This window comes from Ambystoma mexicanum, chromosome 5p (genome assembly GCF_040938575.1).
Source record: "Ambystoma mexicanum isolate Mex_15411 chromosome 5p, UKY_AmexF1_1, whole genome shotgun sequence".
NCBI lineage: Eukaryota > Metazoa > Chordata > Amphibia > Caudata > Ambystomatidae > Ambystoma > Ambystoma mexicanum.
In genome coordinates this window covers 650294079-650366167 of record NC_090930.1, presented here as the reverse complement: position 1 = coordinate 650366167, position 72089 = coordinate 650294079, and positions in this window count along the sequence as shown.

The following is a 72089-nucleotide window of genomic DNA, read 5'->3' as shown; positions in this document are numbered from 1 at the left end:
GTGCTGTCTGGTGAGCGGTGTGTTGCAGGGGACACACATGCAGCACACAGTGTTTGTTATGCCAATTTGCTATTGTCTAATGTGCATGGCAACAGGTATTCTGACATTTGTTGCTTGCACCACTGATGGCATGCATTTGTGCCACAGTTTTCAGGGTGTGAGTTTTTAGTCAGTCATTTCTTCAGATTGCATGTCAGGTGTAATTGTCTGGTGCCTATTTACATTTCTCACGTGGCACTTCATGACTATTGTGTCATGTGTTGTGCATATGGTTTGATGTTTTGCTGTTGCATACCATGGTATGGTGTGGTAGATGGGAGTCATGGGGGTTGGGAAGGTTGTGGTGGCACACCAGTACTTTCATGCCCTGTTTTGCAGGGGGCTGGGTGGGATATGCACCTTGCATGTGTTCCCTTTGGTCACATGGGATTGGTTGTGCTTAAGTAGCTAGGGATGCACGCAATGTGGCACTTCCATGGACACATTTGCAGGGTGGTAAGGTTGTGACATTTAACTGTCCCTTTCTCATCATCGATTGTCACCTGTGTGTGCCAGGCCTGTGTGCACTCTGCAGGGGTTGGAGTTTAGGTGAAAAATGTGGCCACAAGATGGGTAAGGGCTGCCTCGCGCATGCTCTTTTCCCTCCCATTCGCATTGGCCTTGCGTGTGGTTGGGGATGTGGGGGCAACACCATGTCCACCGATATGCCCCGCCGTGTTGCAATGTTGTGCAGGACACATGCTGCCACAATGATCCTGCACACTACTGGGGGTGCATATAGTAGCTGTCCGCCAGAGCAGTCAAGGGAGCGGAAGCGTGACTTGAGCACTACGAATGTGCGCTCCACTATGACCCTGGTATGGGCTGCGTTGTATCTTACCTGGGGTGGTGTGGTGGGGTTCCGTATTGGCGTCATCATATAGGTGCTCAGAGGGTAGGCACTGTCCCCTGGTAAGGTGATAATGGTTGTCATTAGTTGGGCTTGTGTATTTGTCTGTGTGTGACATGCATGCATGTGCACATGCATTTGTACTCACCTATAAGCCATGTGTTGCCATGCTTCCCAGCTTCCAGGGCCCGGCTCAGGGCGACATTCTGTATTTGAGACTGTCATGGGTGGACCCTGGATAGTTTGCATAGACAGAGGTGATGATACCTTTGGCATCGCATACAACCTGCAGGCTGATGGAATGCCAGTGCTTGCGGTTGCGGTAGATGTTTCCAGTGGCCCTAGGTGGACGTAGGGTCACATGGGTGCAATCTATGGCACCGAGCACTTTGGGGAAGTGTGCCACCCTTTAGAAGTCCAGGACCGCGGCCTGCCTTTCTGTGGGTGTTCCGGACATGTGTATGTGCCTGCAGACTGAAGGGCGCACAGTGATGATTGCCAACACCTGGTGTAGGCAATGTGACTGCGTGGGCTGTGAGACGCCCCCCACTATGGCAGTTGTCCGCTGAAATGACCCAGTGGACAAAAAATGCAGTGCATTGAGCACCTTCTCCAAGGTGCTTAATGCTTGGGAGCACAGGGTGGGTGATGTGAGTTCATCCTCCCACTCAGTGACCAGCTCTAGGATGATGTGATGTGAGGTGGAAAACTATACCTGCCATAGACCTCGCCATCAGATATCCAAAAAATGCTGGTCCTGGGCAAAAAAAATTGGGGTCTGGCTATTCTTCTCCCCCTGCGGTATCCCACGATCAGTGCTGCGAGGATTGGGACATTCATCGTAGCTGTATATGCTTGTTTGCTGTTTGCACGCACTTTTATACTGCGCGGGGGTGCTCCCGCCTGCTTTCGTGTGGCGGACGTATTTGTGCGTGTGCGTGTTTTTTGATGTGCGCGTGTTTTCCCTATTCGATTCCATGAATACATGTTGTTCACTAGCGTGTGGGCTTTGTGTGTGTTTCCCAGCGGTACTTCCCACGTTACACCTACATTTTCACGCGTTGTTCCCCATTCCACCGTGTTCGGCCCCCTTTTTAGGTGTGTGCGCGAGAAGTTGTGCGCTTTCCCCGTTCCTAACGCGCATGCGTTTGGAAAGTCGCAGTGACATATAAGGTAAGCACAGATTTGGCGCACATCTCGGGAAAAACACGTGCAGGTCCTTCCATGAATCGCGCGCTTGTGCTAGATTTTTCATGCTTGCGCCAGCTTGCGCCAGAAATTTCGGCGCACAATTATTCCATGAATTACCCTCTTTATGTCAGGCCAAAATTTACCTTTTCAGATTGGGTTTTGTGTTAGCTCAGGACCCGACTATATTTAATCCTTCATCTACTAAGGGTCTGTCTAATGACTCTGATCAAGGGCTGAAAAATCGAAGGTTCAATAAAGAGAAGCATGCATATTATCCAGGTGTTGTAATTGCCTTAATTAATATGTATAGCAATCTGGCTGCTCTGACCGATCAAACATTCTTTTGTGATCTTGAAACAATGCTTAATGTAGTAGGTGGTACAGTTTAGATCACAAATACAATCATCTCTATTACCTACTCGAAAATTGAGAATTTTGCAGGGATCAAACAACATCATAGTGATCATGAGATGCTTAGACGATGATGTAGTATATAGTTTGGACGTGCCGGGTGTAAAGTCTACACAAACTCGTTACTCTAAACATTTGCAGGTGAATAATGCAAGGACTCATTTTTCCTGGAATATCAATTCTCTAAATCTTCTCAATAATAACATCATTGAATTCCAAGCAAAAAAAACTGGTGCTGTTAACACAGCCAGTGATAAATATATTAATGCCCTACAGCTATTTAAAATTCACACATTTTCAAATGCAGGGCATATATATAAGAAGCGACATGTATTTGAGCAGGAGTTACAAGAGCAGAAAATAGAGCTCAGGATGCAGAAAAGACGAGTCCGGCTAACACCTGCAAATGAAAGATCTGCATTATTAAGATCTCTAAAATGTAAATATAATAACTGGTGATGATACAGAAAAGCTAAACTCTATCAAACAGATGGAGAATTGATATTAAAAGTGTTATATGAGAAACATTCTGTGCAAATATGGAGATATTTAAATGTAGCAAACCATAATACACAGTTTTCTGTACAAATTAATGGAGTCACAAATGAGCAGTGAATCCAATACTACACTGATTTGTATGCTAGTCCCAAGACTAATATGAAGACCAGTAATTTGAATTATAGTACCACATATCGGATGAAGAGGACATTTTATATTATATAATGAAATCAAGTAATTCAAGAGCACCTGCCCTGATGGCTTACACAACAGAATGTTTAAGCAACATCCTCAAGAATGGGCAATGATACCTGGTAATATATTTCGATATCTCCTTACTTCTGGGAACATCCCTGACTCGTGGCGTCACTCAATAATTGTCCCCTTATTTAAGAAGGGTGATCGGTCGTGTCCTGCTAACTACTGACCGATCGGCCTTCTTGACGCCCAGGGTAAGATCTTTTCTAGGTTTCTTCTTAGGGACTTCTATCAATGGGAAATTACAAACTCTCATTGAAATCCTTTCCAGACTGGATTTGTGGCAAGCCCGGGCACGTCAATTAATTTATTAACTATTAAAACTATCCAAGATCATAATTTTATTGGCCGGCAACCTCTCTACATGGCCTTTGTAGATTTTCAGGCTGCTTTCGATTTGGTCTCGAGAGCGATTTTATTTGACAAACTGAAAAGAGCAAATTGCCCTCTAAGTCTTATTGGACTGATTCAGGCCTTTCACACGTGTACGAAAATACAAGTAAGAACTTCCATGATGGGTGACCTGACTGAGCACATTGAAACCTTTCAAGGGCTGGTGCAGGGATGCATACTTGCCTCAGCCCTCTTTCATTTTTTTATTCCAGACATGGTGATGGATTCTAGGACATTGATAGTGAGGCCCCTAAATTGAATGGGCAACAAATTTCAGCATTATTTTTTGCGGATGACCTTGTGTTGATGTCAAAGATACCACAGGGTCGCCAGCGACTTTTAGATGCTTTGTTGTCTTATGTTGACCAAAATCTGTTGACAATCAACTTGAGCAAAACAAAAGTACTAATTTGTAACAACAAAAAGGAATCTGGGAAACCTAAAAATTGGTTGTTGCAAAGTACGGTTTTAAAGACTGTTCAACAGTACACATACTTGGGTGTATTACTCAGTACTGTCAGAAATGATAAACCATATTTGCCAAATATAGAGATAAAAGTATCTACAGGAATATCTCAATCAATTGCGATTCAGGCAAAATATGGAACATTTTCACTCATGCCTGTGTTAACATTTTATAGATAAAGGTCACTCCAATAGTCCTATATGGGGCTGAAACTAAACTTGCATTTTCTGGATTGTGTTCCGGTTGTGTGGATTCGGTATGAATTGGGGCTTATCTCTTTGTATTGCAGATATTTATGGCTAGGAATTTCACTGTTTAGAAACTGCCTGGTGACACCAGCATCAAATATGTTTATAAGTATACTATCATATTTACATGTTCACATCAATTCACAGATTTGTCAAGGCATGGATGGATCTGGTTATTCAGATGCTAGCACAAGGAGAAATTTCAATACAAACATTATTAGAGAATCCGAATAAAGCAAAAATTAAGCTTTTTCAACATGATTGGATTCAAACTAGAGATAGATGTCTGAAATATAACAACTTTAAAGATAACCCATTTCAAGACAAAAAACACAGCATTGTTGAACCGTATTTGATTCAAGCAGTGTCAGTGTCACATAGGCTCAATTTTCTTCGATTACGATTCAATTTATGGCCCACTAGGTATATTTTAAACAAGCGTGGGCAGATATCTAATCGTGAAAATGTTTGCCGTTTCTGCTTGAACATAGAGAATGAAGAAACTCTACAGCACTTTATTATTGAGTGTATAATGCTTCATGAATTACGCACATGGCACTTTAAAAACTTGCATCGGAGTATCTAACCCACTACTCATGAGCAATTGTGGCAACTCCTTTTTACAGGGCCAACGGGCCGCGTGTCAAATTGCTGTTCTTCAATTTTTATATGCACTAAAATTAACTGATTAGTGTCACGTATCCTATAAACAGTCTAAGTTTATCATATGTATTGAGTGTACATGTAAGATTTTATTTTTCTGAATCTATTTTTATGATTGTTGTTCAAAATATGAATTTTATGGATTTTAAATTATAAATCATAGTAGTCTTATGTATTTAAGGAAAATGTTTTGTAAAATTAATGAAATGGAAATTATATCAATGCTGTGTAGTTAAGAAAAAGTTTATATTTAGAATTTTATAAATTGTAAAGTTGAGTTATCAGCTAAAACAATAATAAATAAAAAAATTATGAAATGTCATGCTTAATTGCCAATATAATACCAGACCGCACCCCTAAACCTTATGCTACGCGTTACCTCATGAAGCGGTTACGCATCTGGATTCAGCTTCAAACAATATAAGCATTTGCCTTTGACATCTGTTTCAAACTTTCTCTTACCAGCGAATCCTTGTGGTTAGATGTGGATGCGTTCCGCATTCTAGAGGCGCTTATTTCGGTCTGAATGCTAGTGTTACTGTGTTCGTTTGAGATACCCGAAGCAGCACGTCAGCTGAGCGGACCAGAGCGACAAAGGGATTCCCCTCTTCAAAAGGTACACTCATTTACCACAACAAAGCTTACAAGTACATTTTAAGGCACTCGCTTTACACAGCTGGCAGAGTTAACATAGGTACACATTGTTTTGTGCATATTTTCTATTGAATATTGGATAACATTAAAATCTATCTGAATAGCTGCATTTATACTATTCAAAGGTTGCAGGCTTATCCAATACGCTTCTGCTAACTGATTAAAAAGCACATGCTTTAATTCACTGGCTTAATTGATGCAGGTGTGCTGGAATTATCTGAACTTGTGAATTTATATATTATTAATCCATCTGAGCCTCCTTAATACTGCTACTAAATTCACTACCATCAGATTGTCAAACCCTGCTGCTGGGCTAATTTTATATATTACGGGATTTTTGTTTTTCAAAGGACATAATATTTTCAAACAGTGGGCCTCATTATGAGTCCGGCGGTAGCCACGCCGTAAAAACCTGCAGGCTGCTGCCAGACCCATAGTGAATTACCAGATCAGTGATTGCTGGAATCACCGGGGCATTATAAGCCTGGTGACCCAGTAATTCCGAAGGCGGAATTCCGTTAATCCCCATTCCCATGGAGTCCAATAGGACTCCTTGGGGGTGAGGACGATGGAAACACTGGCACCGTAAATAACGGTGCTGGTGTTTCCATTTCCATCTGCAGGCGTGTGGCGTTACTCACGCCAGGTCAGACCTGGTGGGAGTGACACCACCCGCCTGCGGAACTTTTAATCTGCTGGTCCGGAAACAACAGTGGCGGCGGGTTTACTGCCACCGTTGTTTCCGGACCGGAAGGCTCATTATGAGGCCCAATATCTCTCTAAACCTAAACCTTCACTGATAAGCAATTTCTTCACGGGTACTTCCATTCTTATTACAGTAATTAAACAATGTCGACATCAGAAAATACATCCATTAATACCTGCATGGAAAAAATACTACAAGAAATTGGCAGCATCCGTTCCTCGATTTCTTCGCTTGATTTGCGCTCATCTTCCATTCAAGATTAACTGAAAGAGTTCAAGAATGATGTTAAAATCTTTACCAGCAAATTAGATGAAGCCGAAGAAAGAACCAGCACAGTCGAAGACAGAGTAGAAGGTTTGAAATGTATGTTTGTTTGTTTATTTTATTTATAGTGCGCGCCAGACCCTAGGGCATCAGGGAGCAAGACATAAGAATACGTTCAGGTTAGTTACATAGGTACATGATATACATCGAGGATCACATAAGACAACACAATTTACATGAGGGACTAAATACAAAGTAATAAGAATTAATATACAGAATAGGTGTCATCAATATACAGAAAATTGTGCAGTGAGAAAGAGTATGAACATTTAGGTGCAGAGTGTAGCAAATACTTGGGATAGCCTCTATATAGTAGCGGCAGCTGTTGTATGGCTATAGCATGGTAGTTTACTTGTCGTTTTCTTTCAGCCAGTCAGTCATGTTCAGTCTAAACTTGGCGAAGGTTTGATGTTCTCTTAGGAAAGGCGGCAGGGAGTTCCACAGTTGAGCTGCCTTAACTGGGAAGCTATATCCCCCAGTGGTGGATAGTTTAAAGCGTGGTACAAGGAGGCAGTAAGAGTTGGCTGATCTGGTCGGTCTGTGGGATGATATTCTGATAATCCTATCAGTTAAATATGGCAGTGCTTTATTATTTAAACATTTATGGGTAAGGGTAGCAATTTTGAGTTAAAAGTAGATAGCCATTTGTATTTTCTCCTGGTGGAGGAGATGTGTTCCTTTCTATTTATATTGAGTGCTGCTCTCAGAACATTATTCTGGAGTACCTGTATTTTTTGGATAATGATAATGATAATGATGTGTTATTTATATAGCGCCTTAATCCAAAGCGCTTTACAGAGCACATATTTAAGATGTGTTTGCTCGCACCAATGTACAGGGCATTACAATAATCCAGTTTGGAAAGTATGAGGGCTCTGGAGAGAATTAGATAGCTGTTTGTGGAGAGAAATTGTTTACCTGCTCTGATTAATTTGCACGTATAGGCAGTAGTAGATGCCAGGGAGTTAACTTGTTTTGTAAAGTTAAGGGTGGCATCTAGGTAGAAACCCAGTGTCTTCACCTCCTTGGCTACTTTGATGTCATTACCATCAATGGTGAAGTGTGCATAGTCCGCACTTAGTTTAGATAAGTGTGCCGTGGAGTCTAGGATGATCAGGTCTGTTTTACCATCGTTCAGGCATAGTCCATGTGTGCCCATCCATGCCTGAACAATGCCATAAATTCTATTCACCAAAGCCAGGTCAGCTGAGTGATCTCTGGTAAGAGGTAGGAGGATTTGGGTATTATCTGCATAGTTAGTGTAGGCGATACCCAAATGGTCCATTTCGTCAAAGAGGGGCTTGGTGAATACATTATAGAGAGTTGGTGACATGCAGGATCCCTGAGGTACACCACAGGTTACAAGGATAGGTTCTGCTGATGCCGAAGGTGAGAAGACTCTCATAGTCCTATTGCTCAGGAATGACTCGATCCATATTATAGCTTACTTAGAAAAGTGTGCTGCAGAGTCTAGGTGGCTGCATAGGACTTTATGGTTGACCAAGTCGAATGCAGCCAAAAGGTCTAGGAGGAGGAGTAGGGCTGATTGGCCCTTGTCTCTGAATTCATCTATTTGGGCCTTAAGATCAATTAGAGCTGTTTTCGTGCCATGTTGAGGACAGAAACCGGATTGGTGAGATCCTAGTAAGAGGTTAGATTCCAGGAAGTTCTGGATTTGAATGTATGCCACTTTATCTAAAATTTTAAAGAGAAATGGCACAGTTGTTATAGGTCTGTAGTTTGTGGGTGTGGTTGGGTCAAGGGTTTGCTTTTTAAGGAGGGGTAGTACCCAAGATTCTTTCAGGTTATTAGGAACTGTACCAGATGTGAATGAGGAATTAATAAGTTTAGAGATGAAGGACGCAAGTTCTCTAGCCGCGTCCTTAATAAGTTGTGCTGGGAATTGGTCGCCCTTACAGTTGGATGTTTTGAGTCCAAGTATAACCTTCTCCACCTCAATAATAGAGACTTTTGAGAAGCTGAAGCGTGTTTCTTGTTTGCAGTGTGGCAGCAGCACTTTGCTAAGAGTGGTTTTGGGTGCTAGTGAGGATTTCTTTTGGGCAATTTTAGTTTGTAACTTAGAGACTTTGCTGGTTAATGCTAGTGCACCAAATTTTGTCTTTAGTACAGTTTCCTTGCGGTAAGAAGGGAGTTTCTAGTTCTTTTAGAATTGTGAACAGTTCTTTAGTACTATATTTAGACTGTGATATTCTATTATTATACGTCTCCTGTTTAGCTAGGAGGATGTCCTTCTTGTATTGGGTTGAGATATTGATAAGGTTTGTCTTATTTTCTGCTGAGGGTGAGAGTCTCCAGGCAGTTTCACATTTTCTTTTGAGTAACCTTGATTCTTTAAATGAGGGGTGAACCAAGTGTTGAGATGTTTTTTGTGTTTGCTCTTTCTTAGTTTGAGAGGGGCAATATAATCAAGAGCGATAGTCATGGCTTTGTTGTAATGTTCTATTAGAGAGTTAGGGTCCAAGTTATCAGGTAGGGAGTTAAGGTTATGTAGTATGTGGGGAAGAAATTTGTCTGCTGTAATATTTGTTTTGTTCCTCGTTAGAGTCGATGGAGTAAGTGGGGTATTCTGAGCTGTAGCCAAATTGGTTGCCAATGTGAATGACAGGAGATAATGGTCCGTCCAAATTTGAGGGGCTATGGTAGTGATAGTGACATTACAATTGTACTCTTCGATCCAATCGAGAGTTTGTCCTTTGTAATGAGTGGGTAGGTTAACTTTCTGGGTAAAGCCTAGTTCATTTGAATATTAGCAACCGCAGTAGATTGAGTATCCTTAGTATTGTTGTAGCCTAAATTAAAATCGCCTAACAATAGGGTTTGAGAGGTATTTTTTAAGTTATTGGACAAGGACATGAAGATGTCTTCAGGGAAGGTTCCAATAGGACCTGGGGGTCTATAGATAAGATGGATATTCAATGTTTGGGGGTTGCCAATGGGTATTTTGACAGTTAGGCATTTGCAGGATTTCAAAGTAGGTGTGATGACTAATCTCATGGAGAGGTTAGTTTTGGCAATAATTGCTATTCCTCCTCCTCGAGAGTCATGTCTGTCTGCTCTCAGGATAGTGTAATTATCAGGGACTGCCAGAGAAAGGGCAGGGCCTGCGGCATCGTGTAACCAAGATTCTGTGATGGCCAGGGAGTTAATGTTATCTGTTAGGATGATGTCAGATATTTCAGTTACGTGTGCAACTAAGGATCTAGTATTTATTAGAGCTCCTTTAAGATTAGGTAGATGGCTTTCTGGTGCATGTGGTACATTGGATCTATGCTTGTCCATAATGGTATGCCTAGGAGAATTAGGTTTAGGTCTTTTATAGTTAGTCAGGCTTGTAATAGGTTCTATAGCTACTTTGTGGGGTAAGCTCTTTTTTAGGTAGTTTAGTCGCTCTATTTCTTTTGCTGGTAATTCGTACAATTTAGATAAGCGTGCACACAATCTGATATTTCTATCAGCAGTGCTACAAGGTGCCTGAGTGATAGAGTGTTCTTGCTGTAGGCTAAGCTTATGTGATGATGTAGCTGGCATGGTAGGACGAGTAGGAATACTGTTTAAAGTTGCCGTAAAGGCAGACATGGTGGTCGGGATATTAGTAGTCGGGATACTAATCTGTGTTACTATGAAGATGGGAACAGCAAAGTGTAACGTTAGCCACACTACCTTTGATAAAGCACCTAGTAGGAGTCTGTTAGGACATTGAGGGTGCATAATGGCAGTAGGTTGTAGGCAGTCCAGGTTAGTCACAAGGGCTGATAGTAGGCTAATTCAAGAGTGGGCACGGTGGAGAGCAAAGTACAAAATACAGGTATAGGTACGCGTGTGCACAGTAGGCTCGGCTATTTCCAGTCACAATTAGGCACAGTGGACTAGGCTAGCATAGTATAATATAGGCACAGGCTGACATAGTTGAAATATAGGCACAGTGGACTTCAAACTACTCCAATCAAGCAATTAAGTGTTAACAAGTAACAGCCTTAAATGGGCTAGAGTCATGAGTTTGTACGGTGTGTTCAAACAATTTGAACAGGTATGTTAAGTTTAAATTTGCAAACAGTGTACTAAATCACAATAGGCAAACATAGGCTGTAATACGGAGTGCAACCAAAGGCTAAATACAAATATGGGCATCATTGGACTAGGAAGTCTAAGGCACATATGCATGGGGTTAACTCTGTATAATTTACATATAGATCATCTGAATACACTGTAGGTAGAGTGGGCTAAGAACATATGCCGGTAGCTACGTTTATGATGAGGGCATCTTAGGATAGAGCGCATAAGGGCAAGTAATCTATGAATGATTTTGCAAATATTGGTTCTAACTCCATTATACTCCAGTAGGCTAAAGTCTGTGTTGCGGACAGTAAGCTGCATGAACAGGTAAGCAGAGATCACAATTGCATGCAGAGTTAGTATGATTCAAATGAACACATGAGAAGGCAAGTCAATGCCAAGTGTATAGTTGGGCCAAGTGTTCTGAGGAAGTGTCGGCAGCGGGCCTCCGTATGCAAAAGTCTCGTAAAGTGTACGCTCTGGTAGTGACCGTAACTGTGTAGAGCGTTATACTATTAATGAATACTATTCGGTCTCTGCCGAGGTACTACGGTAGCTGGTCAGAGCGGGCAGAGCTGCAAACATATTTTGAGTTTTGGCATAACATGTGCAACTGTCAGGATGATAGATTGTAGGGTAAGAACAGAAGGTGGAATGGACAGTACTCGCGTGTCTGGTTATAAAAAGAGGCACGGACAGGTAACGGCCTTGTCGGGAGGCCTTAGTCGTGTGAGGCCGGCTTCCGTTTCCGGTCACTCGCTATTGGCTAAGTAGCCTGGTGAGACAAGTTGCTAGGCAACTTCAATAAACAAAACCCATTCCTGCCAGGCGGCCGCCATCTTAGGTATGGGTGGATCTGTAGATTCTCCTCGTGGGTGATGGCAGAATGCAGGGTGATTTCAACACAAAAGTGAGGGCAGAACCTAGCCCAATCATGCCCAATCATGCCGCTATGAAACATGCGAGCAGGCAAGCCTTTGTAGCCACGCTGCAGTGGGGAGCGAAGGCGAGCACAGGTCGTGCTGACCCTGTAGCTAGAAGCTACTCAGCTGGCTGCTCGTTGGTCGTGGGAGAATGAAGCATGCGCTGCACCTGCAGCCCTGGGGAGAGGGAGATGGGGCTCCTGCCCAAAAGGAGATCTGCAGGCAAGTATGCAAACCAAAATACTACAAATTAGAGGAGGGAATTACAGAATTGGAAGGCAGGAATCAAAGAGATAACTTACATTTTTATGGCATTCCTGAAAAGTCTGAGGGAGATGATACTATCGATTTCCTAACAAGTTGGATCCCTTCTACTCTTGGAATTAAATTCTCACCTCCATTAGAGATCCAATGTGCCCATAGAATCAGATTTAGATTTACCAGATTGGACGCCTCACTAAGACCCATCATCGCATGTTTCCTTCGTCATCAACAATCAAGACAAATTCTTCAAGCAGCCAGGAAAAAGTCACCTATTCTTTTCCAAAACAAAAAAGTCTTCATTTCTCCTGACTTTTCCAGTGCTACCCAGGCAAAAAGGAAAAGATTTCTGGATTTAAGACCTATGCTCAAATCACTTAACATTATATACAGCCTTCTTGACCCAGCTAAGATGATTATCACCATCCCTGATGGTCCTACCTAAGAGTTTACAAACCCTGATGACTTATATGATCTCTTTCAAGGTCTACACATTACCCCAATGGACGCAACACCTTCTAAATCTGCAACCAACTCTTCATCAAACTCTCTAATTCCAGTACCTACATACAAGACTCCCAAATATCAAAATATAAAATGTCCCCCTAAACCTAGTAGGTCTACTTCCTCTATTCCACTGGAAATACCATGTACCTCGAGTCACCCTAGAGACAAATCTAGATCACCAATTAAAACTACAAAACCTTCATTCACCACTTGATACAGATATGTTCTGCCAATTCTTGACGTTTGCCTGATGTTGGATCATTATAACAATCTACTTCAATATTTAAACATGTTCTTTATCTTTTTCTTCATAACTATTTGGATATTGTGATTTGCTTTAGCTTTCTTTCTACCTTATCTCCATCTCCTTCAGCTGTGCACTTCTCACCTTCACATCCGACATCCCCTATCACCGTCTATTACCTTCTCACTTTTATCACCTTTGTTCTCTTACTCTTCCTTCTATTATGTTGTCTTCCCCTCCTTGTGTTCTTCCCTATATGTTTCAAATTAATATTCAGTTGCAATTGTACCTATTGCATGGTTCATTCGATCTTTCTAAGATTGTATTTAAAGAATGTTATTTATGATTGTATTTTACGTCTTTTGGCTCATACAGGAAACATCATATTAACGTATCCCTATGTCTATTAAAATTACTAGTTGGAATGTTAAGGGATTAGGACACCCTATTAAGCGTAGCAAAATTATTTAATTACTTTCTAAACAAAAATCGTTGGCATAAATTAGTGTTTCAAAATTGATTAATAAAAATTGCGAAATAATTTTATTTTAATTACCAATCCAACATATATGAATAGGAAATGCGCATATCCCTTTTTCCACCATGGCTCCCACAATACATGTGACCCCTGTGCACCAATATAGGGCCTAAGACACTTGCATCGACGCTAGAGCTATGATGAACTAATGCCTTAGTAGGACATAATAGGAACACTGCTGCCCTAGCAAAATCAACGGGGCTTCCCACTAGGGCCTTGCACATATGTAACACCCTCTAAGCTATTGGCAGAGCATTTAAATTGAATGCTCCTTATTAAGGATAGCCCACTAATGTAAACATTTCACTTTTCCTTCATATATTATGCAATAGCAAGCAGCAGGATTGTGTCAAGTATTGACTACAAGAAGGCGACCTTATCATACAATACCTTTTGTTGTGTTCTATGTCTTGATTGTACATTTCCAAAACTTAGTAGTATATTTATTTGCATCCTAGAACTTGTAGTTTTCACATTCAAAAAATGGAATAAGAAAGTAGCACACACTTCGTCTTTAACGTTTTCTATATGAATTTAAATTGTTAGATTGGGTTATGATTTTTTGTATTTTTCAAGTCATCGCTACAAAACTATTCTTGAAACCAAACACCTATTTCTAACTAGAGCTGGGACTATATGTTGTTATCCCTAGGTTGCACATTGGTCTCCAATCCTGTCTTCATAAATGAACTAAATTGTGTGATCCTGTGCAAATTATTTTCTGTCACTGTGCATTTCCTGCCAAAATTAAAAAGTCCCCACATCCCTTCAGTTGACATGTGTACACTATACAAAAAAGCCTCACTCAAGATACTGCTTCACTTCTAATAAGGACTGTGAAATTTGATATATTGCACATCAGAGTTGTTTGCCTCTTGTCTTAATTATAGCAACTTCTTGCACTGTAACTTACCATGATCCCCTTGAGTGTCAAATACTACCTGTGATGTCACTGTCTTTACCACTTCCTGTGATGTCAATACCTATGCAATTTAGGGGGGTCTACATGTGTTTTGTCGCACAGTGCCATGCAAGTCATAAACCTGCCCTCAATTGAGGACAAACATATACATCCTAATTGCCTATTGAGTTCCCCCAGAAAGCATTAACATACATTAAAAGAAGACTATCACGTTTGCCCCTGACTGTGACATTTGGCAATAATTTATTTTGATGTATTCATTGACTTGGCATGTGCAACCATTGCAGCATCATCTATCCCAAGTAGTGCAGACTTCCACATGCCTAAGTTCCACAGCTTCTCACACACACACACTCTCTCTCTCTCTCTCTCTTTCTCTCTCTTTCTCTCTCTCTCTCCCTCTCTCTCTCTCTCTCTCTCTCTCTCTCTTCCTCTCTCTCTCTCTCTCTCTCTCTCTCTCTCAGCTCTCATGTGTGCATGTAAAATGCTATCACTTCCAAATAGTGCTCAGGAAACGTAGGCAAAGAAGAGATGTAGAGAAGGTCAAATTAGAAGACATTTGATTTATGAAACCGTGTGAAATCGGAGCAGATGAAAGAAGGGGATGTTAAAAGGGCTATAGGGAGGGATAAAGGAGAGAGAAAAGCAAACACAGAGGCGGTAGAAAAACAAGTAAGGGTGAAAGGAACAAAAGTTTAATGAAAGGGAAAAATGCAAGGGACAGAGCAGAGAGAAAAGACAGTTAAAAGAAGGGCCTATTCATTTAGTCCCATCCTGCAAGCAGCCCCCTCAATATTTATTTAGGGCGAGTTTTGCTTACAGGGAAGGACAAGAAACACTGACAGCCTCCCACACTCTTATCTCCAGTTTCCATCTGTCAGTGTTTGGGTTCACCAGCAGCCTGAGATTCCACTTTTCCATGTGCTGTCCTGGAGCTTGGTGACTGACATAACAAAACACACTAATCTTCTCTGAAATCATGTTGTAGTTAGTCTGACATGATTTACAAAATGAAAAGCAATTAATCATTATTGCATCGTGAATTGCAATGTGATACTGCTTATTTTATGACTTGTTATTTGCTTGCAAGAGACCCATTTAAGTTCTGATGTAGAAAATCTTAAAATGAAAGCCTCATGGTCCAGTCATACTTTTTTTGCTAAAGCTATTGATAAAAAAGCTGGAGTGTCTGTCTTGATTAATAAACACATGAATTTTACTCTAATGAACGAGGAAAAATATCCAGAGGGTAGATGAATTATAATTGAGGGTGTTATTAACAATCTTCCCGGGACTATTGTTAATGTATATGGTCCGAATGCCCCTAATCCCTCCTTTTGGTCATTATTACTCACTAAGCTTTCACTAAAGACTTTTGATATTATTATTTTTTGTGGTTAAATGAATCAGATTATGGATTTTACATTAGATCGTAAATCAAATAAACATTTTGTTAACTCAAAATCATGTAAGAGCTTCTTAAACTTAATACAAATCCTCAACCTATTAGATTCCTGGCGTGTTTGTCATCCTCAAGCAACAGATTTGTCTTTCTACTCCCCACCTCATCAATCCTATTTGAGACTTGATTATATTTTTGTTAATTCAGCTCTTGCTCCCTCTATGTTAAATTCAGCAATTGATACTTTAACCGTATCCGATCATGCCTTAGTTTCCACGATACTTGAATGGTCTCTCTCTAACAAATCCTCTCAAAGATGGAGATTTAATTCGTACCTCCTAAAAGATGAAACTTTCATAGAAAAATCTAATCTGTTCATCAAAGAATTCTTTTTCAATAACCTCCCTCAACAAACATCAGTACACAACAAATGGGATGCCATCAAAGCCTCCTTATAGGTTTTATTATTCAATATGTTGCCAGTAAAAAAAAAGCAGGGTGAATATTCTCATAAATCCTCATTAGCTCTAATAAAAGAGCTTGAAAAATCATATTTTGCTAATCCAGACCCTAATACACTAAAAACCCTTACAAAAGAACATATTGAATTCAATAAAACATGTACTGACAAGGGTGCCAACTCTATCCTTAGATCAAGAACCAAAATATATAATAGTTCTAATAAAGCTGGCAAAATGTTAGCTTTGTATGTTAAGAGAAAGAAAGAGAAATCGCGTATCACTCATATAACGTCCCTAGAAGGTATTAAATTATCTAGCCCAAAAGATATTAGTGATGCATTCGTTCATTTTTACTCAAATCTATACTCCTGTTCATTTTTATTTCAATCTTTAATATGGCATGGCATTCCTCCATATTTTATTAATTTAATTAAAATACTATACCTTACACCCACCACCCGAATTCTAATTAACAACTCCCTCTCTCTTGTCCTTTCAGAATACAAAGGGGTACTCGTCAAGGCTGCCCTCTTTTCTCCTTATTATTTAATCTAGCGTTAGAGCCCCTTCTTCAAAATGCTGATGACATCCTTGTTTACCTTTCGGATCCTGCTTCTTATATACCGCACTTAAATCTCTACCATTAATGATTATTACATAGTTTCAGGGTACAAATTGAACTTTGACAAATAAAAGGTTATGACCCTTACTTATGCATTTAATAGATCAAATATCCCTTTATTTGGGTTATTTTAGCAACCATCCCATATTAAATACTTAAGTCTTCTTGTTACAAAAGATATAATTAATACCATTAACCTTAAAACTAACCACATTATAAAGAAAGTTACTGATCTGACTGATAAATGGTCACCTGTCTATCTTGATGGGATCATTTAGACACTATCAAGATGATGAATACTCCTATTGTTTTGAATTCACTCTCTATGATCCCAATTGCAATCCATTCCTCTTTCTTTAAAAACGTAATTCATTGCTATTAAAATTTCTTTGGAACACTAAGACTCTTCGTATCGCATTTAACAAACTAAAACTCTCTAAATCCCTTGGTGGAGTTACATTTCCGAATTTTCAACTTCATCATAATGCCTTTGCCATGAAACAACTCGTTATTTTTCTACACCATGAATCTTTCCCTAACAATGCTCCTCTTTGGACAGCTATTGAGGCTAACATAATTTCCCCACTTTCACTTTCTCATTTTCTTTCAACGTCGTCGTGGCCAATGTCACATCTTACCCTTCTCTCCCCTTTTTCAAAATTGTTTGGAACACATTACCAGATGACCTTTTCCATATGACTAAACCTCGTGGTTTAACAAACAAAATTCCACCAAATCTGATCTTGCTAACATACATAGATGGTACTCCTCAGGGATTTTTTCTGTAAAATAACTAATCCAAAATGGAAATGCTGTTCCCTTTACAAATATCTGTACACAATATAATATTCCTGCATCTGATTTCTCGTTTCATACTTCATTAATTAAATCAATTACTACATTTCTACCCACCTTTAAACAGAAATCCTCTACTCCTCTTTTAAATCTACTAATTAATAATCCCTATAATAAAGCTCCAAAATTCTATTCACGCTTTAATGACCCTCTCGCCCCTAATTCTCTCAGTCTTAACACCATTAGAAACTGGGAAACTGATTGGAACTTTCAGCCTTCTTTAGATATAGGGACTAAGATTTGGAAGATTTGTCATTCCACTTCTTCTGCTGCCAATCTCACCCAAACTTATTTTTTTATTTTACATAGGGCTTTCCTCACTCCGCAACGTATTGCTAAAAGTGTAATTAGAGTTTCCAACAAATGTTGGTCATGTAATGACTCAAATGTCGATTTTAATCATATGATTTTCAATTGTACTTTTTTCATTCTTTTTGGTCTAAGGTTTGGCGTCAGATGCAACACATTTTTTCTTTTACAGAACCTTTAACAATTGCGAATTTGATGATTGGTTTCACGGTCAACCCTGCTATTAGCCAAACTGACTCTACATATTTATTTAACTTATTCATCATTATTACTTTTCATAATATAACTAGAAACTGGAAAAATGCTTCCAACCTTTCATATAATCTATGGTGGAACTCAATTTGTTCGACTCATCGAATAGAACATTATCATGCTTCAATGAATGATTCTTTACATAATTTCAATAAGAAATGCAATATATTCTTACATCACTTGAATACTAATGTATAATTGATATGAAACATTTCTAATCTCCCCTCTTTATTTCCCGCCTTCCTTTTGTCTCTTGTTTGTCTTATTGTCTGTACTTTCCCTTAAATTTAGCATTATTAATGAAATACCTTCTCAGTTTTTTATATATATTTAACAGTAATTAGTTGCTACTTATAGCATCAGTTGCTTTTATTCCATCGGAACAGTTTTCAATGTACTGAGATATGTAACTTTACAAAAAATATGTTAACCCTGTTGTTAAATTGTTTTCATTATATATTACTAATAAAATAATTAAAGGAATAGTGTGCTCAAAAATATTATTGTCCCGAGTGTTCGGGCATGTGTTTTTAAGCATACATTGATCGATCACAAAAACATTTCCTATGTACCTTACTGTAGTTTTCCTCACTTTTAGACATGCGAAATCAGGCAGCAGGACGCAGCCATTTTGGGCTAATCTTATCCATTGCTGCATCCCCCTAAGGTGAACTGCCCTGGCGGCACTAAATCATATCCCCGCCCCATAAACTGACATTATTAGATGCGTACGGCCCATTTCACAACGCCAATGCACGTCTCGTGTCTACGTTCTCTGTGCTCCAGCAAATGACATGTCTCCATGGAAATAGCAGGACGCCTCTTTCCTCAATAAGTATAAACAGACCGCTTCTCATCAGACATCAGTTTTGCTTTTCCAATCATTTCACTGTCTTTTTATTTGTATCTTGTAGCTCGTTTCTGCTCTGTTCAGCTATCTTTGTTGCTCGTAGCCCGTGCAAACAGATTCTAGTACTATCATTACTATCTATTTTGATTTTGTTGCATAATGGCAACAATACAGCCCTACCAGTACGAGCCGGAGTATTCCGAGGTGGAATTACTCAAAAGAGAAAGATGCAGAAACCATGGGACCTCGGACGACAGTTGGGAGGACAAATCACCAGATCAAAAGCCTGAGCCTAGTCGCATGGACGATGTCTCCACCTGGTGTACCTGCAATCGGTGCGAGGTAATGCCAACCGAGGAGAACTGCTGCTGCCGAGAAAATTCTGGATGCTTATCCTACATATCGGAAGACAAGACATGGCTGCAATGCCTTACCGAGATGCATGACTTCAGGGCAGCCTGCCTCACACAGTCCGTGTTGAGAACGATGATGGTGCTTATGCACGAACTTCGCGCAACAGTTTACCCTCGCAATCCATGTAATGACTAAGTGTACTAAGTGTAGATGGGATGCCACTTAGGCCACTAACATTTCATGTTTGTCTCCTATATTGTCATAACTTTGATCTTTCACTGCCAAATTAATGTAGTCTTCCAATTTTATACATCACTCGCGATTTGTGGAAATCACAATCGTCATCTTATGTGTCTTTCACGTACAACCAAGAAACAATATTTCTCTGTGTCCCAGATGTAATGGAATGCATAGTTGTTCACTTTTGTAATGTTTCTACTCTTTAAAGCAAAAGTTGATTGATCCATGAAGTAACATTTATACTGGCACCAATGCCATAGTATACAAGACAGCATTTTCAACTAAGGTTTGATACACTTATCTTGTTCATTTAAATACAGTTTGTATCTTTCTCTTCCACAAGTGGTACATGCTGGTGGCTTATCGTCCGTTTACATGGTGGCTTAATGGGAGGCTTGGACACCTTGTTCGACGAGTAATTCCCGCCTGTGTCGTTGGTGCCATTAGAGACACATTCCCCTGTGACAGCGGTCAGTACAGGGGATTTTCCCACACTGTGCTGCAACCCAAAGTATACAATGTGCGGTACATTTGTGCCATCAACATCAGCAACAAAATAAATTACAACTTTTATGAATGGTTGTTTCAATTTTTCAGTGAATCAAGGACACTCTCACTTGTCTTGGCAAGGGTGACTGGGTAGGAATGGCTGAGGTGCCAAACACCATGTACACTTCAAATGTATCTTATGCGCAGGGGCCACGGTTCACATGGCCTCCTCAGACTCTAGGCAGGCTCCCCTGAAGCAGACCGCGCACCCTGCAATCCACATAAGTGTGTCTCTATTCAGCAGTGTTCCTGCCCTTTCCTGCATGCCTCTTGGCTGTCCATCCCCCCAACCCTCTCAATGGCAGTTCGCACCTGTGTCTGTGTCCTCTTAAGGGGGCTCTTAGGGTGGGAATGGCTGAGGTACCAAACACCATGTACACTTCAAAGGTATATTCCATGCAGGGGCCATTGTACACATGGCCTAGCCAGACCCACTGTCTCCATGCAGGCTCCCCTGAAGCAGGCCGTTGCCCTGCAATCCACATAAGAGTGTCTCTTCCCTTCAGCAGTGTTTTCCGGGCCTTGTCTGCATGCCTCATGCCCATCCATCCGCTCTCCATTGGCAACGGCAGTTCGCACCTATGGATGTGCGCTGCCAAGGGGGCGGGCAGGGATAGGAACGGCCGAGGTGCCAAACACCATGTACACTTCAAAGGTATCTTCCGCGCAGGGGCCATTGTACACATGGCCTAGCTAGACCTAGTGTCTCCAGGCAGGCTCCCCTGAAGCAGGCTGCGCCCCTGCTATCCACATAAGACCATGCCAGATACACGTTAGTCATTCATATACACCCACTTTTCTAATTCTTTATAAACCCCTTGATATTTATCATGAAACATCTGTGAGCACTGCAAGTCAACTAGTGATCGTGCTACCTGAGAACATCTGTGACCACTGAAAGTCAGCTTGTCATTGTGCTACCTGTGAACATCTCTGAGCACTGGAAGTCAACTCGTGATCGTGCTACCTGTTCTCCTGCTATTAACTACCCAGATTGCTAAATCTAACCGTTTGTTGGTCAAGGTAAGGGCAGGTCACCTAATCATCTCTTCTTGATCTCTAAATTTCTATCTATTTCAAACGAATGTACCCATTGGTTTAATGTTCATTCATCTCATTGCCATTACCATTGACTTCTGTTTGATTTGTTCTGTTCTCGATATATAGCAATTGTCATCAATGTCAATTGGGATAGAATTGCATCCTTCGTGGACCGTGTCTATAAGCATGTTTCCGTTTGATGGATGGTAGTACAGTCAAGGGACGAGTAACACGTTACTATTTGTGTCACATCAATCAATTGTGTATGAAAGTTATCCTAGAATACAGTCGGCTACGCTACACAGGTTTTGCTTCTGTGACCAAAACAAACATTGAGTAGAAAAATGTATGATATAATTCCATCTTTCTCACGCATTCATGCAAAATAATTTTTTAACGATGTGGAGTTTTTTTAAACAGATTTTTTAACAGTGCCTGCTTGTATGGTTTACGGTTGCCGTTGTAAAACCCATAACAAACCTAAAGGCACAATAATGCATATATTCCAGAGGAATATAGATCTAATAAGAGAATGGGTCAGATATTGAGGATTTGCACCGGAAGAGCTTGAAAGTAGAGCCCAGGATGTCTTGGGGGACTTGAGGATCGATTCCGCATCTCTAGCCTGCACTTTACCACAAATATGTAAGACGAATCGCAGTACACAAAGAAGCATCGATTCAGAACGTCTCGTAAATTGCTTCCAAATGCAATTCCAACTCTATTCATGCACACGCTGCCTCAGGTGAGTCACGGTTCATGATTTAGCTGTAGGCCTTGGGGTACTGAACAGGTAACTAAATGAAAGGATTGGTGCTTTTGGTGTAAATGTTTCTTACTAAACTTTGCATATTTACCAGATTGTATTGCTTTATAACTATACCCCACTTTGCTAGACATCTGTCCCTGGTTTTAGGAACATCCTAGAAAATTATTTATGAACACAGAAAATGATGCTATAATGCCCTTCAAAATAAGAAAATCTTTCGTAATTGGTTGCTTCATATGTCAATTTCTTTAGGTGACCGCATTCACTGAAGCACAGACTATCGGTAGTGACGACATTAGCGACACGTCCAGTATAACAATGGTGAGCCATACAGACTTGTCGAAGTTCATATTCTTGAGAGTTGGACCTTCCCACATATCTAATGAAAATCTAATTTTCCCTTTAGCACTTTGTGACAATGCACTGAAAATGAAGGAGCAAGATTCTACATCCATTTCTTTTCCGGAGTCAACAACAACTTCGAGCGCCTATCAGGCAGTTTTATTTCGCTATCCCATTATGGAAATGTAATAGGCATGGAATTTGAGATAATATGAAATAGTTTACGTATCCTGTCGTTTGTTTACATAATGTTTCATTTATGGGTTTTTATTGATATGTACCATTGACTACATCCGATTGTGTCTTCAATTTCACTGTTTCATCCATACTAAAACAAGTACTGTGTTACAGGGGGATGCTGGGACTTCGACTACAATTACATCATCCTTTGGAGCTGGTCCAGAGCATGAGGTATGCCTACTGACAGTTCTGTTGAATGAAAGAAAGTATATCCTACATTTGATACTATTAGACAGTGGGCCTCATTACACGGTAAGCGTTAAGGGTTTACCGGTACCGGTATTTTACCGGTACCGATAAACCCTTAACGCCTTACTACGAGGTCCCTTTGCGGGTTGGAGAATTTAACGCCTGCTTTTTGCAGGCGTTAAAAACCAACCCGCAAAGGGACCAGGGAGCTTATTACGGTACCACAATTTGCGGTGCCGCAATTAGCACCTTCCCCATTCCCATCATGCCCTATGGGGCAAAAATGGGAATGGGAAAGGGCAATGGGGGAAGGGGGAATTACTGCCCCACCAACCTTGTAATAGGGCGGTAATTCCCCTTTCCACCAAGGCGGTGCCGGTATTTTACCGGCATGGACCAAGGTGCTAATAGCACCTTGGTCCACCGCCTTCCGTGTAATGAGGCCCAGTGACATTATTATAAACGAGCATCTTTTCAAACTTTTACCATTTTCAGTTCTAACGTTACAATTTCTACCCGAATGCCGAATACAATGCAAAATGCTTGAGTGCAACATTACAAACAGTGGGTTTCGCACAATGATCTCTGATCGAGTACCCTAGCCATCAATCAGGTGAAATTCGAAATGTATATTTTGACTAAATGATGTACACAGTTTACAAGGGTATTGTTAGGGTTGGTCCTCTTCCTGAATGTGTGAGGTGCTAGGACTGATGTCATCTTCAGAATGTAGGCTGTGAGTGTGGAGTGTGAGGTTGGAATGTTTGGAGTTAAATTGGTTCTAACCCAGGCAGTTAGAATATGTGAGCCTGGGTGGTGGGAGCCAGTGGGCTCTTGTCCCTTGTTCCTCTTGATCTCTCAATTACCTGATGACATCTGATCCTGTAACTAAGAAGCTAATACATTAACCACTAAGAGTACTTGGCCTGAGCATCTTGAGTGTCCTTGATGAGTGAACCCTATGACCAAAGAGTTGGTCATAACAGTTATGTATGTAAGTGATGTGTGTGAGGAAGGAATTTGATTTAAAAAACGATTGACTTTTTTCATGAATATTGCATTCAAGGGATGTATACCAGGTCAGGAATTAGAAGAGGAGGCACATGGATCAGAGGTGGCGGACCAGCTTGCTGATGCGGTCGTTACAGTGAAGAACATGGTGTCACAGAAAATCAATAAAACAAGGGTAACTAACAAACAATTTTGTTTACAAAAAGTGGTTTGTGCTGGTGTTGTCTTCATAACATGTTTTTTTTATCTGAAGTGCTATATACTGTATATTGGATTTACATTGAACATGTTATTACAACCCATCTCCTAGAGACCCAGAAGAAAACGAAGTATGAAGACAGACAGCAAATGAAACCAAAGATGCTGCTTGCCAAACATATTTCACCATGGAGCAACTACTATTTGAGGTGCAGCGTAGCCCTGTCAATAAGCAGACTCGAGATGCTTATGCCCAATGGCCAGAAAATGAATTGGATGTGACCAGCGAAGCAAGCAAAGTATTTTTGGACCATTGCTACAATATGAGAACTCGACAAGATGAAGAAGAAACTGAATATAAGGAAGATGCTTTTGAATTAATCAGTGACTACTTCACACAATCTACACCCGCAAAAAAAGGGCCACCCAATAAACAATCGACATTGATGGTTTCTCCAATTCATGTACAAATAACACAAGCTGAAATAACAGACGCTGAAGCCTCAACGCAATTGACCGAGGAACTATCTAAAGATCTCGACTTCAGTGTGTGCTGTTCGGCCGATATGACCACCACAGTTGAGTCACAAACCATATTCATGCAGGACGACTGTCTGATAAAGGAGCACAAATACATTGTATTCGACAGCTGCTTGGTACAGATTATAGTGATGCTGAAATGTGTCCATCCAGTGCGGGGGGGAAGTATGCAGGCAGCCATTGGTGAATGTGAATCGTGTATCACAAGGCACAAACCTGAAAATCCAAGCCACCTGTGGCCTGCTCCATGCTACATTTTCATGGTCCGCTCAACCAATGCTGGGCAAAGTGCCAGCTGGAAATCTACTGTATGCAGCAGCTTTACTTTTCAGTGGCTCTACGTTTAGTAAGTTGTCCAGTTTCTGTGAATTTGTGGGGCTCCAGTTCCTTTCTAAAACACAGTACTACAAATATCAATGAGAATATTTATTCCCTGCTATTAGTAAAGCCTGGAAAATTGAACAAATGTCAATTGAAAGGACATTCTCTGACAAATGGTTCAGGCTAGCTGGTGATGGACAGTGGGACAGCGCTGGAGTTTCAGCAAAGTACTGCACATACCACTTTCAGGACATGGAAACTAAAAGTTTGGTGGTCATGCAGGTGTCCGAATGTAAATCTTGTGTGGCCATGGAGGAACATGGTTTTATAAAATCTCTGGAAGATCTCCAATTGAGCGGAATGCAAATAGACATCATAGCCACCGACAGACATGTTTCAATAGCCAAGGTCATGCAAGAGTAGTTTCCAAACATTCACCATAAATTTGATGTATGGCACGTTGCCAAATCAATCAATACAAAAATAACAGCTGCTGGTAAAAAAAAAGGTTCTGAAAATATTTTACAGTGGTCCCAGTCTTTGAGCAACCATCTTTGGTGGAGCTCCAAAACTTGTGGTGAGTCTGTGGAAATTCTACTTGAAAAATGGCGCTCATTGACGCACCACTGTTCCAACGTTCACTCATGGACAGAGAACCAACATTTTCACCAATGTGCACATGGACCTTTATTGGAGGAGCAGGAATGCAAGAAGAAGTGGTTGGTTCAATCTTCACCTCCACACAAAGCTCTTGAGAAGATCGTGTTTGATAAAACTCTATCAAGAGATCTTAAGGACTCACAGAATTCTGTCACAAGGGAGATTTGGAGGTGTTCCACAATATGTGCCTAAAGTACAGGCCCAAGCGATTGCATTTCAGCATAGACGGGATGCAATATCAGACATTACTAGCGGTTTTAGCGCATAATGAGAACATAGGGAGAGAACAATCAAGGACTGCAGGGAACTTTGGGATGCTTCGTTACACAATGGCCTTTACGAAAAGGAGCAAAAAAAGGGTGGTCAAGCCAATATACCAGGAAATGGAATTCGATTTTTTGAAAGCTCTCACTTTGACTGTGTTGGACGTAAATACTCCTGGAATCGGTCATGATTTTGTTCCTAGGACACATACATTGCCACAAAATAATGCAAACGTGCCCTGTCCACCGAAAGCAGACCTCGTGGAACAGTTCACTTCCCGGTTCAAATGATTGAGGAGAACCATCTCCGGTTCCGGAAGCACCTCAAAACCTTCCTCTTCGCTTCTGCCTTCTCTCTCCCTCTCCCCTGCTAATCCTGCTTAACTCCCCACTGAACTCAGCTCAAACCTGCATCTGGGCCACTCTCAGCAACCTCGGTCCAGGGCCCAGCCACTCTCCACCTGCACTGCCTCCCCGGCTCCCCCTGCACTGTGGGACTGTCACTGTATCCCTACAGCCCCTTTCCCAGCACTTGCTCTGCACTTACCTCGCACTTGCCACCAGCTGGCCCTTTCTATTTATTATTTATTATTATTTTATTTTATTTTTTTTTTTATTTTATTTTTTTTTTTTACGCTACTTACCTTGTACTGCACTTCCCCCCCCACCTCCTCCCCCCTGCACTTCCTCCTTTTCCCCTTACCTCTGCACTTGCGCGATCTGAATGACACCTGGCCTAGTAGGATCGTTTGTCTGTTTTCCCCTTGTTTCCCTCCCTCCCTGCCTCGTCGCGCCTTGAAACACTTGTGTATAGGCGCGTTACAAATACCATATCATATCATATCATATCATATCATATCATATCATATCATATCATATCATTATCAACTATTTATTTGTTCAACAATGTTTATTTGAAGTGTCCAAATAAAGTGTCCAAATTGTCTTTTGAAATGTATCCTCTTTGTCAATTTTTTTGCAAGAGGTGCCTTTTGGAGGATGCCATACAGTGTAATGCTGTGCTTTCACACTTCCCGCTTTCGTCAAGCTCTTGTGGGTACTTCACTGATCGGGGGAGGGTCAGATGGATATCAGCATGAAAGCAACTTTGGGGTTCTGCAGTTGCCTTACCAAACACGTGTCCAAATAGCTGAATAAATATGCGCCCACAAAGGAATGAGACCTAGGCTACATAAGAAACTTGGCACGCAAGAACTACTGACTGTAAGCAAAGCAACGCATCAAAGGGGGTTGTTGGTGAGAAATAGGTGCATTTTGACCTATATATTTATGGGGCATGTGTTAGGGGTCGTTGCTATCGGATGCCTTACCAGAGGGGCTGATCTATGATTTGCGTCCCTCGAAGTCTTACAATTTCAAACGCAGTGGGCATAGGTGTCAGTGTTACCAAAATATATGACCACTCCTGATTAGATATATGGCGGTGAAGTTGAGGGGGTGCAGGGGTAGGGTCTGGGGACCAGATGTGTTCAAAGGGAACAGGGGTTATGGGTTCAGGGGACTGCGGCCTGGCAGGAGGGGGTTGGAGATGACATGAGTCAGTGAGCAGAGTCGGATTGTGCACTAGCACATTTTGTCAGGGCTTGAGACTCGCTACTTGCAAAAACGATTAGCTGATTTGCTTTGAGAACAGGAGACAGGTTGAGCTGACAGGTGTTGGGTGCTTGCTGTGCGAGGCGCTGAGAGAGTGAGTAGTTCACCAGAGAGACACTAAAAATATGGCATTTGGAAGTAAACTAATTGTAACTGTTTTCATTAAAAAAAGTAAATCACTAGAAATTTTCCGCAGCATTGGTGTATGCCAGCAAACAATTTGTTTGTTTTTCAAAAATATTTCAGATGCTACTGTGGTCTGCAAGGCTATTCGCTCACATTGAAAGTGAAGGTCACAGCATTTGAATTTTGCTTGTGAGCTGTGCACACCCATGCATCCCACACAGTATAATTTTGGTTGTTTTTCAAAGGGAGGATTCCGAATGGAATGCATGAAGGGAGGTGTGTAATACCGTCAAATATGATAAGGTTCACAATTCCAAAACTGGACAAAGGAACATGTAATTTCATTTTATGAAAATGTGTTGATCTGAATGGAGTCTCTACGTTATGCCGAGAGAATGGAAATGCCAAATATTATGTACGTTTTACTGTAGCCGATTTTATAGACGAACGAGGCAAGGTTTCATTATCTGACCGTTATTGCTGGCTTACATTGTGATGGGTTGTTTTTTGTGGTATATTGCAAAAACACGCAAAACCAACCTGTGTGTACTTGTCTTTGTCCCGGGTAAATGGCCAGTCCAGCACCAAAATGCACATAGTCCACATCTGGGTTCCCCCAGGTTCCACCAATGCCAAATTCTACGCTAATATTCCGTTAAAATGCCGTCTATGTGTTCTTCGAATTCTTCCGTCAACTTCTGCATCCGATTGCGAGCTAAACATACTCCATAGCACTAACCTCTCAAGCAAATTGTAGACTCCAACTTTCTACAATGTTTTCTCTGTGTATCCATTGTTTCACATGTGTGTTCATCATTAGTTTTCACACAGTGAAGAATTAATGGGTAAATTGATAAATTAGAATAAAGAACTGAGACACATTTCTGTTATATTTTCTACACAGCTACATCCTGCCTTTCTGCGAATGACATTGATTCCACATACCAAAATTGAGACGTGCTGTGTTGTCAGAGTATGTGTGTTGATATTCTGGGTTCTGCGTCAACTGACGCGAACACGCAGCTGATGACTGGGCACGTTTGGCTACGCTGCCCAGTAACATCATGGAGATAGGCAGAGAATATCGCTAGGAATGGTGATGTCAGCCTCAGGGGCGGGGGATATGAGTTAGTGCTGCCAGGGCAGTTCACCCTAGGGGGATGCGGCAATGGATAAGATTAGCATAAAATGGCCACACCCTTCTGCCTGATTTCGCATCTGTAAAAGTGAGGAGAACTACGGTAAGGTACATACAAAATGTTTGTATGATCGATCAACGTATGCTTAAAAACACATGCCCGAACGCTCGGGTCAATAATATTTTTGAGCGCACTATTCCTTTAAACATAAAAACCATTTTATTTACAAATCTGGTTTGATAGAGCTGAACAGCAGTACAAAAGGATATCATTCGAGATTTAATTAGAAAATGAATTGCATCTCCAACTAGCTAAGTGGACTCACAGTGCAAGGTCCTCACACAGGTGCATGTTTTCACCTTTTACCTTTTCAATCTTCAGCCTTTCCTTTTTTCCTATAATTCAGGGAACACCAGTAAGCGCCACCAAGCACAGGATGTGCACATGAGGGAACACCTACTGCAGCAAATGTATTACCCCAGACATTAAAAGGGCGTGATATTTTCACCAAGAGGTGCTATTTTTCCATGGTTTCGCACTGACCTTCTAGACTCCGAGACCACCATTCAGGAATTAAATATGTCAAGCTTAGTTCACACTGACACAATCCTCCCAGGATTTAATGTAATTTGGAAAATGGTACACTATTAAATGCCTTGGGCATTATGCATGGAGGATGAGTTGACATCATGACTGTGTACAGATTCAATTACCAGATTCTTATACAATATTAGGTTTAGAATGGAAATAGGCAGACAAGAAGTGATACATTTTTTTGTCCTTATATGTTAAGTGTACTCTTTTTTGTTTTCTCATTTTTTAAAAGAAATTCTGATCTGTAAATACAATCGTTATTAACAGTTTAATTATGTGATTACTACGTTACAGCACATATAGGGACTTCTTTGTTGCCAGCTGTGTAAGCCCAGCATGTTCCCTGAAGCCCTGTGCCCTAACTGGGTTCTTTCCCCTTTGTAGCAGTAGTGGTTATCAGACACAGTCTGAATTCCATCATGAGCAAGAGATCCCACTGAAGAAGGTTTGACCAAAGAGCAGCGAAGCAAGCCAACAGTAGAGCAGATACCATCAATTGTGTCTCATTGCTGACACCTGAACAGAAAGCTAGAACGTGTGAAAAGAATGGCATCAGTTTCATTACAACTTACTACAGCCAAAGTGAAACAAGCAGTGGCAATGCCAAATAGTCTGGGCTTTGGTGGAGTAATTTTCTTGTTCCCTTCTCTTGGGGCAGAAGTTGAATGAACTTGTCTCCTTCACCAGTACCTGCTTGCGGTGCCCCGGGGGAAGACCTTTGCTTTTCAGGCTTATTGGCTGGCAGTGACGGAGGGATGTGCATCAACACAGGTTCCTCTTGCTGCCTCTTGTGAGGGGTCTGGGGTTTCTTATGCCTCCAGCTATGTTCAATGCTAGTGGAGTGGATGATCACATCCCCAGCACTGCTACTGCCCAGTGAATCCAGGCTGACATCCGAACTGCTCTGTGCCATGGTTGGACCAGGTATGGACTAGCGCTATAACAAGGGACAGAAGGGTAAGCAGGGCGTGCATAAGATAGGTGCTATAATGTGGTGCAGGTGGCAAGAGTCACTACGTAAAGACAGATGATTTCAGGTCCTAGAGGCACAGGATAAACAACGAGGGTGCTGGAATCACTTGGGTGCTAAATGGAGAAAAAGTAATGGTGGCACAGGAGAGATGTGTGGATTCATGGGATCTCGACACTTCATCCCGGAGGGGAACCCTTCCCTGTGAGGCCGCTATCCAATAGTTCCCCTAGGGGTGGTGGAAAGCGGGACCTCACCGGGAGAGACTCCCCTCATGCGATACGAACTCCTGTTCCGTGAATGAACTGCCTAAACCTTTTTCCTGTGGGAAAAAGTCCCTGTCAGAAATCCCTGAAAACTACTGTCTTTTATGGTAATGTCTCTTCAGTCTTTGACCTACAAACTAATATGATCCAGACAAAGAATAGAAAAAGAAACCTGCAGAGTAATAACAGGTTGCCTTACTGTAGTACTGAGCAGGGCTGGCCCCAAGGAGGCATAAAGATATATCTCAACAACAGCAAAGAAGGACTTTGACCTTGCGCTGGTGAGGATCCAGCCACAGGAAACAAAGAACCGTCACAAAGCCAGGCCAGCCCGGGATGTTCGAACCCGGGAACGTGAAGCTGCAAGAACACTGATCCCCAGCGTCAGGGATATCCAGGAATGGTCAGCGAAGCACGGTGGTGGAAGCGTGGGAAATAAGACAGCGGTGGCCTCGTGGAGGTGGACCATGTGGTCGGCAACTGCACCGGAGCCGTGTGGCCCTAGTCTCTGCTGAGGTGCAAGGATGAAGTTGGAGCAGAGTGAAGGAAGCAGGAAGTGCTGAAGCAATGTGAGTTAGCCCATCACACCAGGAAGAACTGGTGACTAAGTCCCAGCATGCCACAGATAATGGGAACAGCGGGAGACCTGGTAGGGGTTTGGAGTAGCTCGAGAGTCAAGAGAACTTCATCAGTAGTCTCCCCCATCACAGTAGTGATGCGCAGAGAATCAAGAGTCAAGAGACCCTCAGGAGTAACCTCCCTCATCACAGTAGGGATACCCAGCGAACCAAGTGTCAAGAGAACCTCAGCAGTAATCTCTGTCATCACAGTAGTGATTCCCAGAAAACCAAGAGTGAAGAGAGGCTCGGGAGTCATCTTACTCATCACAGTGGTGATACCCAGAGAACCAAGAGTCAAGAGAGCATGAGTGATATCCAAAGATCTAAGAGTCAATAGTGAATAGGGAGGAATCTCCCTCGTCACAGTGTTATTCCAAGTAAGAAGAAACAAGACAACAAGCGCTGTCTGGAGGTAATCTTCATGATGTCATAAGACAGGGAAGAAGTTGCTGAAACTGTAAGGCTAACTTTTAGGAGACCTTAGGAAAAAGTGAAGAAACCTTTGAGGACTATTGCCAAAGACTATCCCATGACAGCCCTCAAGGCTGTGCAAGGTGGGTCAGGAGAAGGGAGTCATTCGCCTGACCACTCTTTCTTTGTTGAATCAGAAGTTAGTGCAAAGGATTGTTGGAAAAGACATACTAGAGAAAGATATGACATATGAAATCCCTGCCAAAAAGCAGAAAAACATTTAACATATAGCGCCTGCCATTTTGGAAGTAAAAATGGCTGCGAAATTCAGCCTACTATACAAATGCAAAGAAAGAGTGAAAAAGGGTTGTGGTTTTGGGTGTAAATAGGTGGGAATGGGTGGAAATTTACAAAGGTTTCTCCTAAAAATGGGCAGTAATGGCTGGACACATAACCAAACAACACCTACAGACTATGGGTCTGATTCACAGAGCGTTTTCCAATGAGATTGCACCATTACAAAAGGCTTCTGTGAATCAGGCCCTATGTGTCCATCCTCATATGTCATCTCCATTTGAAAGCTTTACTTACAAGCCCTCATTCTCATCTCCACTCTGAAGCTCTTATTTTCAATGACAATAGTTTTGGCTTAGAGGTGTTGCAAGTGACACCTAATAACCCAAATTAAAAATGTTCACCATTCTTATGCAAAATCGCCATTTGGTTATGATGGATGAAGGAATAACCCAGTAATTACGTATAAGTGCAACACTAATCTCGATAACAAACTATGCTCCAATGAGGTAAAGAGACAAAGGGTGGCATCTCTTTGGCTACAATAAACCCCCAAAAGATTTTTGCAGAAAATGCACCAACTGCAAGCATGGCAAAAACCATACAATTTATATACAACAATCCAGTGACTTTCGATTATCAGCAAAACACCAACTATTTAACATTGCGATTTATGTGCTGATAACACCACAGTGGCCTTAATCCATTGACATTCTCCGGCATTGATAGGTCAAATCAAGCTCACAGGGAGGAAACCTAAACATAGACAAGCAGGAGCAAGATGGATACTATCCCTGCACTGCATGAAAACAGGGTCTTTATTCCTGTGCATTTTGAGTGAGTCTATGACCGGTCACTTCTGCCAAGCTTCCTACCTTCCCTCCTACTCACCCCCTCTCTATGCGGTTATCAATGTTTTTTATTTATTTTTGTTTCTCCCACTATAGGTTACACCACATTGGCATTCCACCACCGGATTCCTGGCACTCGGTACCCTTTGCTTTAGCAGGGAACGGACCATGCCATGCTGTGCTATACTTGCAATGATATAATGAGACAGTATTACCTGAGGTGGCGGGCCGAGCCGTCAGTTCTGTTAGGACAGGTAATGATAATGATGTGTTATTTATATAGCGCTTAACAGAGAACACATTTACATATAATATCACTCAACCAAAGTTATTACTCATGTATCGATCTCGGAAGGATGAAAGGCTGAATTGGCCTTTCTGGGATTCGAACATGTGACCTGCAGGTCGTCCACAGATTGCAGCAGGGATTGCCCAACCCACTGAGCTATTTTACTGGCTAGTATTACCTCATTAGCACCTGTGTAGTTACTTATGCGGGTGCTGTTGGTGTGTATTGTTAAATTTAAAAAAAAGAGAACAGAAACAGACCTTTTCTGCACGGCCCAGCGCTGTGTCACGGTTTACAATGCGTTTTGTATGTTGGTGTAGGTAAGTACATAAGTGCTAAGAGCTGAGGAGGAGGTCAGGGAAAGGAAGGAGGAGCGGGGAAGAGGAGAGGGCTCTGGCCAGCAGCCTCCAAGCTGCTCAGAACACAGGCTCATACCATACAATACAGCTCACGTTCCAATCATCCTGATTGGCCAGCACCCACTTTCAGGGTGCTACTTGCACTTACCTTAATAACTTTCTTTTTTTTTAATTCTGTTTATTGAATAGCAAACAGTGACATGTCAAGGGGGATGAGATCACATTAAAACATATTAGAATAATGTCAGTAATAGGATTGTGCATTGAGCTAGCATTCAGCTTTGAGCACAATTTAAATATGTAGTGTCAGGAAGCTGATTCTTCTGAAATTTCGCTGGAGTGGCACGAGGAAGGCCTGCTAATCAAATAGCTTTTTATGATCCCTAAATGTCCTTATGTCTGAATGATAATGGTGTCATATTTATGAAATGTTCTTCTGTGTTGTGGCAGAATCTGGTGCTACCATCAATGACCCAGCCTCCTTGTTAGACCACGACAACCGGCTAATCACCCAAGCCATTAACACCTTAGCCCCTCACACTCAGTGCAAGGCTAAAGCAGCACTACATCTCAACACCTGGTTCTTTTCCAACTTCAAGACCTGCGCACTACTTAAGCGCAAGGCAGAATACAACTGGAACCTCGCCCTTACCAAGCCCAATAAAGTGGCATCGACCTACAAAAAGGCCATTCTCCAAACTAAAAACTCCACCTACAATGCCAGAATCAAGAATGGTGAAACCAGCTCTAGAGAGCTCTTCGCTATCATGCGCGAACTGTAAACCCCAGTTGCCCCGCAAACTGACTGCACGCAGGACAGCACTTGGTGCATCAACATCCAAAATGCCCTACTTTGGAAAATCAACCTGCTCCCACAAAAATAGCTAGAAATAAAACATCCTTGGGTATGCCGGATGGTCGAGAGCCCTCAGTTACCCCCTCTCCGATCGACCCTCCCAGGTACAACTGGGGTCCTTTCTCTCCACTACCTCTCTCTCCACATGTGGTGTTCCCCAGGGCTCTAACCTCTCACCTTGGCTTTTCAACCTTTACTTGGCACCTCTGGCCCATCTCATCTCTACTTTCTCTCCTAATGTTCAGTGTTATGCAAATGACACTCAGCCCTCGTTTGGGCTCCCCTCTGCCTCCTCTCCTCTCTTACTCATTCCTGAGTGTCTATCCACAATTCAGGCATGGTGTGTCGCTAACGATCTCTGCATGAATGCCAGTAAGACTGAGATCCTGCCTCTCTCAAACTTGAGCAGGACCACGTCATGTTCCAGAAGCAACTCAAGACCTTCCTTTTTTCTCTCTCTCTCTCTCTCCCTCTCTCTCTCTCTCTCTCTCTCTCTCTGTCTCGCTCTCTCTCTCTCTCCCCCTGCTGATGTTATTGTCTGCTGCACTAACTGGTTACCTGCCCTCCCTCTGAACTTTATGGGGACAATGCTCTTTCACGACCAGTAGCCCAATGCACTGCCTCCGGGCCTACGGTGCACTAGGGTCTGTATCTGCAAACCTACAGCCCCCTGCCTTCTGTACTTATTTAGAACTGGCCACCCCTGCGGAATTTACTTGAGCTTTGCTTTGCACTCTCCTTTTCCCTCCCCCTGGCACTGCTCCTCTCCCTTTCCTTTGCACGTGCACAATCTGAATGACACAAGGCCTAGTAAGATCGTTTGTTTTGTTTTGTTCCCCTTTGTCGTCCCCTTCCTTGTCTTGTCGCGCCTAGAAACACTTTTGTACATGCGCGTTATAAATGACTTATCATATCATATACTTGCCCGAGATTCACCTTCAAACCAATCTCACAATCGGAGATCACCCAGATCATTAGAAGCCTCAAACCATCCCGATGACAAGGTGATATCTGCCCAGCCACAATCATCAAAGACTGTGCTGAACCTTTGGCACCCTTCTTTGTCACCTTCATCACTGTCACACTGGCCTCCTGCTCAGTCACTACCAGCCGCAAAGACGCATGGGTAGCACCCCTGTTAAAAAAAGACCCTTGACCCTAATATTCCCACAAACTACTGCCCTATCATCACTGCCCCCTTCCTACTAAGAATCCTCAACCGAGCTGCCTATCTACAAATTCAACTTCACCTTGAATCCAACAATCTGCTGGGCCTTTGCCAATCTGGCTTTTACTCAGGCTATGGAACTGAAACCGCATTGCTTGACTTTAAAAATCAGTTGAATGATATTAAAGATGCTGACTATCCAGCCCTCCTCTTGCTTCTGGGCCTATCAACAGCCTTTGATTTGGTGGGCCACCAAATTCTATGCAGACACCTAGCCTTTGGAGCTCATTTCTCTCCCGATGACATTGCCTGTATCTCGTCTTTCCTATCTGAGAGAACCATGAGAGTGTTGGACCCCAATGCTGTTGCCCCCCCGGCCCGAGTCACCTGCGGAGTACCACAAGGCTCATTTGTCTCTCCAATAATTTATAACATGTTCACTAATCCCCTCTTCTATCTGCTTGATGAAAAAGGTATTTCTTACACTAACTATGTGGACGCTACTCAGATTCTTCTCCCCCTTACTGGAAACAATGCCCTGGACTTGTAAAACCTACTCTCAGTCTTCCACACCATTGAGCCGCTAATGTCCTCTGCCTCAATGATAAAAAAAAACAGAGATTTTAGTAATTGGCTCACACACCTCCTCAGGGAACTCAACAGAGAGTACAAATCTTTCCTCATTGAAGACATCACCATCCAAGTGTCCAATACTGTCAAATTGTTGGGTGTCTACCAGGACGCTACACTTTCTCTCTCAAGACATTGTGAAACCTAGGCCTTTTTCCCCTTATACAGGACTCTCAGACTTAGATGTGTTTTCTCCGGTATTAAATAAATTGCATTGTGAAAGTTTTTAAAATTGCATTGTGAAACCTAGGCCTTTTTCCCCTTATGCAGGACTCTCAGACTCTGGTGTGTTTTCTCCAGTACCCAAACGACATTGTGAAAGTAGTGGAATTCTGTGGTTTTTACTTCTTAGCAAAGCATTCACCTAGCAAACTTTCTACCATTGTCTGAGCGCTTGTCGTCTTGTCCAATTGTCTACTACTGTCTTGTCTCTCTGATGCATCTGCTTGCGCCCCTCCCTGTCCTTCTAGTGTTCTCCCTGCCCCTATCCCCTCTTCCTCTTCACTCCTCTCCCCACCTACTCTATGGTGCTCTCTGTCTATCCTATCTTTTCTAACTGCTTCTCTATCAATTCTCCTGCTCTCCTCACTAAATCTGGTATGAAGAAGTTTAAAAAGGACATCCTGGTCTCCAACCCAGACCTCCCTATCACTGACACCTATTCCAGTGCCTCCTGTAGGCAAACCCTCAACGACATCCTCTTTGTCGTGCCCTCGCCAGAGCTATGGACTCATATGGTCTCTGTGCTTTCTCCTCTCTCTTCTTCTCCCATTAATGGTGGCACTCAGTAGGAGGCCCTCTTGGCCTCCTCCGACACCTCTAAGGTCATCATAAATGTTTACCTGAATGGTACCGTCTTGGTCCAAGTCCCTCAGGCCAATCTTCTCCTCTTCGATAGATGCTTCCGTCACCTCATCAATTTCCTTCCTTCCCCTGCTGTCCCCTCTCTTCCCTCCATGGCTTCCTTTCCTCCCCCTGCTGTCTCCTCCTTGGCTACCTTGCCCTCTCCTCCTTCCTTTTCTACACCTCCGCAGGGCGTACCTCTGATTTGTACCCCTCCCTGGAAGTCTTTCAAGGAGGGCAACCTTCTCCATATTGCCACTCTCGCTCAGCTGTCCAACACTCCTCTGCCATCTGTTGCCTCCTGGAAGAACTTGACCTCGATGTCCTCAGTCTCACTGAGACATGGTTCATGACCAGCTCTGTTCCGAGCTTTGACACTCTCCTCCCTGACAGCTACAAGATCCTCTCTGCACCCAGGGCCAACCGTTCCAGAGGGGGTCTAGCCCTGATCTTCCCCCCAAGTGGATTCCTGCCTCTGTCATTCCTACGCAGTCCTACTCCTCTTTCGAATGCCTCGTCTGCAGGCTCGCTCTCTCTCTCTCTCTTATCTATTCCCTTACTGTGGCTACAATCTATCAGCCACCTGGTCAGATCTCCTCTATCCTCCTGGCTAGACCTCTCCTCCTTCCTCCTGGTCTCGACAACTCAACTCCTCCTTCTTGGAGACTTTAACATCCACCTGGATGCTTCCTGTCCTTCCTCTGGACTCTTTCGTGACATCTGCGACACTCTCTCACTCTCTGTCCACCCCTCTGGCCCGACTCACTCTGCAGGGCACATTCTTGATTTTCTGATCTCAACAGACATTTCCCTCTCTATCCCTCTCTCCACTCCTCTCTGCTGGAGTGATCACTTTCTCCTTTCCTCCCAGCTCACTCTCTCCACCCCTCAGGCCAAGCCAACTCCAGCACTGCCATCTACCTTCTCGGTTATCCGACCCATGAAGTATGTGTCAGTTGAGGCTTTCGCCACCACTTTCTCACCCTCCCTCCCCCTTTGGCTGACTCACACCCTGACACAGCCTTTTCTATGTTCCACTCTGCTATCTCTGGTACTCTTGATGTTGTTGCCCCTGTCATGAGGCTCTGCTTGAAGCCTAAAGCCAAGTGCAACTCCTGGTACGACTCAGTCCTCGCCACCTTTCAATGTGAGTGCAGGGTGGCTGAGAGGAAATGGCGTGCTTCCAGTACATCCTCTGACAAACTGGCCTGCCGCCTGCTCCAAAGGCAATACCGGCTCTCTGTCTGCACCAAGAAGAGAGCCCACATCCAAGTCCGCGTCTCTGCGGCATCTAGCAACTAGACCAAACTCTTTAAAATCTGCAAGGAGTTGGCCAATCCTGCTGCAGTCTCTACTTCTCATGTCCCTTCCCAGGCCCTGTTCGTGACCCTGGCTTCTCATTTCATCTCTAGAACGCAGGACATACTGTCCTCTCTCTCTTGTCCTCTCTCCGTGCCCCCTCTACTCCCTGCTCTTCTTCCCACCCTTCTTCGGCCACCTCTCCTCCCTCCTTCTCTGCATTTCCCCTGATCTTCCCAGATGAGGTTTCTAGACAAGTCCGATCTATGAAAGTCTAGTCAAAACAGGTTCACCCCTGTTTCCCCACAACCATCAAGGACCACATTGATACCCTGGCTCCTGCTCTGGCTGACTTCTGCAACCATTCCTTCACCATGGGTGTCTTCCCTTCTCCCCTGAAGCACTCCCTTGTGCACCCTCTCCTTAAGAAACCCTCTGCCGACCCTTCCTGACCGGCTAACTTTCGGCCAATCTCCATCACTCCCTTCCTGGGCAAACTCCTGGAAAAGCTGCCCATCTCCCAGCTTAATCTCCACACTGACGCTGTTGGTTGTCTCCATGACCATCAGTCTGGCTTCATAGCAGCCAGAAGCATGGAAAATGTTCTCTTGAACATTTGTGGAGAGCTGTTCTCCAACCTTGATTCCAACACCCCCTGTGTCCTCATCTTACTTAATATCTCTTCTGCTTTTGACACGGTCAACCATGCCATCCTGCTTAACTGTCTCCGTGATAACCTGGGTATCACCGATCAGGCCCTGGCTTGGCTGACTTCTTTCCTCTTTGATCGACCCCCCCAGGTCCAACTTGAATCCATCCTCTCCTCTATCTTTATCTCTACCTGTGATGTTCCCCAGGGGTCTAACCTCTCTTCCTGGCTGTTCAACCAATACCTGGCACTTCTTGCCCACTGCATTGCTGCTCTCTGCCCCAACTTTTAGTGCTATGTGGTTGACACCCAACTCATTTTCAGGCTCCCTTCCACCACCTCTTCTCCTTCTCTCATCTCTGACTGTCTGTCCGCCATCCAGGAGTGGTGTGTCGCCAATGTTCTCTGCCTTAATGCCAGTAAGACCGAGATTCTCCTTATCTGCACACCTGCTCCCTCCTTTCCTGTCACTCTCTGGCCAGGCACTTTTGGCCCTCTTTCTGCTCCCACCTGTGAGGCTAAAAACCTCGGGGTCATCTTCGACTCCACACTTTCCTTCTCTCCTCACATCTCTGACGTCTCTAAGAAGTAACACTACCAGCTGCACCTCCTCAGAGGTATTCCTCCTTTCCTCTCCTTCCCCCAGAAGCTCACTGTCTCTAGAGCTCTGGTTCTCTCTAGGCTGGACTACTGCAACAGCCTCTTTCTAAATCTGCCTGCCTCTACTCTCCGCCCTCTGCAACTCATCCAAAACAGGACTGCAAGACTTGTCCTTGGCCTCAAGCCCAGGGATCGTATCTCTCCAGGACTGGAATCTCTACACTGGCTCCCAGTGGCAGAGAGGATTAAGTTCAAAACCCTCTCCATAGTCCACAAGGCCTTCTGGGCCCTGGGGCCTCAATATCTTCAACTCTCTCTTCCTAAATATCTTCGTTCTCAAGCTCTTCGCTCTTCTGCCTCCAACTCCCTCAGTGTCAGTCACTTCTCCAAGCAACAAGTTGGTGGTAGATCTCGCTCGTCTGCTGGGGCCTCCCTCTGGAACAGCCTCCCTGCCTCTCCGTAACTTGAGGTGAACCATCTCCGGTTCCAGAAGCACCTCAAGACCTTCCTCTTTGCTTCTGCTTTCTCTCCTCCTCTCCCCTGCTGATTCCCTGGCTGAAACTGAAACTGCACTGGTTACTTGGCTACCTTCTGATCTCAGGCCCAGGTACCCTCCCCGCCAGTTGCACACCTACACTGCCCCCCCTGGCAACCCTTGCACTTGGGGACTGTTTCTGTATCCCTACAGCTCCCTACCAGCACTTGACACCTGATGTCTGCACTTATCCTGGCACGTGCCACCAGCTGGCCACACTCTTTATTTATTTTTTTGTCTTATTTATTTCACTGTTTCCTATGTACTGCACTGCCCCCTCCCCTTCTCCCCTGCACTTTTTCCCTTCCCCTGCACTTGCGCGATCACAATGTTACCTGGTCTAGTAAGATCGCTTGTCTCTGTCTTCCCTCTGTCCCCCCCTGTCTTGTCGCGCCTTGAAACACTTGTGTATAGGCACGTTATAAATGCCATATCATATCATATCAATGCAATTACCTCCTCAGCTGCCCACACCTCTTAATGCCTGCAGACCCTTCCTCTCATCTGAAAGTTGTGTCACCATCGCCAGAGCTCTCATAGGATCAAGATTAGATTACTGCAATGCCCTTTTTGTATGATCCTCCATTCATAACATCAATAATCTGCAAGTTATCCTAAATAATGTCCTCAGAGCCGTCAACATCCTCAAGCGCGAACACATCTCAGAAGCCAGAAAAAACACCCATTGGCTACCTATCCGGAAGCGGATTACCTTCAAATCGCTAGCCATCACACATAAATGCCTATCTTTCACAAAAAATTCCATAGAACTGAAAACGCCAGACCCACCAGGCCCTCTCACGCCCACCTGCTCACTATCCCCAAATTCAGGCGTACTAGATCTGGTGGAGCCAGCTTCCCGGTCATTGCGGCCAGAAACTGGAACAGCCTACCCCTGCCTCTAAGATCGGAACAATCTTACTGGATTTTCCGGGAAAAGCGCAAAACCTTAGTCTTTGCTGCAAACCTGCCTCATGAGCATCCTTGAGTTGCTCGACCTCTGTCTTGAACTCTGTCTCAAACATTTGTCACTGTTCTTACTGGCATTTCTACTTACCTGTAAAGTTGATGACACAATTCTCTCTCATCTACAAGCTATATCTACGATTATGCCATATATTCCTGCATCAATCTGTATGTAAGCTTGTACCCACAACCTGCACCCGCCCTATGTACCTCATGTAAGAATCTTCCTCTTAAGGATGGCGGGCTGATTCTTGGGCAGTGCTCACTGCACACTTTCAAACAATAAATAATGCAGTGAAAGTCAGCTTTTCTTACTCGTTTCATGTTCGGGTGATTTATGAAACTAGGAAAGCCCTGATGCTGCGTTTCGAAGATCTGGAGTGCTGGTATTAAGGAGTTTGTGGGAGGAGGTGTTTCAAGGCTGTGCTCCGGCTAACGAGGTGTGTGCGTTCTGTTTGTAAGTGAAGCACATTTCCAGCACAACACAGACCGTTTTAAAGGCAAAGCACAGACATGAACATTTCATCTCTGTTTCTGAGTGCTACAGATATGTAAAAGATTATAACACATGCCTTTATCACACGTTAATGCAGTAAGGCTATATTTGTGGACTCCCAACAGTAAATGTACTTTTCCTCATCAAACTGACTGACGCTGTACTTTCAGAATCCTAGTAATTATTCAAGGCTCTACAATATTAAAAGGTGAAATCTAAGCCTAGCACTATACCCCTCAAGCTTACCACCTATACCAAGTAAGTATGGCTACAACTAGGGATGTAACGGTATAACGGTGTACCGTTAAAGATACCGTGAACCACTCAATTAAACAATAATAACCGTCACATTGTTTATACCGGTATACCGTTTATACCGTTAAGTGTGCTTCTCAATCTGATTTGGAAAGTCTGCAGTAAGCAAGTGCTGCACAGTCTTGGTCTTGCACTGTTGGATGTGCCATCTGCCAAGTAGTTTCAGTTGGAGCAGTTTTTAAAGCCATTCCATAAACCACATGTGTCTGACACAAAATCAATATGTTAGCAAAAGGAAGAATAAATACAGTGCCAAGAAGGAAAAAGGCTTTACTTTTGGTTGGCGGCTTTGGGGTCTATATATTTATAATGGATAATGTTTCCTAAACATATGACAATGGGGGATTTCCCTGGTTCTATCATTGAATTTACATATAATAAGTCACACTACGAAATTCACTCATCTCTGTGGGTATTCCCTGCTGCCATACCAAAGGGTAACATGTCCGTGATTACTGAACACCTTTTGGCCCACAAGTAAACTAAAGGTTGTAACGTAAAGAGAACGTGCGTGTGCGTGTGTGTATGCGCACAAGCGTATACTACCATCAGCCTCTTGTACGCCTGTAGGTTAGTACAAGAAATATATGAAGAACCATTATCTTTGCTCTCCTAGACTTCAAGCATGTGCAGCCTATTATGAAAAAAGTCATAAAGAGAACATGCGTGTGCGTGTGTGTATGCGCACAAGCGTATACTACCATCAGCCTCCATTGATCTGTGACATGCAGGTTATAAAGATGGCAACATGTTCATCTTCACCAGTAGCCAGGGAGGGAGCTAAAAGCCTAAATGACCACTTAAGAAAAGCTATTCAGTTTGCTTTGCCACTCTCAGCAGGCCCCCCCCTCCTCCTCTCCACACGTGTGTTTGTGTTTGGTGGAAGCAAGGGGTGACATTTCAGTGGAAGGTATGTTGAAAAGCCCAATTCTGGCCCTGGGTGTCTGGTTTTGTTTGTGATGATAAATCTGACAATTTATGACCTTTTAGAAAATATTTGTTAAGATTGGTTAACTCCACCTGCTATACTGTGATAACCATGATATACCGTCATTTGGCAAGAAGGTTATCGTACCGTCATAAAACTAATACCGTGACACCCCTAGCTACAACCAAGAAAAATCTGAGCAAGGATTCCACCTCAACAACAGCCACCACAGGTAAAAAAGCGAATCGCCCACATCCAATGAAGAAGGTATGGACCCAGAAATACTTACTATTTTAAATGAAATTAGAGCCCTAAAACCTTTTATGGAGGCAACTAACAATAAACTACCACTTCTTGATGACAAACGGTCAGCCTTTTAATCCAGGATTTCGGAGGTGAAGCAGAGGATTGGTGATGCATAAGATATTACAAATAGAGTTGCCAATTTAGAAAACTCAGTCACAATGCTTCAAAACCATTCAGAAAACCTGGAAAACAGAAATAGAAGAAACAATCTTCGCATTGTAGGCCTTCTGGAAGGTATTGAAGGAGATGACGTCATACTATTTCTCAATAATGGGTTACCCAGGCTATTGGATCTCTTCCCTTCACTGCAACTTAACATTTAACAAGCTCACAGAATTGGTCCTATACGCCCGTAGGTTAGTACAAGAAATATATGAAGAACCATTATCTTTGCTCTCCTAGACTTCAAGCATGTGCAGCCTATTATGAAAAAAGTCAAGACAATTAAACACCTCACATGGAATGGAAACATTTTCTTTTCTCAAGATGTTGCAAATACCACAGCTGCAAGAAGAAAATAACTCATTGCGCTAAGGCCAGCGTTGATACAACTGAATGGCAGATATGACATGTTCATCCTGCATCTTTAAAACTAACTTTTAAAGGTCATATAACTTGTTTTGACAATCCTGGAGATCTAAGACAATTTATTCAGTCTCAAAGATTGGATGAAATGGATACCGCTGGCCCTTCTTCAAATAATGCTTGCTAAACCTTTGAAATGAATAATTCTATGACTCTCCTAATGTAACTGTGCGAGAGTGCTGCTTTGGAAGGCCTCGTCTCGCATGACACCCACCCTCATTTTTGATTTTTCTCTTCAACATGAAATGTTTGGCTGTTTCCTGCTAGCCGTACAGTTATGTCTTATTAAGTATTAATAGTTATAATCTATGTTTACTCATGTTCATGTTGTTGCTAGTCACCCCTCACTCTTTATGTTCCTCCTTATCCTTCTGTCTGTCCTCTAAGGGTACGATAGTAGTCATAATAATTGATTACTTTATCAAAATGATATGTAAATCCTTATCTGCATATTCTCCCAATTCTAGGTTCACTATTTATGTCAAGCTCATATTGTTTGCCTTTGAAGCACTATATCTATAAATATATCATCATGGAATGTTAAAGGTCTGCATATTCCCATCAAAAGACAAAGGTACTCTCTTATCTCAACATAACCAAACCTGCAATTGCCTGTATTTAAGAAACTCATGTCTCAGCCCCAGAAGCTGCTAAATTTAAAAAGCTCTGCGTGGGTAACGTATTTGCTAGTGTGGCACAGGAGAAGACAAATAGTGTTATTACCTTGGTAAATACTAATTTTGATTGCAAAATCATTAGCTCAGAAACTGATGACACAGGTAGAGGGAACCTTCTAAACCTTCTCTCAATTCTATTACTTATTCAAGTTTAAATGTGTATGGTCCTAATGCATCAAATTCTATTTTCTGGAAACAATTTAAAGAATGTCTGCTCTGCTCAAATATACAAAACCTTATTGTATGCCGAGACTGTAACGAAATAGTAGATCGATTCCTAGATAGACAATCTAAATGTCCTTTTAAAAACTCAAAGTCCCATAATCAATTTCTAAAGTTCATCTCTGAATTAAGCCTGGCTGATGATTGGCGCTTACAGTATCTGTCAGATAAGGAATTCAACTTTCACTCCATTCCCCATGATTCTTCTTCCAGAATTGATTATATTTTACTGGCTAACTCATTAACTGCTAACCTAATAGATTCTTCTATACATTGTATATCCTTCTCAGATCATGCCCCTGTCCACATAAAACTTAATGATATTCATCCTGCTTCCAAATCACACAGATGGAGATTTTTTTCGGCTCTGTTAAAAGATGAAAAATGTGCCTCTTTTCTAACAAATGTCCACAATAATTGTTATGAAATTAACAAAGCTGAAGATACAACTGTCCCTAATAAATGAGATTGCTATAAAGCAGTACTGAGAGGAGAACTAATTTCTTTGGTTGCAAAAAAAAGAAGGATATGAAACATGAACCTGACAGAATCGTAAGAAAACTAGAAATCCTTGAGAAACAATATATTTCTAGTCCTTCTCAAGCGATTCATCTTAATATTCTACAGCTAAGAATTAAATATAATAAACCCACCTCTGAATACTTGTGTGCTAACCTGCTTCAATATACATCTAAAATCTATCAGTTCTCTCATACAATTAGCAAATCCCTAGCCTCCTACCTCAAAATCAAACAACAAAGAAGTAAAATTACAGTGATAAAGGATTCAAATGGCACTAGAAAATGTGTAGATGAAGAAATTATTAATGTATTCAGTAAATTCTATCATCAATTATACTCTTCTGAATCTACACCCAATAACGCAAACATTGGTGCCTTCCTACACAACATTACACAGTCAAATTATCAGACTATTAATGTTGACTCACTTAATTAACCCATTAAGCAAAATGAAATTATCAAAGCTATAAAAGAGCTTAAAAAAGGTAAAGCACCAGGACTAGATGGATTTTCAATTGATTTCTATGCTCATTTCAAATCATTACTTACCCCAAAACTATATGAACTTTTCTCTCACTTTGTGTCAAACTCAAAAGCTCAAGGCACTTTTACTTAAGCTATGCTTCTGGCATTTCCTAAATCTAATAAGGATCCAGAGTTTCCACAAAGCTATAGACCTATTTCCCTAATAAATACTGATTGCAAAATCTTTGCAAAAATCTTAGCAATTAGATGTATCCCTTTTTGCCCAGTGAATTAAACAAGACCAGGTTGGGTATGTAAAAGGAAGACTTTCAGCATCCAATGTTAGAATTTTGTTAAATGCCTTAAATGTTGTAACCCTTCTACTGATCCCTATGCAGCGGTAGCCTCAGATGCTGAAAAGCATTTGATAGAGTGCAGTGGGACTACTTGTTTGATGCCCTGAGCTGGCATGGTTTTCATGAGACTTTCATATCTATGATTAAAGTTCTATACTCTAACGCTAAAACCTCTATTTTTATGAATGGTGAGATGTCTCCCTTTTTCCCTTTAGGCAGAGGTACATGGCAAGGATGCCCTTTTTCTCCACTGTTCTTTATTTTAGTGTTTTAACCATTTTAGAATCTGTTAAGACTACATCGTTGTATCCAGGGAATATCTTTTGGAGATTGCCATGTCAAACTGGCAGCCTATGCCGGTGATATTCTTCTATTCCATAAGAACCCTGAAACGAGTCTAGGAATTTTACTTGATATTGCATCACATTTCTCTTCAGCCTCAGGTTACAAATTGAATATGGACAAATCAGAAATTCTACCTCTAAATATTCACTGTACTAAACACCTTGTTCAACCATTTGGCATGACATGGTGTCCTTAGAATATCAAATATCTAGGACTACAAATGTATGCGTTTGCCAAGGATATCATGAAAGAAAATACTAATATTGTATTAACTAAAATTAAAGATGTCATAGATTCCTGGTCCCAATATATATTTAGCCTTCCCTTCTATGGTTTCACCTTCTGAATGCTGTATGTATGTGGTGATGTCATTTGTGGAATGTATGAGGTAGCTTGGAGTGTTTATGTATGAACTGGTTCTAACCCAGGCAGTTGAGCTATGTAAGCCTGCGTGGTGGGAGCCAATGGGTTTCCCTTATGATTTCCTCCTATCTCTTTATGGACTTGATGAGACCTGATTTGTACCTGTAACTGAAGAACTGGAATAAAGCATCTATGAAGTATACCTGCCAAAGTATCCTTTCTTACACACTGTGACCCAGACCGGGTCATAACAGTCTGCCAAGGATATCATGAAAGAAAATACTAATATTGTATTAACTAAAATTAAAGATGTCATAGATTCCTGGTCCCAATATATATTTATCATGTGGGTTAATCTTCAATTTATTAAAATGATGATTTCTCCAATCACCTTGTATATTTTATTCATGCTCCCCATTCCAATTCCCAATAAATCTTTTCAAGATGTTGGTTCATGTCTTGCAAAATATTTGTGGGGTAAGAAAACACACAGGATCTCCTTTAGTAGACTAAATGAGACAGCAACATGGGGGGGGGCTTCCCAGATTTGACTAAATATCATCCTGCCTTTATATTAAAGTAAGCACAGTGCTGGTTTTGTCAAGCTGAACCTTTTTTCACCCCTTCATGGGTTCGCTGTGAAAGTAATATTGTTTGGCCTTTTTCTCTATCTGACTGTAATGTGTTTCATACTAAAAACAGATTTATTTAATGTAAGAATGTTCAATTTACAGCCAAACAGATTAGAAGGTATTTCATTTCTACAAATACCTCTAAGTTCATATCACTGTTCATATGGTTCAATAATCTTATACGGATTAATGGCAAAGTTATTTGTTGGGAAAAATTGCATACTTAAAGGAATTAAATATGTACATCTAATGGATGCTATTATATAGAATTTGGAATCCCTGATGGAATCCCTCAAACTTACATGTAAGGTCAGACAGAATCAGATGTATCATTATCAGTTTTCAGCCTCTCTCTTTTATAGAGAACTTACCAATGTCATGGTGGAAAAGTCTCACTGGAAAACGCAGCAAGAATGGCAACAAGACTGCTCTCTGACTTTAAAAGATTAAGCTTGGCCATCTTTCTGGAAACACGACCATAACAGTGTCGCCTAATCTTAATCAAAATCTTTTTTTTTTTCGTTACAGAATTTATATTACTCCTGCATTGCTTTGGAAGTGTAAGATATCCTTAGATAATAAATGCTGGGACTGTCAAAATGCTGAAGGTTCTTTCAAACATATGTTCTCGGATTGCAAGTATATTGTAAAAATTTTGGAAAAATGTATGGCGCATCATAAAATGTATCTCTAAAGTAGATGAACCTTCTCATTTTAAGATTTTATATCAGGTAAGTACTCTTTTTCAACATCATTTAGACATCACATCTTTTTGATCTTTTCATTTTGATTGATGAGCAAGTTATCACGACTAATTCGAAGAAGTTGACTAGATTAATGATAATATATGGTGGAATTCCATAAGCAATATACATAGAATTGAGGGATGTATTGCTTCAACCCCATTATTACAGCACACATATGAATTGAAGTGGAGAATATTTTCTGATTTCCTAACGTCAACTGATTATATTATTTAATATGATATCTCTAGTGTGGTTTAGAATAGTACCCTTATATCTTTCCCCCTGACCCCTCCCACTACCTCACTTTCTTGTTTGAAATGTATGTTATATGTCCCCCCCAACTTTATAAAGGCAAGTCTTTTTCGTTTCGTTTTGACTCATGCTGGGCCCAAACCCAATGTGTCATACCTTACATCAGCAATCTATGTTACTAAAATGGATTATCTTTCAAATCTTTGAGCTTGTTATTTTACTCCGGACCATGCTGTATTTGTATTGTTTGATGTCTTTAAAAAAAAGTTGTAAAAAAAAAAACAAGAATAACTCTGTCTTCTCTACCTATCCCATGAAACCGCATGAAAGTATACATGTCAACTGTACCTATCCTATGTTCTTCATGTAAATATCCCTCAACCAATATCTCTCATTGTTGCAACCAGCGCCTTGATGCCTACGTGTTTAGGGTGCGTAATAAATGTAAAAATAAATAAATAAATAACGTTTGTAATACTCTGCCCTGTCTGCAAACCTTCTAGCCAACATGAGCATCAAGCCTGCAAGTTTCCTGGCATGTGGAGAAATATCTTTAGATTATGTTCAGAGACCAACCAAAGGAGAAACTCAATATCTTTACCCATTATCTCGCTGCCAACTTTAAAAAACTATTCAGAACTCATTTATGCATGTACACGTCCAGGCTAAATTGAAAAAATGGCTGAATCATTTCTGCATCTCTAACACGTAGTGGAGGCTTCTGGGTATTATTTATATATTTTAAAAAGCAAATAATTAATTTTGTACAAAAGTTTAAAATGAAGGAGTTTAATGTGACTGTTAAAATATGCATATTTCGTCTCTGCGCATATATATAATTTCAATCCTCTTTGGGTAGTAACTGTTGTAGAGGCCTTGCCCATGTTCTTTGTGCTACATTGGAGTATCCCTTTATCCTCCCAATTATTTTATCGCATAGACCATAAACCAATCGACCCTCACCTCCTGCATGGATGGTTTCTTGTAATAGCTCTGTTGCTTGTGGTTAGGAATGCATCAAGAATTTCTTTTAACATGTTATGTTGTGTATCCTAAAATATAAAAAGATTTCAGAGCTGGTGTACCATCCATCTCCTTGTACTGGTCTAAGGGTACAAGTTGACCATTCCGAAAGAAATCAGCTATGTTAACTATAGCTAGTTTGTGTATACTTGTATGTAAAACTTTTCACTTGTCATGTCAATTCCAAATATGTTTGGAATGGGAAGTGATGGTGAATAGAGATGCTTCTCAGCCAGTTTGCATGCAATGTGTGGCCAGACTTTGCATGTGCAGACCACTACATTAATATAGTTTGCTTTGCTTTTCATCCCCTTCAGGATAATGGTTCTCAACAGAACTGGGGCAGCTATTGCCCTTTGGAAATGTATGTGTGGTCAGTCTGGGTTTGGGGAATACTAATATGACAGGAATTGTGGCTGGGCCACAAAGTAATGTCATTCAAAGTCTGGTAAGGTAAAACCACCACGTGTAAGAGGAGTCACCAGTTTGTACCACCTAATCTTTATTTGTTTACAGGCCCAGATCAACTCTGTACTCTTTAATGCCTTGAAGTATTTTTGGGGGAGGACGAGCAGCACATTCAAGAAAAAAATAAAGAAATCGGAGGAGTACAACCATCTTGATGAGTGATATCTTGCTGAACAATAAGAGAGGGAGATTAATCCATTTGGGGATGTTGTACCTTATTCTTCCCAGTGCCAATCCATAATTCTCCTTTCAAAATACTGTAGGATTTATAGTAATTTCCACCCCAACATTTGTAGTCTTTCCAGCATGCCACCGAAACCTAAGCCTGTTGTTGAAGTAGACTGTACCATCCCTAAGGGGAAATACAAATTGATTTTGACGTGTTTTCCTTGAATCCAGAGACCCCTTCAAATGTGTCAATATACTGCATTAGTGGACAGTCTGAGGGTTCTTAATGAATACCGTCAAATGATCTTCATAAAGGGATATGATAAACATATGTGATTATGGTTGTATGCCACGGTATATGTGTCTCTTCCTTATTGCTTTAATAACTTTCTCATAGCGGGTTTAATGTGCTCAATTTTCCTTTGTATGTAAATTGTGATTGGCTTGCAATTTTGCCTGTTTCAGTCTTTAATATGATCGTTTTTCATTACATTTTTTAAAAGTGTTTTACCACATTCAGTCTCACTCCACAAAGCCATCTGCCTTCTGTTTTCATCTACAAGGTGCACTTTTCTCTATTGCTTTTGGTGTTTCTTCTAGTTCTGACTTTTTTTGCATTGCATTGTGGCATTGGTATTCACTAGTTTAGGTCTGTAATGATACACCACTAATTCTCCTTCTGAGATTGCCTTGTTCATAAAACCCATTTGTAACCGTTTACATCCTCTCTCCTGATTCTGTGGCATGCAGGTGTTTCTTTTGGTAGTTCATTATGAAAATATGTTCCCATCTCTCTGCTCTTGTTTCCATCTGCTATCCTACTTAACCCTTCATTTATCACCTCTCTTCATTTTAACTGTTCCACTCTTGTGCTCAGTCCCATTTCCATTCGTTCTCCCTTCTGGCTCCTAAACTTTGGAATGCTCTTCCCTTTTCTCTACATTGTGCCCCCACTCTTGCTTCCTTTCACGCCTCATTTAAATCTTTTCTTCTCTTGACCCGTATCCCTAAAATGTACCCTCAGGCTTTTATTTTCCTCTATATTTTGTTACCAATTGTTTTTAAATCCTGAACAGAGCTTTGATAAAAGCATTTTCTAAATTAAAATGAATACATAAATGGGCCATATATCAGACTGACTAATCACGTGGTACACTAAGTGAAGGCTCAAGCGTTTTTTTCTCAAATACAGAGGGGTTGGCTGGTTGTGTAGCCCAAGAGGCTTCAACAGTTTTCTCCATCGAAAAATGCAGGTCATCTTTCCAGCAGTCCAGATGCGCAACTACATGTTTATCATGCACCACAAGAAATTGTGACTAAGGGCCAGTAGCTGCCAGGCTGTCTGCCTCATTTGACTTGACCATGGCCTCATACCCAACACTTGGGGCACACCCCAGGCATATAAATGTGGAGACCAAATCGCTAAGCGTAAAAAATATAACGCTTGGTAAGAAACAGGGAAACTTTTGGAAAAGATGAAGCAGTTAGGGTTATGTTTTGGGGAACACATTTTCATGGAACATGATTTTTGGCACCCCCTATCTGCTCTAGACCCGCTTCCCTTCCGGATTCCTGCCCCCCTAACGTCCCACTTGCCCCGTGCATTCCTGTTCCCTTTCTGACCCTTTGGCCTCCCCCACACCACCTCTTGCCTTTTTCTATGTTTTCTATGTTGCCAGCACTGTCTCAGCATCATGCATGGGTCCGCATCCATTATGCATGGCTCTGTCCTGCATGTCCTTTAATGGGCGACACCCACATGACCTGTGGCAAATTGTGCTACCCCAGAGACCATCCAAAAACCATTTCCCAGGAAAATTGTGGGGATGCCAAGAGGAACACCACTTTGTATTTTCTGCCTGCAACCGGGTGAACCCAGGATCAAGATACATGCACACTTGTTTAATATTTCTTGGGCCTAATTTAGACCCGAATGTCAAGTCAATACATAGTGTCCTGACATTTCTCATTCACCTGTTAAGGCTATGCACACTTCGCTACTGAGCAAGTGGAGGTTTTCAAACAGATTTCTATTGGAGCACCATTATTGTACTCAAGCTGAAGCTATGATTCAGGATTTTATCCAAGAGAAAGTAGCAGAATGATAATGTGCAAATGATTTACCTGCTTTGGTGCACTATGTCAGGGCGGGAAATCACCTGGAAAGAGGGACATATCTGCAATCTGAATATGTCCACATTGTAGAAGCTGTATGTTTAAATTGTCTTCTTCCTTGGGGACGTATGATAGTTAGGCAGTAAATCCAGTTGCACATGCACCATTGGCGGTGCTGAGGATTTCAGTCATTTTTTAAATCTGTGACAGTCATACAGATTTGAAAGCAAATAGCTATGATTACTCTTTATTACAAATATTGCTGCAAAATGTGCTGATGCCATGTCCGTGTTATTGGGCGCTGGTGGTGAAACTATGATTTATGCTATATGAGAGTATGCAAAAGTTACCCTGAGGAGACAGGCTTACCCCTTAAATTAACGTGTTTTCGATGTTAGCAGGGACGTCATTTGGAGGTTGCCAGGGGTTCTCAGGCACTTAGAAGAGTATTTTTACAAGTGCGTCTGACAGGCCGATTCATGGAATCAATGTGCGCCGAAAGTTCCGGCGCAAGCGAGCGAAAACGTGCGATTCGCAGTGAAAGAGCGAACATCGCAGTGCAAGTGCGAATATCGCAGGGAAATCATCGCACATCTATTCATGGAAGTCCGTGCGCGATTAAAATCAGGGATGTGCGCTGAAAAAGTGCGCAGCGCACGCCCTGCGCACAGGTCATCTAATGGCATGCGCCAAGGCCACAGCGAAAGCACACATAGCGCGGCACACATAACAAAAGTATGCGGAACACGGGGCGGAACACTTGGAATGGGGAACAACTCATGAAAATGTGGGCGTCACGGGGGAAGTACAGGAGGCAAGTGCGCAGAACGCCCACACGCTCACCTACAACACGTATTCATGGAATCGAATAGGGCAAACCAGCGCACGGGCAAAGACGCGCACTGACCCAAACCCGTCCGCCACAGGAAGGCAGGCGGTAGCGTTCCTGCGCAGGAAAAAAATATGCGCCAAAATGTGCGCTAACAAAAAGCACGAATAAACAGCTCTGATGAATTTCCCATATTGTGGCCCCCTAGGACAAATGACGTGCAAAGGTGTACGCAACAAACAGCTTGTGCGTGTATTTCGTGTGTGCGTGTGAAGTTTCACACGCGATCGGGCATGAGGGAGCGGGGTACGTGTATTTCAGGTGTGCCCATGAAGTTCCACACGCGTTCGTGCCGGGGGAGCGGGATACGTGTATTCCAGGTGTTCGCGGGAAGTTTCAAACGCGATAGGCCCTGTGCGAGTGGGGTGCGTGTATTCCTGGGGTTCGCGTGAAGTTTCACACGCGATTCGGCTGGGTACATGTAAATCTGGGGTGCGCGGGAAGTTTCACACGCAATTGGCCTTGGTCGAGCAGGGAACGTGTATTTCGGGGGTGCGCCGGAATTATCACATGCGACAGGCCCTGTGCGGGTGGGGTACGTGTATATCTGGGGTGCAGGGGAGTCCTACACGTGAACTGTCAGTGTGGGTCCGCCCAGGTGTTCACTCTACACCCTCCATGGCCCCTGTAGGCAGCCCACACCACCGGGGACTTCATGTTCCGCAGGCAGCCCATCCACCATGGGCATGCCCCCCAGGCAAGCCACATGTCAGCTTGCACCACTACTACTACTGATCACCAACGCATGACCCCCTGCACCCCCACCCCCCCAGCAGTGCGGGGCACCTGCCAGCAGGCCCCCACTCATGTCCCCTTGCACCTCCACCCCCCAGCAGTGCGGGGCACCTGCCAGCAGGCCCCCACTCATGTCCCCCTGCACTCCCACCCCCCACCAGTGCGGGGCACCTGCCAGCAGGCCCCCACTCATGTCCCCTTGCACCCCCACCCCCCACCAGTGCGGGGCACCTGCCAGCAGGCCCCCACTCATGTCCCCTTGCACACCCACCCCCACCAGTGCGGGGCACCTGCCAGCAGGCCCCCACTCATGTCCCCCTGCACCCCCACCCCCCACCAGTGCGGGGCACCTGCCAGCAGGCCCCCACTCATGTCCCACTCATGTCCCCCTGCACCACCACCAGTGCGGTGCACCTGCCAGCAGGCCCCCACTCATGTCCCATTCATGTCCCCCTGCACCCCCACCCCCCACCAGTGCGGGGTAACTGCCAGCAGGCCCCCACTCATGCCCCCCTGCACCCACACCCCCCAGCAGTGCGGGGCACCTGGCAGCAGGCCCCCACTCATGTCCCCCTGTACCCCCACCCCCCAGCAGTGCGGGGCACCTGCCAGCAGGCCCCCACTCATGTCCCCTTGCACACCGACCCCCCACCAGTGCGGGGCACATGCCAGCAGGCCCCCACTCATGTCCCATTCATGTCCCCCTGCACTCCCACCCCCCACCAGTGCGGTGCACCTGCCAGCAGGCCCCCACTCATGTCCCCTTGCACACCCACCCCCCACCAGTGCGGTGCACCTGCCAGCAGGCCCCCACTCATGTCCCCTTGCACACCCACCCCCCAGCAGTGCGGGGCACCTTCCAGCAGGCCCCCACTCATGTCCCCCTGCACCGCCACCAGTGCGGGATACCTGCCAGCAGGCCCCCACTCATGTCCCCCTGCACCCCCACCCCCCAGCAGTGCAGGGCACCTGCCAGCAGGCCCCCACTCATGTCCCCCTGCACCCCCACACCCCACCAGTGCGGGGCATCTGTCAGCAGGCCCCCACTCATGTCCCCTTGTACACCCACCACCCACCAGTGCGGGGCACCTGCCAGCAGGCACCCACTCATGTCCCACTCATGTCCCCCTGCACCCCCACCCCCCACCAGTGCGGGGCACCTGCCAGCAGACCCCCACTCATGTCCCACTCATGTCCCCCTGCACCCCCACCCCCCACCAGTGCGGTGCACCTGCCAGCAGGCCCCCACTCATGTCCCCTTGCACACCCACCCCCCAGCGGGCGGGGCACCTGCCAGCAGGCCCCCACTCATGTCCCCCTGCACCACCACCCCCCAGCAGTGCAGGGCACCTGCCAGCAGGCCCCCACTCATGTCCCCTTGCACCCCCACCAGTGCGGGGCACCTGCCAGCAGGCCCCCACTCATGTCCCACTCATGTCCCCCTGCACCCCCACCCCCCACCAGTGCGGGGCACCTGCCAGTAGGCCCCCACTCATGTCCCACTCATGTCCCCCTGCACCCCCACCCCCCACCAGTGTGGTGCACCTGCCAGCAGGCCCCCACTCATGTCCCCCTGCACACCCACCCCCCACCAGTGCGGGGCACCTTACAGCAGGCCCCCACTCATGTCCCCTTGCACACCCACCCCCTAGCAGTGAAATGGTGATCCCATGACACAAACCAAAAGTCAACTATGTACATCAACACATGTCTGCCACATGAAGGCAGGCGGTAACGTCCCTCACATTAAAAAAATGTGCGCTAACGAAAAGCCATATATACAGCTCGATGAATGTCCCATACTGTGGCCCTCTAGGACAAATGACGTGCAAAGGGGTACACAACAAACACGGACACCCGTTGTGTCAAAAATAGCGTGTTTCACATGCGATTGGGCCTGGGCGAGCGGGGTAAGTGTACTTCAGGGGCTCGCAGGAAGTTTCACACGCAATTGGGGCTGGCCGAGCGGGGTACGTGTACTTCAGGGGCTTGTGGGAAGTTTCACACGCGATTGGGCCTGGGCGAGCGGGGTAGGTGTACTTCAGGGGCTCGTGGGAAGTTTCACACGCAATTGGGCCTGGGCGAGCGGGGTACGTGTATCACGGTGGTGGGCGTGGAAGTACAGGAGGCAAATGCGCGGAACGCCCACATGAACACGCAAAAGAAGTCGCGCTAATCCGGAAACACGTACGCAAGCAGGAAGCAGGCGTACATCGACCCGCGCAGCATAAAAGTAAGCGCAAACAACAAACAAGCTCAAACGCCAGGATGAATATACCGTTCCTAGCAGCAGTGGCCGTGGGATACCGCAGGAGGAGGAGGAGGATAGCCAGGGCCAGAATTTTTACACCCAGAACCAGCCTTTTTGGGATGCCTGATGACCACGTGTATGGGAGGTATAGGTTTCCACCTCACATAATACTCGACCTGGTCAGTGAGTGGGAGGATGACCTCACATCACCCACCCTCTGCTCCCAAGCACTCAGCCCCCTGGTGAAGGTCCTTAATGTACTGCACTTCTTGGCCACTGGATCATTTCAGCGGACAAGTGCCATAGTGGGGGGGGTGTCACAGGCCACGCAGTCGCGCTGCCTACACCAGGTCTTGGCCATCATGACTGCACGCCCATCAGTACGCAGGCACATATACCTGCCCAGAACACCTGCAGAAAGGCAGGCTGTCGTCCAGGATTTTTATGGGGTGGCACACTTCCCCAAAGTGCTAGGTGCCATTGACTGCACCCATGTGGCTCTACGTCCCCCCAGGGCCACTGAGCACATCTATAGAAACCGCAAGCACTGGCATTCCATCAACGTCCAGGTAGTATGTGATGCCAAGGGAATCATCACCTCAGTATATGCCAACTATCCAGGGTCCACCCACGACAGTTTCATTTACAGAATGTCAACCCTAAACCGGGACCTAGAAGCTGGACGGCATGGCGATACATGGCTGGTTGGTGAGTATAAATGCCACAGCACATGCATGCATGTCAGATACTGAGTAATGTCACAACCCCACTAATGATACCCATCACCACCTCCCCAGGGGACAGTGCCTACCCTCTGAGCACCCACATGATGACGCCAATTCAGAACCCCACCACGCCACCCGAGGTAAGATACAACACAGCCCATATTGCAACCTGGGGCATAGTGGAGCGCACATTCGGAGTGCTCAAGTCACGCTTTTGCTCCCTTGACCGCTCTGGTGGGCAGCTGCTATACGCTCCCCCAGTAGTGTGCAGGATCATAGTAGCAGCATGTGTCCTGCACAACGTTGCAACATGCAGGGGCCTGCCGGTGGACATAGTGGTGCCCCACATCCCCAACCACATGCATGCCCGCTGCGCATGGGAGGGGAAAGGGCACGCGGTGAGGCAGCCCGTACGCAGCTGGTGGCTAATTACTTCACCTAAAATCACACCCCTGTGGAGTGCACACAGCCCTGGCACATATCAGCTGACTATCAATGATGATGAGTCAACTGACAGTCAACTGTCACAACCATACCAGCCTGAGATTGTTCACCTGGTAGTGTTCCATTGTGTGCATCCCTACCTACACAAACACCACCAATGCTGTGTCATCAAAAGACACACTTCTATGCTGCTAAAATCATTACCCCCTTGCAAGATACAACATGACAACAGTGCCATGTCACCCAACACCTCCCCAGCACCGCCCCCCAACACACCATGGCATGTCATGCTATGTGAGAGCAAACAAAGGAATCCCCAAAACATGACACAAGTGTCACAAAGTACACTCTCCAAATGGGAAAATGGCCACACACAATGTGCTCCCATTATTGTAGAACTGACAACACACATGACCAAAGACTTACCACAATACAATGCAGCTAGCCACCCCAAACATAGCATTCACATGATAGTACTAAGTTAAAGGATACGTAGACTTACAACCTGGTGATGCTAGCACATTGACCACCCCCAACTGTACAGTGTTGGTGCCACGCAAATCTGGAAGTGCACTGCTTACAACATGAACTCCATCTCCAAAGTAGACGGCCTTGTGAAGACATGTGGAATGAACCTGCAAATTAGGAGGGAGACATGGATGCACAAGCACATATTAATACACCATGCAGTGTACAATACTACAACAATATGCACTAGGAATGTATACAGAGTATTGACTACAGACTGCCCACACATGTCATGGGAGTCCAACGTCACTTTGTAAGTTACTGTCACTTGGGCACACCCTTTGCAAGCCCATGGTAATGGAAGCAGGAGGGGTGTGTGTCTCACGAACCCAAGCATCTAACCAAAACTCAGGACAAGCCTGCATGTGCCTAGCCGCAATACAGTGGATGCCCACGGGAGCCACACAAGGCAACGCACTGTAACAAAAAAGCAAAAATCAAAATCCAAAAATCAAAAATGGCCATGTGGGGGCCCGGGGGGTGGGGGAGGCAACCCAGGAGGTCCGAGGACAAGGTGCACAACAACAGCCACCTGTGTGGATGTTGTGAAAAAAAAACACCTCCATGGGCTCATGGCCTGCACGGCTACGCTAATGTGAGAGATTCTGAATCGCTGTGGTCGCTCTCATCACCCTGTGCTGCTGCCACCACAGGATGTGGTGGTGCTATGGGAGGCAGCCCACGCAAAGCCCTAGTCTGGTCCTCCATGGCAGCAAGCATGCGGGTGTGGAAGGTCTCGTTCTGGAGGATTATGGTGCGGAGATCTCCATGCACCACCTGACGTGATGCCCGGACCTCCTCCCGAGTAGCCTGCATCTCTGCTGAGAGCGCATGTGTGACACGCTCCAGCAGCTGTTCTGTCCTCGTGACAGTGGAAGCCTCAAGCTCCACAAGAGTCTGCCTGAGGTGACGGACTTCTACCCTCAGGGCTTCCCTCTGGCCCTGGGACTCTAAAGAAATGGCTTCCCGCAGAGTGTCCAGGGCCGCCCGTCTGTCCCTGTTGGATGCCAACATGTCGTCCCTGAGTGATTGGCAAATGGAGTCTGTTGCCTGCTGTAGTTGCTCCATCTGCCTCTCTGGGGGGACAATGGAAGTGGCCACCCTCTCCATAGCTTGAGCCATCATCTCAGATGCTGCTGCCTGTTGATTTGCCATACCGTATATGGATCTCTTCCATGCAGTATTGCCTGGTGGCGTACGGCCACCGCGTTGGCGGGCACCACAACTGTCTGGGGCAAGGCGAACTGTGCCTTGCTGTGTCGGCACTGCCTGAGGCTGCAGGACTGCATTCCCCCTCTGATCTGCTGGCCCAGGAACAGGATCATATGTTGCGGAGTGTGGCCCTGCATCCGTAACCACCAAAGGCAGACCTACCAACACTGACATCCCCATAGTGGGCTGTACCCCTGGTGCCGGTGGGTCAGACAGAACAGAATCCCTCCCAGAAACACCTACCTGCAAAGCCACAAAGGTCTCATTATCCGAATCAACACCCGAAAAGAGGTCTGGTGAGGTGCACCCAGAGACACCCCTGGAGAGAACGGTCTGCAGCAATAGTGGGTTCTCACCCACCACCACATCCCATCCCCCACTGGTACCCGATCGTGCCTGAGATCCCTCCTGGGTCTGCACCATCTCCTCACCCTCAACAGCATCAAGTGCGTCATCCCCTGCAGAAACATGAAAGACAAAAAATGGAAACAGGCATTAGCACCATGGCACACAATTAGGCCTCACGAGGTACAGAACCAGTACTTGATTGACACATGTCCCACATGACTATAACCCTCCCATGCATGCACTGTCACTGAGTTTGAAGGGGAGGAAAATGTCAGACACTAATGACACCAAGATGGAAGAGCAACACATGAGCTGCTTGCTGGCTAGCAGAGCCATCACACATTGGCCTGTGAGTGGCATGTCCAATCCACATACATGACCATGCCATCATGCAGATGGCATGTACCATAGGCATGTCACATATCGTTTGACAATAGGGCTCAGATATGCGTAGTGAAAGTGGGGGGATCGAAACAATCAGCCTGAATGAACAATGAGAAATACGGAACAATGTTGTTGCAAGATACCACTTCAAGGGCAACTGGCGTGATGTTGCACAAAAAGTCTACTGTGGGCAGAAGGGATACTGTAATACCTAAATCCATGGGCGCAGAATGTTTTGGATGAAGCACATGGGTGACCCAAACCACTCAGGCACACACACCCTCACCTGGCACTCAATCAGAACCCCTCACACACACAACATACACATGGATCACACACACATGCATGTGCACTCACAGGACAATGCCTCGTAATCTGGCAGATCTCCCACACCTTGGATCTGTTCCTCTGTGACGTAGGTCGCAGCAACAGACTCATGTACAGTGAGTTCAATGTCCTCTTGTGGAGACCCTCCTCCAGTCACCAGAGTAGCGGCATGACTTGAGGCCAGCTTTTTCTTTGCCCTGCGCTTAAGGTCATTCCAGCGCTTGTAGCACTCACCAGCTGTGCGCCTCACTGATCCAAGGGCACTTATGATGTCCGCGATGGTCTGCCAGTGTGCCTGACGTCGGGCAGGTGTGGTCTTGCACCGTGAAGTGAACAACATTTCGCTGTCGTGTGCGACACATACTGCATAAGTGCATCATGTTAGGCATCATTGAAGCTAGGCTTCCTTTGCATGCCGGACTGCGTAGCCGTGTCTGGGGTATCAGCCTGTAGTGGACGAGCACTCTTCCTCTTTTTTTTGGAAGGTGGTGGGGATCCTGAGTGGCCTACGCTGCTCTGGCCACTAAGGGCAGGAGCACCGGTGGACTGGGTAGTTGGAGTGTGGGAATGCACACTGAGCATGGGACTTGGTGCAGGCATTGGCTGAAGTGTTACGTAGTCAGGGGGAACGTTAGCAAGATGGACTGGGACCAACACTGCCCTGGTTGGGAGAGTCAGAGCTGGGGTGGATGGAGCTGCAGCTGCCCCTGCAGCCGCCCCACCCTGCCTAATCGGGGCAGCAGATGACATAGCTGCCCCTGATCCATGTGGCCTGGTGACACCAACTTGCACCGCCACACGTGGCCTAGACTTGGCGACCTGGAAGTCAGCCTGGGAGTCACCCTCTGCCAGGTCAGGTGCCACAATGGGCCGGTCCAACAAGAGCTGATCAGAGATGGTGTCAGCCACGTTTCCCTCAACTATGGGGGGGGGCATGGGTGTCCCTGACTGGTCCTCCACACATGTGGGGCTAGGGGTACCCTGCAAATCACGGCCACGTCCCCTACCGCGGCCACCACGGCCACCTCTTGAGGCTCGGCCACCTTTGCCACCCTTACCGCGTGGTCGCCTCCCAACCATGGCACTGATGTTGTCATGTGTATGGGAGTTGCAGTAAACTATTGTCCTGGGCAATTGGGTGTCAAAGGGGTAGGGTACTAGATGGAATTCGTACCCTAGTGCTCTAGCAAGGCTGTATGTGACCCCTGGAGAAAGATGACGGGTCACGCAACGCACAGGCACCCCAAAAACAGAATATAACATGCACGCAACCCCTCATAGACCATGTGCGTGGAAAAATGAACCCGCACTACGCTGTGGCACCCAGAAACACAAAAATTAACGTACGCGTGTTACACACAGTCCACAATGACCTCTGAAGGGGTACGCGACACACGGGGCAAGCACAGTTGGTAAATACATGCGCGACTCACCGTCTGCCTGGAAAATGAGCGTGAAAAATACGCGCGTATGCGCGTTGGCAACACCCCCGCCAAAAGAAGAATTGTACACTGTCTGAGAAGACAGGACAAAAGAAGAAGTGAACGCTGTTTGAGGAAACAGGCCCAACAGAAAATCAGAAAAAAGCTGTCAGAGGTAACAGGGAGTACGAACTGGAAACGCTGTGAAGTAAATCGCGTGTGAACCGACAAGAAGTACAGAATTCACCCACTCACTCTCCACGAAAAGCACGTACAAGGAAATGACGTCCTACACGTGCCTTTTGAACTGGCCCACACGTCCCACGTCACTTCCGCGTATACGCGCTAAGGCCCTATCCTCCAATTACACGAGCTGACACTCGGACGTGCATTTCTTGGACGTGTAACATGCACCCGTGTACAGGGAAACGCCTGCGCACGCCCATCACAGACATGCTTACGCGCTAAGGGCCTTTGGTCCAATGAAATTGCATACGCATGCTGACGCGCTTACGCGCTAAGGGCCTTTCCTAGAATTACACGCTGACGTGCAAGATTTTCACGTGCCAAATCACTCTGTATCAAGCTGGCCACGCGTAAGCACACAGAAGACCACGCTCCTGCCCAGAAGGCCGAATTACTGCTCCCCAGAGCCCCGAGCACGCTCCCACCTGCCATCTGCTGCTGCCTGCCTGCCCGCTGCCCACGTGCCCTGCTATTTGCTGCCTGCACATCAGCCAAGGGTGCAGTTGCTATGACCACCCCTGCTGGAACCGAAGACTCCCGACTGGAGTACCATCTCACTCCACAGCCCAGCCCCAGGACCCAGTTGCCCACCCACTCCTGCCTCTGGGGTTGCCATATCAGGCACTACACCATCTGGCACCACTGGCAACCCCCAGCCAGAGAGGCAGAGGGCCACCAGCTTCACTGCCACCGAAGTTGGTGTCCTGGTGGAGCAAGTCCTGGGGCAGTATGATGCCCTCTACGGAAGTTCTCGCGCTGACAAGGAAGGACGGACTCGGTTCTGTACGGACATCGTGACTGCCATCAACGTGGAGGGGGTGGCAGTCTGCCTATTCCATCATGTAAAGAAGCGGTGGGAGGACTTCAGGTCCAGGACCCTCAGCAAGGCCCGGCGCCTCTTGAAGGCAGCGGATGCTAAGGGGCGCCAGGGCCACCTGTCGGAAGATCAGATGAGGGTCCTGGAACGCATATCCCCAGCGCTCCACATCCAGGGCCTTGGGAGGCAGACCCGTCTGGAGTCGAGCGGTAAGTGTACATGCATACTGATTGTATGCTGTGCGTGTGGTGGTGTGCCAGTAGTGTGCAGGTTGCACATGTGTTTTTGTCGGGCCATGTATGTACAGGGCTGTGAGGCTGACACATGCGAGGCCTCTCATGTGTGACACATGGATGGTGCATGTGTGTGTGAGCTTGCATGCAAAATGCTGATGTGTGGGCACACATGTTTGGATGACTGTGTATGTAAGTTGGGATGGTTGTGGTGTCACACCTGGATGTCGGTTCCAGCTGCATGTGTCTGCACCGTGTGCATGTGTGTGTATTTGACAAGGGTGCAACAGTGATGCAACATGGATGCCTGGGACACTGATGTGTAGAAGGCTGATTGCCAGATGTCACATGGGTGCAAATCTCGTCACTGCGACAGTCGTAGGAGGTGTACACATGCATGTGAGTGTGGTGGCGTGTGTGCATGTCTAGTGCACTCCTTGTGTTTAATGTGATGTCAGGCTCACCTTTGGCTGTTCATGCTGTTGTATGTGTATGGATGGTGCTGGCTGTTGCAATATGCTGTGGAATAGCTCATGTGTGTGAGTTTAAATGACATGTGTGTCGCGGATTGTGATGCCATGTCTGAAGTTTGACAATGACACTCGTGTGCAACTGTCATGTGTGTATGAGTCCATTGTACAGTGCCCTGATGCCTGTCTCCTATCTCTCCCTGTCTGCAGCGTCAACTGATGAAGAGGGCGGAGAGGGTGCTGTGGGGCACAGCGGCAGGGATCGCACCGCCAGCCCGAGACGCAAGGCCCGGCTCCCCTCCCAGGCTGTCATCTCGTCGGGGAGTGAGGAGTCCGGTGCCGCGTCCCAGGTCGCAGTTGCCGAGGGGAGGTCCAAGAGGCAGAGGTCAGAGTTGGACTCCTCGGCAGCAGAAGGGGCAGCTGAGACCCCACAGGGTCTGACGGAGGAAGATGGCACGGAGTCATCCAGGTTGGTGGGGGGTTTGGTGGAGGAGGAGGCCGTGCAAGTGACAGAGACAGGGTCTGGAGGTGGGGATTCCACTGGTGCTAGTGGTGCAGTGCAGGAGCAGGGACAGGAGGCAGCACAGGCCGCCGCGGAGGTGCCTGTGTGCAATCCTGTCCCTGATCCTGTCACTGCATCATCTTGCACCAGCAGGAATGCCTACGTCCAGACCCGTTCCCAGGGAGGGGATTGGCTTACACCAACAGGCCTTCTTCTCCCTGCGGATGTGGCTATCCGGCACCGGGTTGAGCCTGTCCTGGGTGGGGTGGCGTTGCGTCAATGTGCCATGCGAGCTGACCTGCTGTCTTTTCATGAGGAGACTGCACGTCTTCTCGCATGGTTCATTGACCGCGTTGACCCACTGGGCCAGCTCAACAGGGCCGGATTCCTCCGTTTTCTGGACCTTGTTCTGGCCCCCCCCCCTCAACTGAACCCCCTATGCCCCAGTCGTCCTCCATGCCATCTTCCCACCCATGTATCACCTGGGTATCCTGTGGAGCTGCCTCTGACCCTGCGGCCGGGCTGGTGGAGGACACATCCCTGCCACAGTCGGGAGTCGTACATCCAGCAGGGGGGCCACATCAACAACTGCACCCCAGCCGGAGGAGGATGTGCAGGCAGCAAGAGCCAGGGCACAGACAGCGGCACAGCAGCAGCAGCAACAAGGTGGGAGCCATGATGGCTCGGGGCCTTTATTATCGGAGGGGCAAGCATCGGCCGGAGGGCAGGAGGACCCTGGACGGGAAGTGTCTTCCGTGTGGCAGCGGTTGGGCCATGCCATAGATGCGGAGCGGCAGCGGGCGGAAGAGGCACGGCTCACGATGATCAGGGCGGAGAACTCCATGCGGAGGGCCCTGTGGCGGGCCCAGTGCCTCGAGGCCATTCGCAGGGACCTGGAGATCCGGATGTCATCATCCCTGCGAACCCTCGGGGCCATGGAAGAGGACCGCCTCCAGGACATTGAGCAGGAGTTCGATGATGCCCTGGCCCGGGACATCAACCAGTGAGCCGTTGGACTTGCCTGCTGCACTTGTAAATAGTTAGTTAGTGTTAGGTTTCCTTTCGTTTTTTCTTTATTTTGGACCGCTTGAACACTGAACCACATTTTTGTATATAGTTATTTTTATTAGGTAGCAGTATTTTGTAGGTTTCATTTATTGAGTTGGGATCATGGACCCTGGATTCTTCGATTGTACATAGTTCTAAATTGGATTCATCTTTTTTTATATTTTTGTTGTGTTCACCATGGAGCAATAGTTTTTACTTTGTTTTAAACCTTGCATTTTATTATTTGGACTGTGACTTTGGACACCATTCCCATTTGGATTTCTTTGGCTTATTATTTCTTGTTTTTCATTATTTACCGGACATGGACCATTTCTTTTGTTATTCCCATTGTTGTGTGTTTGATTTGATTTACGTTCATGTTATCTTCAATATATGTTTTTTAATACTTCCATTTGTGGTATTATCTCATTGGTTTCATGCATGTCATGATTTGTGTTTTGAGATTCACTTGCACCCATTGTGTGTGTGTGATGGACAGGTGTTCATTTACATACTTGCCATTGGGGTTGTATCATGTAATTGCCTTTTCGATGTGGGTGGATGCAATACTTGGTTGGGTCTTTGTGCTGGGTAGGCTGGCCATAAGGGCCATGATTTAGGATCGTCATGACCTGGGGGCAAGGGGACATGAGCGGGGGCCTGCTGGCAGGTGCCCCGCACTGCTGGGGGGGTGCAGGGGGACATGAGTGGGACATGCGTGGGGGCCTGCTGGCAGGTGCCCCGCACTGCTGGGGGGTGGGGGTCCAGGGGGACATGAGTGGGACATGAGTGGGGGCCTGCTGGCAGGTGCCCCGCACTGCTGGGGGGTGGGGGCGCAGGGGGACATGAGTTGGTGATCAGTAGTGCAAGGTGACATGTGGCTTTGCTGGGGGGCATGCCCATGGTGGATGGGCTGCCTGCGGGACATGACCAGGGGTGCAGGGTAGTCCCCTGTGGTGTGGGCTGCTTGCAGGGGCCGTGGAGGGTGTAGAGGGAACACCTGGGAGGACCCACACTGCCAAATCACGTGTAGGACTCCCCGGCACCCCCGTAATACACGTACCCTGCATCAATCGCGGGTGAAACTTCCCGCGAAACCCAGTTATACACGTACCCTGCTGAAATCGCATGTGAAACTTCACGCGCACCCCAGGAATACAGGTACCCCGCTCCAACAGGGCCCTTTCACGTGTGAAACTTCACGCGCACCCCAGGAATACACGTACCCTGCTCCAACAGGGCCCTTTCGCGTGTGAAACTTCACGCGAACCACAGGAATACATATACCCCACTCCAACAGGGCCCTTTCGCGTGTGAAACTTCATGCACACCCCAGGAATACACGTACCCCGCTCCAACAGGGCCCTTTCGCGTGTGAAACTTCACGCGAACCACAGGAATACACGTACCCCGCTCCAACAGGGCCCTTTCACGTGTGAAACTTCACGCTGCTCCAACAATGCCCTTTCGCGTGTGAAACTTCACGCGAACCCCAGGAATATTGGGCCTGTGCGAGCGAACAGGATACGTGTATTACTGGGGTTCGCGGGAAGTTTCACCCGCGATTTCTGCAGGGTATGTGTATTACAGGGTTCGCGGGAAGTTCTACACGCGAAAGGGCAACATCCGTGCACAATACGTCACAGACGCGCTTACGCGCTAAGGACCTTTGGTCCAATGAAATCGCATACGCGTGCTGACGTGCTTACGGGCTAAGGGCCTTCCCTCGAATCACACGCTGATGTGCAATTTTTTAACGTGCCAAATCACTCCGTATCAAGCTGGCCACGCGAAAACACACGGAAGACCACGCTCCTGCCCAAAAGGCCGAATCACTGCCCCCAGAGCCCCGAGCAGCCTCCCACCTGCCATCTGCTGCTGCCTGACTGCCTGCTGGCCACGTGCCCTACTATTTGGTGCCTGCACATCAGCCATCTGCAGGGGTCCAGTTGCTGTGTCCACCCCTGCTGGAACTGAAGACTCCCGACTGGGATACCATCGCTCCACAGCCCAGCCCCAGGTCCCAGTTGCCCACCCACGCCTGCCTCTGGGGTTGCCATGTCGGGCACACCACCATCTGGCAGCACTGGCAACCCCCAGCCAGAGAGGCAGAGGGGCACCAGCTTCACTGCCACCAAAGTTGGTGTCCTGGTGGAGCTTGTCCTGGGGCATTATAATACCCTCTTCAGATCATCACGCGCCAACAAGGAAGGATGGGACAGGATCTGGGACGACTTTGTGGTTGCCATCAATGCGGAGGGGGTGGCAACCCCCAACATCAAGCAAGTGAGGAAGCGCTGGGAGGACTTGAGGTCCAGGACCCTCATGAAGGCCCGGCGCCTCGTGGAGGGGGGCCGGGGCACCATGAGTACCATCCAGCTGAGGGTCCTGGAACACGTATGCCCAGCGCTCCACGCCCAGATCCTTGAGAGGCAGACCCGTCTGGAGTTGAGCAGTAAGTGGCCAAGCATTGCTGTGTGAGATAGGGCATGTTGCAGTGTGCTGGTTGTCTGATACTTGCCTGTATGTGTGACATAGGCCATGTACATATGTGTGTGTGCAGGGACATCATGGTCATGCATGTTGGACCAGTAATGTGTGAACCACATGGTTGGTGCATGTCTTGAAATGCAACATGGGGAGCTCTATGCGGAATGGACACATGAAAGCATGCCAGTCTCTGTTCCTGGACATGGGTGGGGGTGAGGGATGGGTGCTGATGCCATGTACATGTATGGTGTCCATGTCTGTGTGTCTGACCTGCATGTCTGTGACTTGTAAATGCCATGGACACATGACACATGGCTGTGACAATGTTTGGATTCACTGATGCAGCCTTGTCATCCTTGTATCCACTGTGTCTGGGGTGTACGAGTCCAGATGGATGAAACTACGGTGAGGTGTGTGCATCTGATAGGCATGACCCATGATGCATGTGAGTTTCAAACCAACATTGTATGTTTCAAGAGTCCCTTGGACATGTATGCTAATGTCCATGGCATGCGCCATGCCTGTTACTGCATGTGTTTTGCCTGCACTGACCCATGTGTTGTGGAGGGACATGATGGAAGTGATGTTTGACAGTGCCACTCATCTGCTATTGCTTCCTGTCTAGGGGACCATTGTACAGTACCCTGATGCTTGTGTTCTATGTCTCCCTCTACACAGCGCCAAGTGAAGAAGAGGACGGAGACGGCGCTGTGGAGCAAAGCGGCGGGGATGCCCCCACGGCTGCAGCGGAAGGGGTGGGTGAGCCCCCACAGGGGCTTGCAATGGCGGAAGACGGTGTGGAGCCATCCAGGTTGGTGGTTTCCACAGAGGAGGAGGAGGCCGCTACTGAGCTGCACATGGGGCCTGGTGGGGACATCCCTGCTGGTGCAAGTGGTGCAGTCCAGGGGCAGGGGCAGGAGGCAGCACAGGTCGCCGTGGAGGGGCCTGTGCATGTCACTGTCCCTGACACTGTGACTGCACCACCATGCACCAGCAGGGATGCCCCATTCCACGCCCGTCCGCAGGTAGGGGGGATGATTGGTGTCTCGTTGCGCACGGGTGTCATTCGTGATGAGGTGCGTGCTTTCCGGGGGTAGTACGCACGTCATCACGAAGAGCACCGAGCCAACGTGGCCCAGTTGGGAGCGACCATGGTCGGGGTTTCCTACATGTGTTGGGCACTCTGGCGACCCTCTCCTCCTCTGTGGAGGCTATGCGCCAGTCATTCTCCATGCCGTCTTCCGGCCCAGATGCCACGAGGGCCCCCTGTGGACCTGCCCCGACCAACGCAGCCAGCTCAGTGGGGATCCCTGCCACAGTCGGGAGTCGGAGGTCCAGCAGGGGTGGACACACCAGCAACTGGACCCCAGCAGATGGAGGATGTGACGGCATCATCGGGCAGGGCACGTGCACGACAGCGTCGGTGGATTCCATCAGCCTGGATGCCGTCGTGCTGGCAGAGGCAGTTGCGTCGGAGGCAGTGGTAGGCTCGACGTGGGAGGCATCATGGCTCGGGGCCATCAACATCAGAGGGGCAGGCATCGGCCGGAGGGCAGGAGAACCCTGGAATGGGAGTGTCTTCCGTGTGGGAGCGGTTGGGCCAGCAGATAGGTGCAGAGCAGTGGCGGGCGGAGGAGGAATGGCTCACAATGGTCAGGGCGGAGAACTCCATGCGGAGGGCACTGAGGCGGGCTGAGTGCCTTTAGGGTATTCACAGGAAGTTGGAGCTGGACACTGCATTATCCCTGCGAGACCTCGGGGACAGTGAACATGCCCGCTTCCAAGCCATTGAACAGGAGTTCGATGATGCCCTGGCCCATGACATCAACCAGTGAGCCGTCGGACTAGGCCGCCGCCTTTGTATATAGTTATTTAGGTTTAGGTTTCATTTCTTTATTATTATGATTTGGAGTCCACGGACTTTGCTCCACTTTTTGTATATAGTTGTATTTTAGATAGGGTTTTTGTTAGGATTCATTTGCTTTTGGGATAATGGACCCTTCAGACTTTTTTTTTTCAATTTTCAGGACATGTATATACTTTCTTTTAGTCATATTCACATGGAGTAATGTTTTTTTTATGCTTTTCACCTTTGGATTTCGTTCTATGGACTTTGGGGATGCACCACTTATATTTTTAATTTTTGGGATTTCTTTTCTTGCTTGGATTTGACTTTCTTTTTCTTATTTCAAAAATGATTTCTTCTTTTGTATGTGTGCTTTTCATTTTGACATTTGTTGTACTTTTTAATACATGTATTCATTCTACATTATTGGTGTGGTGTACAGTGATGGTTTGGTGCATGTCTCCATGAGCATTGGCACAGTCATGTGTTGCAACTGTGTGGCTCTGTAGGACATTTGCTGATGGGCATGCTGGTTCTTTTCAGACTATCTTGGAATGGGTGATTTACTAGGGAGTGGGTGCAGTGGATCGTTGGGTGTTTGCACTGGGGGGTGGAGGGTTGGGATTTGGGTTGGCATTAGGGCCATGGGTCTGTATAGTCATGGCGTGGTGTTTGGGGGACATGTGTGGGGGCCTGCTGGCAGGTGCCCCTGACTGCTGGGGGGTGGGGTGCAGGGGGACATGAGTGGGACATGAGTGGGGGCCTGCTGGCAGGTGCCCCTGACTTCTGGGGGTGGGGGTGCAGGGGGACATGAGTGGGACATGAGTCGGGGCCTGCTGGCAGGAGCCCCTCACTGCTGGGGGGTGGGGTGCAGGGGGACATGAGTGGGACATGAGTGGGGGCCTGCTGGCAGGTGCCCCTGACTGCTGGGGGTGGGGGTGCAAGGGGACATGAGTGGGACATGTGTGGAGGCCTACTGGCAGGTGCCCCTGACTGCTGGGGGTGGGGGTGCAGGGGGACATGAATGGGACATGAGTGGGGGCCTGCTGGCAGGTGCCCCGCACTGCTGGGGGGAGGGGGTGCAGGGGGACATGAGTGGGGGCATGCTGGCAGGTGCCCTACACTGCTGGGGGTGCAGGGGGACATGAGTGGGGGCCTGCTGGCAGGTGTCCCGCACTGCTGGGGGGTGAGGGTGCAGGGGGACACGAGTTGGTGTGACCAGTAGTGCAAGGTAACATGTGGCTTTGCTGGGGGGCATGCCCATGGTGGATGGGCTGCCTGCGGGACATGACCAGGGGTGCAGGGTAGTCCCCTGTGGTGTGGGCTGCCTGCAGGGGCCGTGGAGGGTGTAGAGGGAACACCTGGGAGGACCCACACTGCCAATTGACGTGTAGGACTCCCCGGCACCCCCGTAATACACGTACCCAGCCCATTTGCGTGTGAAACTTCCCGCGCACCCCTGAAATACACGTACCCAGGCCAATCGCGTGTGAAACATCCCGCGCACCCCTGAAATACATGTACCCAGCCCATTCGCGTGTGAGACTTCCCGCGCACCCCTGAAATACACGTACCCAGCCCATTCGCGTGTGAGACTTCCCGCGCACCCCTGAAATACACGTACCCAGCCCATTTGCGTGTAAAACTTCCCGCGCACCCCTGAAATACACGTACCCAGCCCATTCGTGTGTGAAACTTCCCGCGCACCCCTGAAATACACATACCCAGGCCAATCACATGTGAAACTTCCCACGCACCCCTGAAATACACGTACCCAGGCAAATCGCGTGTGAAACTTCCCGCGCACCCCTGAAATACACGTACCCAGCCCATTCACGTGTGAGACTTCCCGCGCACCCCTGAAATACACGTACCCAGCCCATTCGCGTGTGAAACTTCCCGCGCACCCCTGAAATACACGTACCCAGCCCATTCGCGTGTGAAACTTCCCGGGCACCCCTGAAATACACGTAACCAGGCCAATTGTGTGTGAAACTTCCCACGCACCCCTGAAATACACGTACCCAGCCCATTTGCGTGTGAGACTTCCCGCGCACCCCTGTAATACACGTACCCAGCCCATTCGCGTGTGAAACTTCCCGCGCATCCCTGAAATACACATGCCCAGCCCATTCGTGTGTAAAACTTCCCGCGCACCCCTGAAATACACGTACCCAGCCCATTCGTGTGTGAAACTTCACGCGAACCCCAGGAATACACGTACACCACACGCACAGTGCCTATCGCGTGTGAAACTTCCCGCGCACCCCTGAAATACATGTACCCAGCCCATTCGCGTGTGAAACTTCCCGCGCACCCCTGGAATACACGTACCCAGCCCATTCGCGTGTGAAACTTCCCACGCACCCCTGAAATACACATACCCAGCCCATTCGCGTGTGAAACTTCCCGCGCACCCTGGAATACACGTACCCAGGCCAATCGCATGTGAAACTTCCCGTGAACCCCAGTTATACACGTCACCGCTCGCACAGGCCCTTTTGCGTGTGGAAGTTACCTCAATACCCGTAATACACGTTCCCCGCTGTTAGGGAGAATTCTCTGTTTAGGCTGAATTTCCTAACCTAGTGAGTCCCCCAGCATCTTTGCTGGATTTCTGGAGTTTGTTTTTTTCATCCTGCCAAGAGTTAGACTCTTTTCCTCCCACTCTTGGACATGAATGTGGTTGATTTCTTTGAATGTCAATGCGTTCTATGGGCTATGGGGTCTTTTACTCCATAGGGCCTCATGTGTTTTGCTATGTGTGTTACACCGCACCCTCCGTGCCGTAACACTGGGGTGTCCTAGAGGATCCCCACCATAGACTCCATACCCTGGGACTGACTACTGTCTCCCAGGGCATGTAAAGTCACCATTGGCTTTACTAGACCTAAATTTACTAACAGAACTAGTACAAACCATCCTATTGTGGCCGTACTGGTAGGGGTAATTCGATTACCCCTGGGTCTGTTGTTCGAGGGGGCACTGTCCCGTCACCCTCGTCGAGTTTTGGCTGGTGGCAGTGGATACTACTTTTTATATTCCACCGCGAATATATTCCTATGGGATTCTTCCCATTGTTGGAGGCTAATACTTTTTCACGTTAGTCTCCAACATACCGCCGGTTTATTTGTCTTAAATAAATCCACTGGTTGGTATTTTCTGCCAGAACTCGGTTTTTAAAATGGCGTATGTGTTCGCCTCTGTAACTCCGAACCAAAGGTTGAGCCCTTTGTTCCACTTTTGGCGGGCTTCTGCACAGAAGCCCTCCAGAGTGGTGCCATTCTGTTTGGGTACCACAGGGGGTGTGGGAGGGGGTTTAGGCACCCTGGACTGAGTTGCCTTGCCAACTCAGGTCGCACTCTGGTGTGATTGGCCCGAGTGGTGAGCCGCCCCGCTCACCACTTAGCATGTTTGATTGACAACTAGGCTGGATGAATGGGGGTTTTCTGCATAAAAGCAGGGCTTTTGGGA